We start from the raw sequence: 69904 nt of genomic DNA, 5'->3' as shown, positions 1-69904 counted from the left end.
AATCCGGATATTCATGTGAAATCTTCTGAGTTTTAAATACCAACACCTGGTTTGGTATTTTAAGCAAGTTCTGCTGCGGGCACACAGGCCCTGCTATTCTGTGAGCAAACCTGTGAGACCTGACCTCAGGGCCTGTGCATTTGATGTCGGCTCTGCCCAGACAGCTCTTCAATAGCTGCATGGCTCACCCCCTACTCCCTCCAGGTCTTAGATGCGGACTTCTCACTGAGACCTTCCCTAGCCCACCTTTTGAAAAAGGAAACCCTCCCCAGCCCCAGGCTCAGCACTCTCACCCCCTCTCCCTGATTTATTTTTCTCAATAGCATTTATCTTCTAAAATAGGGATCAGAGAACTACTGTCCATAGGCAAACTCAGACCACTTCCTGTTCTTGTAAATAAAGTTTTATTTGCACACAACCATGCCTATTTGTTTATATACTTTCTATGGCCCCTTCAGTGCTACAAAGACAGCTGAGTATTTGCAACAGAGACCAATGTCCCACGAATCCTCAAATATGTACCACCTGGTCCCATAGAGAAAGTTTGCTAACCCTAACTTAAAATACCAGAATGTAGGCTCCATGAAGGCAGGATTTTGTCAGTTTTGTTCACTGCCATTTGGACAGCACCAAGTAACAGCACTGGCATTTAAGGGACTCTAAATCAGACTACTTCATGTCCTTGTGTATGCCCTGCTCTTGGCCTTCCTTCTTCACCATGCATCCTTCATGGCTCTGCTCAGAGTCCCTTTAATATGATGCCTTCCCTCCCCCGTCCCCGCTGCCCCCCCCCCACACACCCAAACAATCAGTCCCTTCTTTTGTGCATGTCTTTTCTCATCCGACATGGAAAAAACCTGTCTGCTTGTTCTGTCCCACTACACTAGGGCTACTTGGGGACAGGAGCTCATCTTATCTGTGCCAGAGCCTGAATGCCTGGCACACTGTAGGGCTCTCGAACAACTGCTGACTGAACCTGTGGATGAGTGAATTCAGGTTCAAAGGAATGCATCAATGTCCCGAAATGCAGAGGACCGCCTGGTCGTGCATTCTACTTTCTAAAGGTGGTAAGAGAGACGCGGGGCTCAGAGGTTCAATGGAGTCACCTTTGCAAAGTGATCTGAATTACTGAGAGCTCTGGGAAAACCAAGACACCTCTCCTTACCGGTCTCCAAGACATCCATCTCCTGCACCAGCTATCCCGTGGCCCCAAGCATCCCCCAAACCAACTGCCCTGTGGCAATCTTCTGCCCATCCGTACCTCATACTCTATGGCGAGGTCTGTGTGGTCGTCAATATCCACCTTGGCCATCACCACCTTCCCATCCTGCTTGGCCACCACCTTCTCTAACCTTGGCCCCAAGATCTTGCAGGGACCACACCACCTGGGAAGGGGAGAAAGGAAGCATCCCGTCACAAAAGCACTCACCAAGTGATCTATGGGCTCCCCCAAACATGCCCTTGACCCACATCTTTCCGAGGGACCTTTTGTCCTTATTACCTCTGTTTACAGTGTTTGAATATTAACCTGTAATGCTGCTATGCCAAATGGCAATGCCAAGAGACTCTGTAACTGGGCCTCATCCTAAGACTCTTATAAAGGTTTTTTCACTTACTTCGACAGAGCTAAAAGAAATGTATTGTCATACAGAAAAACACAGGATTTGAGGTTAAAAGGTTTGGGTTCAAAGAGAGGCTCCTCACCAACCAGCTGATCGTTCTGGGGCCATGTTTCCTCATTTGAAAAAGAGACTACTCTCAGGGCTGCTTTGAGAAATCAGTGAAGGCAACACAGGTAAACATGCTTTGTAAGCTGTAGGATTACACTGAAGACTTCATTGACTCAGAACTAAAAGGAGGAGAAACCAATGGCTGGGTGGTGTCTACAACATGTCAGTCACTGTGCCAGGACCTTCTCAGCTTTCCCTACACAGAACCCTCCACCCTGCAAAGGAAAAGAAAACTGGGAAATGGAGGCCCATGCAAATTAAGAAACGCATGCAAGGTCACAGCTGGTAAGAAGCACAGCGGAGATTGCAACTCAAGGTTGTGTTCCAGTGTCTTCTTTCAGCCCCAGGCTACGCTGTGATCCCCAGGCCGTGTGAGCGGCCACCGCTGCCCTGAGCACCGTGCTTCCAGGTGGTGAGCTTTCAAGAACAGGCTGTCATCCCTAGGTATGTGGCACTAAGGACAGTGCCTGGCACTGAATGAACGAACTCCCACCCTGTTTCCTTGTGGGATAAGAAAATGAAGTGTCAGCCCACTTACCATTCATTGCACATTGATTTTTAGAGAGTGGAAGGGAAAGAGGGAGGGAGAGATCTGTAGCTTCCTGCATGTGCCCCGACGGGTGCCGGGGGGCAAACCTGCAACCCAGGTATGGAACCTTGATTGGGAATCAAACCCGAGACCCTCTGGTGCGAGGGCCAACACTCTAACCACAGAGGCATACCAGCCCGGCTATCATTCATTTTGGAAGCCCTCTCTGGAGTGCTCCCTATACCAGGAGGGCAGAATAGCTCTGCCGTCCATGAATCCTATTTTATTTTCAGCCTTTAAAACCCTTTCCGTTCAGAGATTTCAACACCTAAAAACCCAGTCTGCATGACCTTGTCTCCTATTACAAGTGAAGAAAGGGAAGTACAAGGACATCAAATGGCCTTCCCCGGGTGACATGGTGAGTCAGAGAAAACAGGAAAAAAAGCAAAAGAATCTGTCAGAAATCTGTGCAGAAAGTCTCCCAACTTGTAACTCAGGTTACACTGGCTCCTTCTAGAGCAGTGGTTCTCAACCTTTCTAATGCCGTGACCCTTTAATACAGTTCCTCATGTTGTGGTGACCCCCAAGCATAAAATTATTTTCGTTGCTGCTTCATAACTGTAATTTAGCTACTGTTATGAAGTAGCAACGAAAATAATTTTATGGTTGTGGGTCACCACAACATGAGGAACTGTATTAAAGGATCGTGGCATTAGAAAGGTTGAGAACCACTGCTCTAGAACATCTCATTGAGGCGTTCGTCCAGTTTTTTTGTAGCCAGGCCCCAAAAGTCTAGAAGTGAAGAAGGCCATGCTAAAGGTCAGTAGGCCATAGGCACTAAAACATCCTGAAAACAAACTCATACAGCACTGAAAGGAAACTCCTGCCATTCCCTGCACGCGTGGGCACTAGGTGGTGGTGCTGAAAACTTTTAGCTATCCCTTCCCAGTTTGGGTGGCAAAATGTTAAAAATAAAATAAACTTATGTGCAGGCCCAGGAAATGGTATTCACAAAAGCCAGATGATGCTCTAGTTACATTTTCCCTGCTTTGGTCCAAGCTGAACATGGCTCTGAGCCATCTGGGCAGTGAATACAGAACACCAGTGGTTCCCAGCACTAATCACAGGGAGCTCTCAAGACTGTTTACTGGTCTCTCCCCTTCCAGACTACACGCAATCTCTGAGAGCACGGACTGGGTCTTCCCAGTATTTGTAGCAGAAGCATCAAACGTGGTTCTGAGACGTAGCTGGCACTCAAAATTGTCTGAACAAGTGACACCCCAGTCTTCTCCTGGACCCCAGGACTCACTGTGCGTGAAAATCCACAACCACTGGCGTCTCACTGTTGACAACTCGGTCTTGAAAGTCGGGTCCATCCTGGATGTTAAAGGTTGTGGAACAGACTCTGGTGGTGTATAATGGCCGGGCTTGGCTGGGTGTTACTGTCAGGTCACCAGGACTGTGTTGTGGGCTCTGCAGAGCCCTGGAGATGAGGGGTGCCCACCGACCTTGAGGGGGGTTCCTGGAGATGACGGAGGCCAGGAACCTCCTCAGGAGAAGTCGCTGAGCCATCTGTGAGGGGAAGAGGCAGGAAGAGCTGTGGCAGAGAACCGGAGAAAGGTATTTGGGAGCACTGGGGGACACAAGATTCAGGGCTGGAAGCAAAATGCCAGGAATTAATTATATAAGCTTTCTGGAGTGGAGGTGAGTGAAGAATGAGAATCCAAGGGCAGAAGGAATTGCAAACCAGGACAGGAAAATTGGGTTGACAACCAGAAAGAAATCAGGATATTGGTGTTATTACAACAGAAGAATGGGAGGGGGGAAAAACAATAATGCTAAGGGCCAAGTGCCTTAGATACATTATATGTCCTCCCAGATCAACTTTTGAGAAAGTTTTTACATATAGTATTGCCGGTGTTGCAGCTGAGAAAGCTGAGGCTCAGTTGTGGCACGCCCAAAGTAACCCAACTCTTCTTACATAAGAGTCAACATTGGAAGCCTAGGCCGTCTGCAGAGTCCTTACGCTATCAATTCCTTTTAATAAGTGTTTTAGTGGGAAATTACGGGAAAGGGGAGGTAAAAAAACAAGGTAAGAGGAACCACAATTCATGGAACTAAAAGGTACAGAAACAGGAGTGTGGGGGGTAACTAAAAAAGAAGGGACGCCTGTGTGGAGGGAACTGGGAAAACCCGACCCCACCAGGGACCCCGGCTCTTCCGAAGGCAAGTCCTCCCGCCCAGGGCCTCCGCCCACTCGGGCCCCGGACCCCGCAGGAGCGCGCCCGCAGCGTGCCTCGGCCGTAACACCACCGCCAGCCACCCACATGGGCCTCTTACCTCCCTGCGGCGCGAGATGCACAGCCCGGCCCTCCCGCCTGTCAAGGGCACGTCTGCCGTCACTTCCTTAGAGGCGGGCCTTTGGTCGTCACTTCCGGGGACGGGCAACCTGGGGCCCGTCTCAGCACAACTGGAGGGTGTGGCTCGGATTTCGGCCAATGGGGATGGCGGGAAAAGTGACCGCTAAAGGGGCGGAGCCTCATTTAGGGCCCGGAAAAAAAGAGCTCTGGAGATTGGGGAAGAGACCGGAAAAGGAAGGGCGGGCCCTAGGGGAGGGTCCGGAAAGGCGGTGGCTCTCGGGGGAGGGACCGGAAGAGGCGGGCGGACCCAAGAGGAGGGTCCGGAAGAGGAGGTGGAAGGAGGCGGGAACGCGAGGGAGGTACCATTGGGAGAAGAGGGAGGAAGGGAGGTATGATTCTGGAGTTTGCAAGCTCAGTCTGCTTTAAGCTCAACCACCACTGCCCGTCCTTCTGCCTCATTCATTGTCTTCCCCAAACTCCTAAGAGGTGCTGGAAGGTTCTTTCCGTCCATTTTTACAAATGAGGGAGCTCAGCTCCTGAAAGCTGTAGTGTCCGTTAGAGGCATAAGACTGGGAGTCAAGAGGCCGCTTGTGGCCCTTTTCTGCATGAGTTCGTGTGCCCCTGGGGGCTTTAGCTTCCCAATATGTGGCATGAAGGGCTGGGCTTCTCGGGCATCAGACGGTGTGGATACTTGGAGGGCCTGCCTTTGGGGCCTCAGGCAAAGTGTGGTGACTGTGAACCTGGGCCCTTCACACTGTGGGAGTTCAGAGCTTGTCATCCTAAATTTGCTTCTGTGGTATGTGGATTGTTTTGAGATGAGGGCAGTTTTAGCTTCAGCCTCAAGAGAAACATCTGTGCCTCCCTTTACCTGGAAGAAATTGAATTAGGGGCCTTGCCCATAATAAGAGATTATCAGCGATAACTTGTTGTTAATCCTCACCTGAGGATATTTTCCCATTGATTTTTAAAGAGTGGAAGTGAGGGGGAAGAGATAGAAACATCAGATGTGAGAGAGAGACACACTGATTAGTTGCCTCCCGCACTTGCCCTGCAACCAAGGTGCATGCCCTCGACTGCAATTGAACCCAGGACCATTCAATCTGGGGGCCCACACTCCAGGGCAGCGATCATCTTTTCTGATTCATCTACATCCTCGGCCGCCAACCGGTGGTCCGTGAGGTCCGAATGGCTGGCGCCCGTTGATCTACAGGACACAGCAAACTTCTGTTTACTAAAGGTCTGTTGTTAGCGTTTTGCAGTGATCCTTTGAAGCCCCCAAGGCACCTTTCCTCATTCCTAGCTCAGAATGTCTTCTGTGCCCTGTTCTCTTTCTGTCTCTGAACCTCTCCTGCACGCGGGGATCTCATACATATGTATGAAACCTGGTTATTTTATCTTGCTAATCTGCTGTGTCTATTTGATTATTAGACCAGCTAAAAGAACTTGGAGGGCAGAGGAACGTTTGTCCCTTCCTGTCTTGACAGTAGGGGTCCAGGCTGGTGTCACAACCACCTCTCGTCTCCTCTGCACCCCGTACAACCACTCATGGCCCCTTACGGTTCTGTGAATACATCAGTGTGTTTTTCTCCTCACCTCTGCTTAATTTGAAATGTTTTTCTCTCTCTCCACTTGGTTGAACACCTAGACTACTCACACTTCTTCTTTGAGCAGCATTAATTGCTTCCTTCTCTCGAGTGCTTTGTGTATAACTCTCACAGAACACTTTGCAGTGTCTGTCTCTTCACGAGACCAGACGCTTCGTAAAAGTAGGGATTTGTAGCTTTCATCTGACTCCATCTGCCCAGCACCAACCTGATACAGTGCCTCGCTCACAGGGGATGTTTAATAGATGCTCCTTAAGCTGACTGCCTTTGGATATCAGAGGGAGTGGAATACAGTCAGAGAGGTTACGTGACTTGTCCAAGGTCATGAAGCAGGTACCTGGGCAGAGTCCATCTCACACCTCCATTCAGCCTACACGCCAGCCAGTGGGAATCGCAGTTTCAGAGTTTTTGTAAATGTCTCTCCCCTCCCTGTGAGTTAGGGTATGTGGCGGAACAGCTGAAATCAATAAAAACCACAGGAGCTGCGAGGAAGGAGGAAGATCACCCTCACATCGAATTTGTGGCTTAAAACCCGCAAAGACCAGCTTGATCCAACATGGCCACTAATTTCACCTGGTGGTAACCCCTAGCCTCAGTATATGCTCGTTACATGCTAAATGACGAACCACACCATCATGGTTGGAAAGAGAAAGCCCATATACGGGCACGGAATGGCTGACTGAGCTCCCCAGAGAAATCTCCACCCTTTTCCCCAGAAGATCTTGAATATTCCTGTCCCTTATTGAATTCCCTACACCCCGGATTAAATGCATCTCAATAAAGGAAGCAAGTTCCGCTAAGGGGGCTCCTCCATTGGTGGAGTAGCCCATTCTCGGTCTCACTGCTTCACTAACAAAACCACTTTCACTTTGAACTACGCTGGCATTTGAATTCTTCCCCGCAGGAAGCCAAGAACGCACCGTGGGTCACGGATCCTCTGGCCCCCAGACCTCAGAACGCCTGCATCATCCTGCATCATCTGCACTTCGTATTGCTGGTCCCTGTAACGGAGGCTTTTCCCTCTCCTCTCCCTCCACCTGAGAAAGGGCTTCCCGATACCAGATTAACACGTTAAGCCCCGCGCCTGTTTTGTCTTCCGGACGGAAAGTATAGTGTCAGCCCTGACTGGTTTGGCTCAGTGGATAGAGCATCGGGTCGTGGACTGAAAGGTCCCAGGTTCGATTCCAGTCGAGGGCATGTACCTTGGTTGCAGGCTTGATCCCCAGTAAGGGGCGTGCAAAGTATAGTGTCAGTCACCGGTGACTGACTGGGCGCTTAACGTGTTAAGCATCATCTCTGGAGACCCTTCCCTGAGCCTCCACAGCCCCTGTGCATCTGTCAGTCAACACACTCGGTACTCTGTTCTTACTGTTTCTTTATCCCTCACTCCTCACTATACTGTCGGCTTCTGGGTTCCATCTGTCTCTCCATTGCTTGCCGCAGGGCTTGGTGCATCATCGTAGGAACTCTTGATGATTTGTTCATGAACAAACAGCAGGGATCCTCATCAAATCTTCCCACCACAAAATACCCTTTTCCCTTCCACATGCATAGCCCCATTTTGCCTTCCAAAGTCATTGCCATGCTTCCCCTCCCTCCAATTCATTTTGACCACAAAATTATTTGTCTTCTGTCCAATTGGCAGGTTCACTCCCTCACTGCCCTGGTGGGCAGGGCCACAGCCACAGCTGCCCAGGGGCCTTCTTCTGGGATGAGGTGAGGGAATATTTGGGATAGGTGCGCATCCCCTGCCCACCAGCAGCCATGTCAGCCTTCTACTTAACAAAGCCCCTTGTTCATTGCAGGCAGAAGACTAGGTGAGGGCCTGAGCAGCATGACCTTCTCCACCTTATCTGAACTCTTGCTTTAGCCTCTGTCCCCACCTGGGACTGGAGCCAACAGTGGTGATCCACGGGGGGACCCCCAGTACCCCTGCTCTCCTGAGGTCAGCATCCCTTGGTGCCGCTGTTCCTGCTAATGCCCGATGCCATCTGGCAGGGCACTTCCACCTTGTCCATTTTCATTTCTGTTTTTCTGTGTCTCCAGCACTTTCTCTTCCAGAGCCACCAATTAACCCTATTCAGCATTTCCACAGCATTTTCTGGAAGGCCAATGCCCTTGCTTAATTCACACTCCAAATTCAAAGGAAAACCAGTCCTATGTATTCTTTTTTAAAAAATTATATATATATAATTATGATTTTAGAGAGAAGGGGGAGGGACAGAATCATCAACCCGGGCCAGGAATTGAACAAGTGAGCTCTTGGTTCACAAACCAGTGCTCAACAACTCAGCCACACGGGCTGGGCCTATTTATTCTTACTCCGTAGTCACTTTATCTCTGTTAGCCTCAGGCTTGTCATCTGAGAAATGGGAAGATACCTTCTCAGGGCTGTGAGATTGCAAGAAGATTGGGGTACAGGGCCTGGTGCATTGTCAGGGCATGATGAAGGATGAATGAATCTCCTTCCCTCCTGCAGAGGGAACGAGAGAGCCAGAGAAGCATGCAGAGAAGGCGGAGCTCACACTAGGCCACAAAGGGGCTCCTCAGCTATAGGGCAGCTTGCCTGCCAGGTCAAAGGCAGGTTAAGGGTGCAGGTGTGAGGGGAGGGAAGGCAGCCTGAGCTAGGGTAAAGCTTCTACTGCTCCCTGTCTGGTATTTATTGTGGTGTTTTTCAGACTGTGATATGTGAGTCAACAGTGGGTTTATGAAATCAATTCAGTGGGTTGTGATCAGCTTTAAAAAGATGAACAGAATTGGGGGACTCTTTCCCCCTCCCCATATGGGAGTCTGTGTTTTCTCAATAAATTTCTGCCTTTTGCTATCTATACTAATAAAAGGCTAATATGCAAATGGTTGTCACACGGTGACACCATAATGACCGATCAGCAGGAGGTGCTGGAGCACCTCTTGGGCCCTTCCCCCCACCCCCGAGCAGCAGCTCTCGTGGCATGGATGCGAGATGGGGTGCCTCTTCACGCAGCCTGTGCGGATGGGAGGTGGGGCACCTCCTCGCAAGGCTGGTGCGGATGGAAGGCGGGAGGGCAGTTGGGGGTGACCAGAACAGGAGGGGAGGGCAGTTGGGGGCAACCAGGCTGGCAGGGGAGGGCGGTTGGGGGTGACTAGGCCGGCAGGGGAGGCCATTTTGGGGCAATCAGGCTGGCAGGCAGAGGTGGTTAGAGGCAATCAGGCAGGCAGGGGAGCAGTTAGGGCCATCAGGCAGGCAGGCAGGTGAGTGTTTAGGAGACAGTGGTCCTGGATTGCAAGAGGGATGTCCGACTGCCGGTTTAGACCCTAAACCGGCAGTCGGACATCCGCTGAGGGGTCCCAGATTGGAGAGGGTGCAGACCGGGCTGAGGGGCCCCACCCCCACCCCATGCACGAATTTCATGCACTGGCCTCTAGTAAAAATAAATAAATAAATAAAAAGAGAAACAGAATTGAAAATAGAGTATGCTGCATGTTGTAAGTATTATTTTGTTCGTGTTATTTCTATATACCTGTATGTCCTAGGTTGTGATATAGAATGTATTTCTTTTTTAAAAGAAGGCTTTCTGAGTAAGCCAAGTTAACTTTTAAAAAAAATATATTTTTACTGATTATAGAGAGGAAGGAAGAGGGAGGGAGAGATAGAAACACCAATGATGAGAGAGAATCATTGATCAGCTGTCTCCTGCATGCCCCCCACTGGGGATCAGGCCTGCAACCCAGGCATGTGCCCCTGACCGGAATTGAACCCAGGACCCTTCAGTCCACAGGCCGACGCTCTATCCACTGAGCCAAACCAGATATGTTCTAGAATGTATTTCTTACTGTGGACCGTGGTCAAAGGGTTTGAAAGCTACTGATAGATTGAAAAGTTACCAAACAACTGACACCATTCTAAGCACCCCACATGCACTAACTCATTTAACCCTATAACCCTATGAGCATGGTACTGTTACAGCCCCCAACTTACATATGGAGAAACTGAGGCACATAGAGGTTAAGTAACTTGTCCAGGGTCACCCAGAGAGTAGGAGCTGGAAGCTTAAAGGTGCTATACTTCCCCTAGCAAAGGTGTGATCTAACGCTAGACTGCTGCCTTCCCCCGCCGACTTAGCCCCAGGGACCAGCCAGCCATCTAGGCCATCAGAGCAACCTGGGCTCAAACATTGCAGCTGGCGGCAGGCAGGCAGCAGTGGTTGTGAGCAGAGGCGCCCACACGGTGGCAGTGTGGTTCTTTCAGCCTGCCTCACAGTGGGCCAGGCAAGCTGGGCACATCCTGGGGGCATGGCTCCCCCAGGACTGCAGGGCTGAGCGCAGGGCAGAGGGTGCTTCTCCCTGACCACGTGTCTGAGGATCTCATGGCTGGAGGGACACACCTTCGAAACAAACAAACTCAGAGAGAGGTGCTGGGCCGCACAGTCTAAGGTGATAGTTCCTCTCCAAGAGGCGTTGCTCCTAGAGTATCTTGGTTTTCAGTTTCCATCTTGATGGTAATTCTTTTGTAAACACTGTTGCAGAACAATTGGAACTATGACCTATGTTTTGCAATTCAAGAAGTTGGTTGTGATTCACATTCTGTCCTGTTTCCAGCAATTACCCAGTGCCGCCCTCATCCCTTTCTGAACATAAAGACTTGGCACTAGAACGGTAACATAACCTTCAACTCATAGACTGGTGACGGCTTTGTCCTGCCATGGTAGATGTGGAGTGTCATGGCTGTGATGTAGGGGGGCATATGCTGTCACCCACCCCTGCCCACTCCACTGTGAGACCAGTGCCCTCAGAGGACACGTGCAGGCTCATTCCACATCCTGCCCGCGGTTGGAGGGAGGCTCCTCCCGTGTTCCTGATTCCGCTGGGCAGGGTCAAGTCTGCAGCTGTGAGAGGCAGGGAAGGGCGGCCCGGAAGGACCCTTCCTCTTTCATCCCTCACCCTTTGGCTTGCTCCGCCTCCCATCCTGCAACAGGAGGCAGCTGTGTTAGAAAAAGGATGAGCCCTGGGCCCAGAATTGGAACTGCTGCTTCAACAGGCCGTGGCCCCTCACCCACTGAGTGCCCTCGGCAAGGCGGTCGCCCTCTGGCACTGTTGCCCATCTGTATGAGGCTCTAACAATGCTTACTCTACAGAAAGGGTAGGGACTTTCATAACAATGAAATAATGCACAGCACATCTGGGGTCTTTATCACATGCCTCACAACTAACTGTTCTAGCACTTTCCCTGTTTCTCCTCACAGCAAGCAAGATGCTGTTAGTCACATTTTACCAATGAGAGAAACTGAGGTCCTGAAAAGATAAATAACAGCCTAGCCAGTGGTCGGCAAACTCATTAGTCAATAGAGCCAAATATCAACAGTACAATGATTGAAATTTCTTTTGAGAGCCAAATTTTTTAACCTTAAACTTCTTCTAACGCCACTTCTTCAAAATAGACTCGCCCAGGCTGTGGTATTTTGTGGAAGAGCCACACTCAAGGGGCCAAAGAGCTGCATGTGGCTCGCGAGCCGCAGTTTGCTGACCATGGGCCTAGACCATGAATCAAGCAAATGGGAGGACTGGGACTCAAACCCAGGCAGGCTGGCCCAGAAGGTGTATCCTTAACTCGGCTCTACTGAGTCTTTACTATGATCTGTAAACAGGAGTTAGCATGTAAAAAACCTTTGAAAAGGTCCCGTTAGTGTAAACACTAGGTCTTATGATAGGCTTTGCTGAATGTGCAAAGCACACACTTGTGCAGGGAAGGTAGGGCTCAGGTGTGTTGGCGTTAGATCCGTGGAACACACGTGGACCTGGATTTGAATCCTGGCTCTGCCACTCACATGTACTATGATGTAACCCAGCTAAGGCTCAGCCTCCTCCTCTGTAAAATGGGGCTGGCAGTACATACCTCCAACTGCTTACAGGTATGCAAATCCAGGCTTAGAGAAGTCATGTGACTTACCAAGGGCACGCAGCTAGTTAGTGTCCAGGGGAGGCTCACATTCTGATCTTCTGACCACAGGTCCTGGGTTACCACTGACCTGCAAGGATGTGGTGGTGAGGCAGGATAGTAAGAAGGTAGGAAAATTGGGCAAGTGGAATGGGAAAACTGAGAGGAGACAGCTAGTGAATTACAAGACCTTATCTTCCCTAACCAAGGACACTTGAGAACAAATGGTTTATATTTCTCCTCCCTAGCCAGAGAATAAATAGCTTAAATCACTTTAGAGAGAGAGAGAGAGAGAGAGAGAGAGAGAGAGAGAGAGAGAGAGAGAGAGAACAGAGACTTTTTTTTTTTACTTTCCAGTGAGCTAAAAGCAGCCCCACCTTGGCTCACTTCTGTCTATGACTTTTACTTCCCAGTGAGCCAGAGCAGCCCCACCTTGGCTCACTTCTTTCCTGTAACGTTTTTACGGAGCCAAAGCAGACTACCACCTAGGCCAGTGATGGTGAACCTATGACACGCGTGTCAGCACTGACACACGTAGCCATTTCTGATGACACGCAGCCGCTGAGGCGGCCGCATGCCGAGGATGAAACATTTGCTGCTCCTGAGGATGAAACATTTGCGAAATAATGTTTTTTCCTCAAAGTGACACACTACCCGAGTTATGCTCAGTTTTTTGGTGCAGTTTGACACACCAAGCTCAAAAGGTTGCCCATCACTGACAGGCTCTCTCCTGTTGCTTCTTCTACAGTCCTTCCTTTGTTTCACTGTCCCCAGCTTTAATGAATGTACTATCAAAATCACCTGGACTTGTGCTGTGAAGTCTTTCCATTGATGATGCTTTAACCAAGTGAGCTACCAGCCAGGGCCAAAGATTTTAAAGCAGATATTATAAATATGCTCAAAGACATAAAGGAAAATATGCTCATAATGAGTAAATCGATAGGTAATTTCACTAGAGAGAATAGAAACTATTAAAAAGAAATAAATGAAAATTCTTTCTTTAGCTCCCCCCTTCCTCTCTCTCTCTAAAATAAAAAAAAAATTAAAATTAGTCTGATATGATCAGCATCTGGGTCAACTCCATGTCAGTCTTCATTAACCGCTTCTTCTCTTGAGTATGGGTCGTATTTTGCTATTTAAATGTCTAATAATTTGGGATTATATCTTAGACACTGTGATGACACATTGCAGATACTCTGGATTCTGTATATCCCTCCAAAAAATTTGTTTGTTTTGTTTTAGTGGACAATTGATTTAGCTAAATTCAAACTTTAAGCTCTGTCTCCTTTGTGGTGAGCAGCCACTGAAACCTAAGTTCATTTTTCAGCCTTAGCTGAGCTGCTTGTAGTCTACCCCACACACGGGTAGTTCGGGGGTCAGCCAGAGATTTGTACAAATGATGCAGAATTTGGGGCTCCTCTGTGTTTTTCTCTTTGAGGATTTTATCTACTCACTCCCACCTCTGTGGTATCCCTCTACTCTTTTCTCTGGTTCTTCAAGCCCAGCAAGATCGTGGGTTTGTAATGGGGTTTTAGCTGCCCCCTGTGGTGCTATCTCAGATCTGTCCTCAGGGGAAGGCTTTAAAAAATGAAAAACTCACCTAATGCCATTTCCTTCTTCAGTGTGTCAGCTCCTCTAGTTTCTGCCTGCTCTGGTTGATCTCCGGCGTCTTCAGGTAATGTTGAAAATATAGATATCTTATTCAGAGTTGTTATTTGTGAGAGGGTTTGGTCTGGGGATAGTGGTGATCAGAAGCGGAAGGGCTTAGAAATGCTGCCATTGTTATGAATGCAGGTTTTCAACATTTACTGAACAGCCTGAGACCCCACCACACGGAGGACACACTCAGTTGTTCTATGGGATGGCAGCTCCTCAGCTCAGTGCTACAGGAAGCCGAAGTGGGGAACAGGTTTCATGTCCCTTATTTTAACTTGTTCACTTGTGTGCACATGATCTATGCCACCTCTGCTTTGTTTCCTGAAACTCGCAACTCTTACAGCCCAAAGTGTTCCTGTCTTGGAACTCAGTGGACTGTTTTTATGTTGGAACAATTGTTAGTTTTCTTTGTTTATAGCTTTCTTCAGGCTTCCCCCATGGACCCAAGTGGCAGCCATCCTCTCTGGGGGCCCTTGGAACACGAAGCCCAAGCCTAGGGGTGGGAAGGTAGGAAGGAACAGCCGCTTTGGGGAGTTAAAGGCCTAGCTAGTTGATATAAACAGCTTCTCTCAAGGAAGCACTTACCTGCCGGTGAGGATGACTCAGATTATCCTCAAAGGAATCAGTGAATAGGCCTGAAGGAGATCATTGTGCTTCTATTCTAGAATCCAGCGCTTGACCCAATTATTCTCATCCACCATGAAGATTTACTGATGACCTATCATCTGTAAAGCAGAAAGATATGTGGGCTGTTATGGGCTGAATGTTTGTGTCCTCCCAAAATTCACATATTGAAGCCCTAATCTCCAATATGATGGTCTTTTGGGGGTGACACCTTTGAGTGGTATTAGGTTTAGGTTGAGGTCATGGTGATGGGGCCCCATGGCAGGACAGGGGGATGAAGAAACAGGGCAAAGACCAAATAGACATTTCTTATTATGAATCACAGTGTCACGGGTGGGAATAGAGGGGAGGACACGACATTCATATGATCCCTCCGCACCCTTGCCTTTCTTTTTTTCTTTTTTTAATATACATTTTATTGAATTTTTACAGAGAGGAAGGGCGAGGGATAGAGAGAAACATTGATGAGAGAGAAACATCGATCAGCTGCCTCCTGCACACTTCCTAATGGGGATGTGCCCGAAACTAAGCTACATGCCTTTGACCAGAATCGAAACTGGGACCTTTCAGTCCGCAGGCTGACGCTCCATCCACTGAGCCAAACCGGTCAGGGCACCCTTGCCTTTCTTTATTCTGAGGACTAATTGCTCGTCTAGTGTCTCTTTTCTCTACTGGACTGTCAGCTTTATGAGGAAAGGGATTCTGATTCTCTGATTCTCCGTTTTAGCCTCCAGAGGCCCAGCACAGACAATTTACTGTTACTTTTAATGTATTATGACGACCCCTTATCCATTGATGTAGGACCTAACCCTGGGCCTGATCATAGTAGGCACCCGGTAGATGTTTGTTGAGTGAGAGGAGGAAAGACTGAAGTCAGAGGAGGCTTTAGTTGTGGTGGTCTGTGAATGGAAGCCCCCTAACCCTGTCCCTAAGAAGGTCCCTCCCTGAGGCTTGTATAAGTCAGAACTCTTTTGTGGTGTCAGGAACCAATTCAAACCAGCTCATTGCAGAGGACTTCCTAGCTCATATGACTGGTATGTTCAAGGGTGCAGCTGTCCTAGGCTACCTTAGGCCCTAAAGGGATCAGGGCCCAAATGAAGTTACTGAGCTCTGCGACTTTCCACCCCTTGTCTTGTTTCCCTCAGCATGTTGGTTTCATTCTCCATGCAGTGGGAAAGGTGGCTACTACCAGTCACAAAAGGACAAGCTTTGGTTTTACAATCTAAAAAGAGCCAAGTCCTGCCTGGCCAGGGTGGCTCAGTGGTTGAGCATTGGCCTATGACCAGGAGGTCACGGTTCCCTTCTGTCAGGGCACATGCCCAGTTGTGGTCTCGATCCACAGTGGGGGGCATACGGGAGGAAGCCAATGATTTTCTCTCATCATTGATGTTTCTGTCTCCCTCTCCCTTCCTCTCTGAAATCAATCCTCTCTAATAAAATGGTAATATGCAAATTAACCATCACTCCGCTACACAAACCACGCCCACCACCAAGCCACGCCCACCAGCCAATCAGGGCGAGTATGCAAATTAACCCCAATCCAAGATGGCTACAGCCACAGAGAGCAAGGTTTCCCAGGTAACAGAGGAAGCCAAGCTTTCCATAGCCGTTGCAGGCCTAAGCCTCCACTCAAGCTACAAAGTTTCAATTATAGAAGGTAAACAAATTCAAACAAATGGTGGCAGAATGGAGCTTGAGAGAGCAGGCCAGGGTTGCCAGCGGCAACAGGGGAAGCAAAGCTTTCCGCACACCCTGGCCGGGCTCACCCGCTTAAGGCTACAAAGTTTCAATTGTAGAAGGTGAATTAACTGCCACAGAAATGGCTGCCGCCCCAGGCTACAAAGTTTCAACTGTAGAAGGAAAATAAATTCCAGATACCAGGGCCTCCCCTTGGGTTGCCAGGAGGCGTGGCCGGCCTGCAAACCACCACAGGCCCCTCGCTCAGGCCGCCCACACCCAAAGGGAACCCCCACCCTTATCTGTGACACCCTTCAGGGCAAACCAGCTGGCCCCCACCCGTGCACCAGGCCTCTATCCTATCTAATAAAAGAGTAATATACAGATTGATCATCACTGCAACACACAATATAGCTGCCCCCATGTGGTCAAAGATCCTGCCCCCATGTGGACACAAGATGGCCACTACAAGATGCAGGAGAGGGCAGTTGTGAGGCACCCGGCCTGCAAGGGAGGGCAGTTGTGAGGGACCAGGCCTGCAAGGGAGGGCAGTTGTGAGGGACCAGGCTTGCAAGGGAGGGCAGTTGGAGGTGATCAACCCTGCAGGAGAGGGCAGTTAGGGGTGACCAGGCTGGCAGAGGAGGGAAGTTGGGGGCAAACAGGCTGGCAGGGGAGCAGTTAAGCATCAACCAGGCTGGCAGCAGAGTGGTTAGGGGGTGATCAGGCTGGCAGGCAGAAGCGGTTAGGGGCAATCAGGAAGGCAGGCAGGCAAGCAGGTGGGAGCCAGCAGTCCTGGATTGTGACAGGGATGTCTGACTGCCCGTTTAGGCCCGATCCCACCAGGATCGGGCCTAAACGGGCAGTCGGACATCCCTCCAGGAGTCCCAGATTGGAGAGGGTACAGGCTGGGCTGAGGGACAACCCCCCACCATGCACGAATTTCGTGCACTGGGCTTCTAGTAAAAATATATTTAAAAATAAACCAAAAAGAGCAAATTTTGTTTGTTTTGTTTTAGTAGACAATTGATTTAGCTAAATTTGAGCTTTAAGCCCTGTCTCCTTTGTGGTGAGCAGCCACTGAACCTAAGTTCATTTTTCAGCCTTAGCTGAGCTGCTTGTAGTCTACCAGGTCTATCAAGTCTCAGGCAAGATGCTGATTAGCCCTGTTTTGGTCACGTGTCTAACTCTGGCTCAGTTACGGATTGGCCAGTCTGCATGTATCTGCCCCTATGGTGGGTGGCCCCCTTAGAGTTGGGTAAAAGTTGAGTGGGTTCTCCAGAGGAAGGCATGCATGCCAATCATAAACATGCATGTAGGAGCTCTTCTTTTCAAGCCCAATAATATTTCCATCTGTCACGTAACTTCTTTGTCAGTGATGTCTGATAAAATTGGGAAGTCTTCAATGTTGGAGGAGTGTCCTTTGATCAGGGACAGTTGTGCGGGGCCAGTTTAAATCCCTTTCAAGTGCAGAGTGTTGATCTCTCAGGGAGATACCTGTTGTCTTTTGGACTTGCACATCCGATAGTTAGCCAGTTACTTGTGGTTTTCCAGAAGGAACGACAGACATCAGACTCCCGCGTTTCCACCAGTTAATTTCGGGTAACCAACCGCGTCTCCGGGCACTGTCTTTCCTTATTTAACTTGCTCATACTTCTTTTCCTTGTCTTTTCTTTGTCATTGATCCCTCAGTGTAGATACATCAAATGGTGCAATGCCACAGCTGTATTTTACGTAGAGTGCCTTGATGGACATGTTCTGCAATTATCTTTGTAATATGCTTATTAACAATCACTAAAGCAGATATTATGCCCGTTCTTACAAGTTTACCTTCACTATGTCACCTTTACATTTTGCTCCATGGTGCTTATCCACCTGACCTATGGCTGTGTAACAAACTGCCCCAAAACTTACTTTGCTCATAAATAGGAAATTTGGGTGGGGCTTGGCAGTGACAGCTCCTCTTTGCTCCACGTGGAGAGGTCACGTGGGGCTGGATGATTCCTACTCTTACGTGCATTTTGTGCCAGTTGGTACTGACTGTCACATGGGGCTACCCCCCAGGATGGTGGCTGGGTTCCCAGACAGACGGTAGAAGTTGCCAGTCTCTTAGGGCTTGTGCCCAGAAGCTGTCGTGACACCACTTCCACCATGTTTTTGGTTCAAACAGTCCTGGAGGGCACCCCAGTTCAAGGGGAGGGGCATAGACCTCACATACTGATAGGAGTCGTAGAGTTTTTGGCTATGTATCTACCACAGTGCCTCACATCAGAGGCTTTTGGGCACCTCTGCTTGTCCTGACAGACGGACTTACTTAAAACCTAAACAAGGTTGATGTTAAAGGGGCTCACCTCACATATTTTTTGCAGTTGCTTTGTTTCTAAACTACAATGGTAGATTATAACACACTGCACATTTTGAGATATTGCTGTGTTTTTTCTGTAGGTAGGACGTTTCTGCATCTAATTAATTCATAATGGCTTGTGAAACTGGTCTGAGATAGTAATGTCTCAAAGAGAATGAAAAAGCAGGCGACACACTTTGGGAAGACTGCAGTTTGCTGCGAGCTCGGGGTTTTCTCTAGAACAGCAGGCAAACCAGTCTGATTTATGCCGAACTGCGAGAGGAGGGAGACGTCCTGTTGGTCCTTTCTTCCCTGCTCAAACACATCTGTTGCATGCTATTTTTTTATTTCAAGTTTGATGGATTGGTCGTGTGATGTACTTGGATTAAATACTTGGGCTAAAGCATCTCATATATTTGTCCATCAACTTCACTCTGTAGCAGATTTACATTCCGTCTGGGATGCCAGATTGATTTAATGCTTTCTTAAAGCCTGCAGTCTGACAGAAAGCGTTCCCCAGTCAGCATTTTTACCACCCTTAAAAAATAAGCATCTGCAGTGAAATGATGCAGCCTCTGGTTCCTTTTCTGGGAAGAATCCAATTTGGCTTGTGGGGATGATGATGTGATTGGCCGGAGAGCTGAGGATCCCGAGGCTGAAGCCTGGCGCGGGCCGATGCGCCAGACTCGAGCTTTCCTCTTCCTGCCTGGGCCATCCCCCCCTGCCTGGGCCTCAGGAGGTCTGGTTTGATGCAGTGGGTTAGTGCTCTGTGTGGGGGTACCTTCTGTGTAATCAGCATTTCAACATGTCTGTGCCTCCTGTGGGAACCACACACTTTCCTAGGTTTGAGGATTGCTTGGTCTCAATTTCTTGTCACCCAGTGTTCACGTGAAGGAAACTCATAGGGATGGTGATGAGGGAAGGTTGCTTTAATTATTTAATATTTAGAGGATGGCTCAAAGGAAGTGGATTTTCAAAGCTATTTAGTGCATGTATTAATTATCTATTGCTGTGTAACAAATAACCCTCCCAATTTATTTACTTTTTGACTTTTAAATTGATATTTAGAGAAAGAGAGAGAGAGAGAGAGAGAGAGAGAGAGAGAGAGAGAGAGAAAGAGAAACACTGATGTGAGAGAGAAACATCAATCAGTTGCCTCCCACATGTGCCCTAACCAGAATCACACCTGTCCCTTTGGTGTACAGGATGATACTCCATCCAAGTCACATTGGCATCCCCCAAATTGAGCAGCTTAAAACAACAAACATGAGATAAAGTTTCTGTAGCTTAGGAATCAGGGAGCTACTTAGCTGTGGTTGTGCTCAGGGTCTTTCATGTTCAAGGTGCAGTCATCCGAAGGCTGGACTGGAGAAGGATCCACTTCCAGGCTCGCTCACTCACTGGCTGTTGGCAGCTTAGTTCCTTGCCATGTGGGCCCATACATACTGGATGTCCTTTTGACATGACAGGTGGCCTCCCCCAGGGAGGGTCTTGAGAGGGGGTGGGGAGAGCATAGTTTCTTGGTGGATGAATGCGTATGTGTGTTTTTGTTGTTGTTAATTCTCACCTGAGGATATTTTTTCCATTGATTTTTAGAGAGAGTGGAAGAAGGGAGATAGAGAGAAACATCAATGTGAGAGAGACACGTCGATTGGTTGCTTCCTGCATGTGCCCTGACTGGGGCCAGGGATTGAGCTGGCAACCGAGGTACGTGCCCTTGACCAGAATTGAACCTGAGACCGTTCAGTCTGTGGGCCAGTGCTCTAACCACTGAGAAACTGGCTAGGGCTGAGTGTCTTTTTATGAGACTGACGCACTGCCCACTGTGCCATGAGGGCCGTTTTGAATGAGTTTTTAAAAACTTAATCTTGAAAATGACATCCTGTCATTTCTGATGTATTCTATTTGCTAGAAGTTAATAACTAAATCCAGCCCACACGCAACAGGAAGGAATGGAGCTCCACCCCTTTGGGGGAGAAATATCAAAGAATTTGTGGACATATCTTTAAAACCACCATAGCACAGTTCTGGGCATGTAGCAGACAAATTCACTTCTTGATGAGTCCGTTTCTAGGCAATTTTTTAAATTAGTAATTTAAATTCTTTATTGTTTAAAGTATTACATATGTCTCTTTTTTCCCCCATTGACCTCTCCCCGGCCTTTCCCACCCCCCAGCACATGCCCTCACCCCCCTACTGTCTGTGTCCTGGGTTATGCTTATATTCGGGATACTGCAATTTGATCAGGTGAAAGGAATTGGGGCTCTCCAACAGAGTGGATTTGGTACCCAGGAGACCTCCACAAAATGAGGATTGTAATCTTTCATTTTCTCTCAGGAGGGAGGGAAGATTCTTCCAGAGATAGCCGTAGTGCTGGGTCAGTCAGTCCAAAGACTAGAAGAGGAACACACCCACTTGAAATTCTCTTCTCTAGACTGAGAAGTTTCTCCCCGGCACTCGGTGCAGTGTCTCCCATGGGGGAGACAGATGATGCTCGGGTACCACTTGGACCAAAGGGCAGAGCATGTCCTCTGGGAAGGGCCCCAGCTCCACTCACCCCCAGCAATTTAAAAAAATATATATTTTGTTGATTTCAGAGAGGAAGGGAGTGGGAGAGAGAGAGAGAGAAACATCGATGATGAGAGACAATCACTGATTGGCTGCTTCCTGCACGCCCCTACTGGGGATCAAGTCCACAACCCGGGCATGTGCTCTTGACTGGTCTCAAACCCGGGACCCTTCAGTCTGCAGGCCGATGCTCTGTCCACTGAGTCAAACCAGCTAGGGCTTGCCCCCAGCAATTTTAAATTCCAAAATCAGATGTGATTAAAAAAATAATGTATTTATTTCACTATAGAGTATAATCACAAATTTGGACAAGAGAAAAAAGCAAAAACAAACAAAAAACAAACAAAAAAAGACTTCTGCAAATCTTAACACAACCACCGATGACATTTAGTGAGGCTTCCTTTCTGTAGTATGCTGGTTTCTATTTTTATATAGTTTAAAGAAGTTGCAACTACAATTTCATATCCTGCTTCTTTTCACTTAACTTCATTATACATTTCTCACCATATTTTAGAGTTTTTGAGAGCTGTATAATTGGGTGAATGTGCCATAGTTTACTTAACTTGATTTTTCTCCTTTTTTTTTAATTAGTTCTATATATAATAAAGATGTTTATTATAGTCTGCTGTAATTATTTTCTGCCCATGCTGTTTTGCCTTTTAATTTTTACCAACTTCTTTAAATTAATCCCATTAGTCCCATTAATTAGGTACAGGTTAGATGGGTGTACCTGGAAATGTTAAACCTTTTCGTCTGGGGAATTACTCTGCTGCTTCTAAACCTGGAATAGCCTTTCTTTTATTCAAGTACCCCCTCTTCATCTCTGGTTTCTATATGGCTTTAAAAGAAATTCATCTGGAATTAGATTTGTAGTATGAAATAGGGTCTAAAATTAGATGCATTTTCTTTTCCAAATTACTACCCAGTTAGTCCAACATTATTGATTGCATGGTCCTGCACAATCTTTTGCATTGGTTTGTGATTTTTAAAAAATCACCTTCTTACTTAGAATGGGGTCTGTTTCTGGCCTCTTATTTCACTGACTTGTCTATTTTGCACCAATAGCTTTGTAATATTAAAAAAAAAGAAGGAATTAACGAAGTCAGGCCTTGGCTAGAAGAGGAACTTGGTCCAGCTGGGAACAATGAGATCTGCTAGGAGGGAAGATCAAGATAGGATCTCTAGCAAATGCAGCAATGAGCTTCATAGGAAAAACGTAGTTCTGTTTGAAGCTAACTATCTATAATAATCTAGAATAGTGTAATATGCTAATTAGACTGGACATCCTTCTGGACATCCTTCCAGATGAAGCTGGGGCTGTGAGGGAGGCCTGGGTTCCTGGTGCCAGAGGGAAGCTGGTGCCAGCAGCAGGGGGAAGGAAGGCCTACTCTTGCATGCATTTCGTGCATCAGGCCTCTGGTCCTATATAATAAAAGCCTAATATGCAAATTGTCCCCTCTAGCGGTTGTTCAACTGCTTGATATGATGTGCGCCGACCACCAGGGGGCAGTGTGGAACATGGCAGGCATCAGTGATGTGGTGCTGGCAGTGGGTGGCCATGGAGGTGCTGCCGGCCCCGATGAGAGTAGGACTGCGGCGGGATGGTGGAGCAGGTAAGTGGGCATTGTCAGGCCAAGGTGGGTGTGAGCGGGGCCCGATTGCCCTGCAAACAGCAACCAGTGGTGGCAGCGGGGGTTGGAGGACCCGGCCCCAATAGATTGCCCCGCAGATGGGATGGTGGAGCAGGTGAGGGGGCAGCGCCAGGCCAAGACAGAGTGCCAGGCTGGGCTGCAAGGCTGGGGGTGCGAGCTGGGGCCCCATCTCTGCAGGCCACCCTGAGGGACCCCACCCATGCACGAATTCATGCACTGGACCTCTAGTTAATTTATAAGAATACCAGGGACATTGCTCAGACATCGCTATCAGCTGAGCAAGAATGGAACCATGTCTTACTAAACACAAATAAGGCTGGAGGATATTTTGATGGAATTAACAAGTTGGCAGACGATGGGAAAGGCAGCAGATGCCACATATTCAGGCATCAGTAAACCATGTGTTACAGCACCTCGAGCTTTTATTGGAAAAGGGGCTCAGCCAGTCTTCAGTGATCTGGTAGGCAAGATGTATATGACGTTACGGGTACAGTCCTAATTAAAAGGTTTATTTGAAAAGGTTTTGGAAAGGATGGTTGGTTTATCTGTAATCTTTAGGAGACACAGTGAACCCTATACCCTGGGAATGGGGAAAGACCCTGAATGTAGAAGTTTTAGCTGGTGCAAACTGCCAAGTATTGTCATTGGGTCAACGCCTCCTGCCTTAGCTGGAGTTCCATTGTTCTAACTCTGCAAAGACTGGTGGGAGAGGTGTCTGGGGTGGGGCAGACAGGGAAGGAATGTGAACCTAAGCCAAGAGAATGGTCCCAGAAACAGGTTGTGGAGCCGGAAAGCCCAGGTCCCTCAAATTCTGAGTGGCTGCATGAAGGGCTCTAAGAACCAGTGAGAAAGCATCACTTGGGATCCTGACCTTGAGAAATCACCTTGATTATTTATGTACAATGCTTTCCCATGGCTTTCTCAGAAACAGGACTACAATGCCTGACGGGAGAGCGAAGAAGGGAACAGGTCCCCGGTGAGGAAGGACAACGAAGAGCCAGAACAGCCAAGGGAGCTGGAACGAAATTCATCATTGTTATCATGCAAACGCATTTATAAATGTCTCCGCACAAGCTGAGCGGGCTCTGTTCAAACAGCGGGTAAACCACCTCCAAAAGCAACCCCACTGCAAGGCAGTAAGGTGCCAAAACTTGATCTGCCTCGCCAGGCGAGGCATTGTTCAGGAAGCCAGAGGGCAGGGTGGAGGAAGAAAACAGAGACTAAAGATAAATCAGGGAGATAAATCGGGGAGAAAGCAGCAGTCCTTCTCTCAGGGAGAGCCTGCTTAGATAAGATGCTATCTCTGCCTGATGACAGCCCGCTGGGCCCATGGCCATTAGCCCAGCTCCCCAGGGCCCCTGGCCCCCTTTCTGAAAACAGAGGTGGGGGCGGGGAGAGGCGGTGTTGTGAGGTGGGACAGGCTGCAGGGCTGTAGCAGACAGGACTCCTGGCCGGGGGCCCTGGGAGTCACCCAACCTCTCTGAGCTGGTGTCTTGGAGTAATAGTCCTACCTGCCCTACGTGACTGGGGATATCAGAGCTTTTGTTTTGAAGAGCCTGCCACTAACCCTTATGCAGATGAGGATGGGTTTCATCAGTGAAATGCTCCACCGACAGGCCTGTCTGAAGAGTAGACCAGAAGGAAAAGGAACCACTGGGCACTTGATGGGGACAGACTGAGGCCAGCCTGGTGCTCGGTGATAATTCACTTCCAGACAAGCCGGGCTGTGGGAGGCGACTCCTACTGGCAGAGGATGTCCTTCTCTGGACCCACCTCCTGGGCAGTATGGACACAACAGGAGGGGGGGAGACCGCCGCATGGCCGCCCCTAGCCCTTGCGCGCTCTGTGTGGCTTTGGTGGGGTCACTGCAGTGATCCCAGTGGCCTCTGGCAGCCACCCATTGGTGGGAGCACGGTGCTGGGGAAGGAAGGCCGGGGTGGGAGAGACCTGCACATCACAGCTCCTCCTTGTTGCTGGTGAGGGGCTGGTCCAGAGGCCCTGGAGCCTGGGGCCGATCTACTGGCTCATGGAAGCCAGGCCGCTGGCCACTGTCCTCCCTGCGCTTGCCCGCAGCGGCATAGTCCTGCAGGAGCCCACTCTCCACTCGGTGCTGGCGGAGGCCTCCGGTTCCCACCAGCCCCTGCATTCTCAGGTATCCCTGCTGGCAAAAGGGCGGCAGCTTCTGGCGTGTTAGGGCGAACAGGAAACAGGACTCTACAGACAAGCAAAAGGAGATGAATGAGAGGCGGGGGGCGAGGTGCAGGAGGAGCTGCCGGGGCCCCAGGGGCCTCCCCGAGGACCCTCCATCCCTGAGTCTGGGAGCTGACTTTTCTGGGTTTCTCATTTCTAACCGAGTGGCCATGGAACTCAGCCCCTGCCGTAGTTCCAGGAATTGGCTACCCCCACATTTGGGAAGAACGAGGCTCCAAAGTGAAAGCAAACCACAGAGATGACTCAGCTTCCAGAGGGGGCCAGCAGGATGCTCTGCCCGGGCCAGCCTGGGGGGGACTCGGTCCCCTTTGAGCTCAGAGTTGCCTGCGAAGATTTCTTCCCTCGACAATAGCTGAGTGGCAGATGCCGTGTGCGAGCCCTGCTCTCAGCGCTGCGGGGTTATGAAGACAAAACGGGCCAATGGCGCCTGTGATGTACCCTCCTCTGAGCCACAGCAGTTGGGGGGTCAAATCCGACCGATCAGGAAATCACGCGGGTACTTATTAAAGAGCTAGAAGCAGTTCCTTCTGGAGAATGAGAATGGAGGTGGGAAAAAGCCTTGGAGCCAGGTGTTACATAACTTTGATTTAAAAAAAAAATAGAAAGGATGAAACATATGGGCTCAGTGTTCTGAGGGACTGCGACAGGATGGGAAAATGGAGTGAGTGTCAGAAAACCAGCCTGAGTCTTTTATTTCACAAAACGGGCACCCAGGGGTGGGCAAAAGTAGGTTTACAGTTGTTCGAATGTCAGACAATCAGGTTATAATTATTACAATAGCGTTACTAACTCAAAAGAATGTCCCAGTGCAGCTGCAAACCTACTTTCGTCCACCCTGGTACTGCAAAGAATGTTGGGAGGCCTACATGGGTGAACAGGCTGCTACACAAATATTATTTCCCACTTTAGTTCTGACTTACAGCACAGAGGGTCCCTGACGACCCTCTCCGAGCAGGGAAGACAGCGGGTGTGAGGGGAGGGTGGCGGAGGGGCAGCAAGGTGGCCTTTTGGCAAGCACCCCTTCTGATGATGCACATCACCCCTTCTGCAGGGGCCGGGGGCAGGGAAGCCCAGCACTAAGGGGGTAGGGAGAAGGCCCGCCCTATGCCAGCTGGCCCTCGGCCAGGTAGGATTCTTCCGAGTTCAAGGCACTGACATACAGTGGCCTGTACTAGTGTCTAGGGAGTGGGAGCCAGGAGGCTAAAGGGCCAGGGATGATCCAATCGTAGGAGCCAAAACTCAGGGTGGGAATATGTTCCCTAACAGGCCCCGTCATCTCTGTGTACTCCTGAAACCTCGAGACAGGGGGGCGCTTTGTAGCCGAGGTTGCTAGTCCTGTTCCATGTAATTTCACGTGTAAGCTGATGGTTTGCAGAATGCTAGCACTCTGCTCTATGACTCTCCTCTGTTGGAGCAGTTACATGTATTTGGAGGATGAATTTAAACTATTGTTTTAAGCCATCTCCCTTAACATACACATTTTTATTTCAAAGCAGCCCGAGGATGTCACCTGGGATGAAACAAGGTCACTTGCTCTCTGACCTGCAGGTTAGGACTGACTGTCTCTAACCCGATTTGGTACGAATAGTACCTTATATACTATGGATGCTTAACAGATGTTTGCTGTACCACAGCAATACTGCGCAGTTTGGCCCCAAACTCACATGAGTGAGGCCTAGTGGTTGAAGTCATCAGGGGCAACGCCCCCCCTCCCCCGCCCTCCCTTCCCAACGGGTCTCTACCATGCCTCCTAGTTTACCCACTGAGATCCAAACTTATTTGAAGGTCTCTAAACAGACCGACCCCCCCCCCCACCACCACCCCCCGCGCTCCAGCCTCACCTTCCTACCCGCAAGTGCCGCTCACTTTCCCAGGCTCGGCCTGCTGACGGCCAGCAGAGGCCCACACCCAGCTTGGGTTTACGCTTTTCTTAGTATCTGGCTCTGGGGTTGCCTAATTTTCCGGCCGGTTATGGGCGTTTGCAGGCGTGCTGTCCGGGAGGGGTTCTGTGAACACCTAGTCCCCCACACTGTGGGAAACGGAGCCCTGGGTTTGGGTTTCTAGATGTGCGTCCTGAAACAGCACCGGGCATGCTCTATCGGGCCTCTTTCCGCCCCTAGCTCAGTCCCGCTGTCCTTGGGGAACGTACGCTACCTGCATAGAAGCTTCGCAAATCGGTGCCCAGACAGTTCTCCAGGAAGCGCCTCAGAGGCAAGATGTGGCTCAGGGGGGCGGTCCAGTCCGTCAGGAAGTCCTCCACGATGTGGTGGATGGCCGCGGGCCGCGGCAGGGGCCAGTCTGCGGGGCGGAACCTCACCTCCTGCTCTGTGGGGGAGAGGCGGGGCCGGGTCAGAGCCCAGCAGCCGGGCTTCCCACTGTGGGTTCCCGCACATTCCCAACGCCTACCCCGCTCACTCATGCTCGTGAGCTCGGCTCTCCTGGGACACCTCTGCGCTGGCTGCGGTCCGGTGTTCCACAGCCATCCCCGAATGCTTGGAAGGTTAGCACGAGGAAGCAGGGCAAAACCAGACTTGTCCCTTGTGCTATCAGAGGGCAGAACTAAGACCAACCACTTGAACTTGGTGTTTCTCTAAGGCTCACGTAGACTGAGGTCTATTATGGCTGCTTCAAAACTGGTCTTTCTGTGAGGAGGCTCGGGTCCAGCATCGAAGGGGTCTTAGAGCTCACCCAGCTCATCTCGCACCTGTTGTGGGTCCCCTCTGTGGTGTCCCTGTCAGATGGCTCAGGCCATGACCCAACCAGCCCTGTATGGGAAATCCGGCTCTAGGGGGCAGCCCATTCCGCTGTGGGACAGCTCTATTACTCGCTCCTTCTATTGGATACACACCTGCGGTCCTGCCCCTTCTACCTGTTGATACCACCTCTGCCCCTTTTTAGACCATCCTCTGCCAAGTGACAGCCCTTCAAGTTCTGAAGCAGGAGTTGGGTTCCCCGGGTGGTTCACCCCTTGGTAGCTACTCTGCCAGGCACCGTGCTGGCATTCTGTATATTATCTCATTTATCCTCATACGGGAAGGAAGGTACTGCTTTTATCTCCCTTTGACAGAGGAGGAAGCTGAGGCTCAGAGAGGTTCATAAATGGTCCCAGGTTACACAGCAGGGAAAGGACAGACCTGGGAGCCCCTCCCAGCTATCCTGCCCTGCACCGCTCCACTCCGGTGTTAACCGCTTCCAGTTCCTCTCGCTGTTCCTTCTAATCGTCTCCAAGTCCCCCCGCCCCACTCCATGATCAGCCTCCTCTGGAGACACACAGCAAGACAGCGAACCTCTACTCTGTGGTGCCTGGAGATCATGCCACCCCATGTGTGCCCTGCTCAGGTCATGGTACAGGCCAGAATCTGGGACCAGAACTCATCCTTCTTGGACCTCCTGTCTTTGGGCAGAGTCCCCAGCAGTCCTCCTCTGTCAGTGGAGGGTTGTGGGAGGGATTCATGGTGACACCTCGATACACAGTGGGGCCCGAGGGGTGCCCACCTCAAGAGAGCCCAGGTGGGAGGGAGAGCAGAGCCAGCTCACCGGTGGGGAGGTGCCTGTAGTAGTAGATGACGGGGTGCAGGAAGTTAGACTGCCAGGCGTCTTCCGTGTACCCCACAGACCGGTCATAGAAGAAGACGTCCTTGTCGGGTCCAGAGAAATTTCTGCCGTACTCCATGTTGATGACGAAGAGCCCGTGCCTGGCCTGCCTTCCTGTGACGGTCTCCAGCTGGGCCAGCATCTGCATGGGGAACTCCTCCAGGTACTCGAATGCTGTGCCGTTCCTGGGGACCAAGGCAAATGGGAGGGCGAGACCCTCAGGGCTGCGGCAGAGGCGAGGCGTGCGCACGTGGGCCTGTGTGCACGTGTCTCTCTCCCTCCAGGAAGTGACAAACAGCACACAGACTCTGACCAGCCCCGCACATCTCACGTTAATGTCACAGCTGAGCCTGGGACGGGGCGCATGCCTTGGTGTGTTCAAGGGACAGGAAGAAGGCCAGGGTGGCTGGAGTGGAGTGGAGGGGGAGGGCCGGAGAGGGGGTTGGGGAAATCGCTGGGGGCAGGTCGAGGAAGGCTTGTGTATGCCACGATGGGAACACCTGGTTTCCTCTGGACTGAGGGGAAGCCACGGGCCCTGGAGAGCACTGAGCAGAGATGAAGTGGTGTGACTCGTGTTTTAAAAGGGCTGCCCTGGCCACGCGTTGAGAGCAGACCGCTGCTGGACAGGGCACGTGAGAGGTGCTGGTGGTCTGGACCAAGGGGCGGGGCGGAGCTGTGAGGGGAGGTCAGTTCTGGATAACCTGAAGGAGAGCCAACGTGACTTCCGGGTGGTCTGTGTGGTGAAGGGGTGTGAAGGCGAGAGGGTCAAGGCCGGCGGGAGGGTGCTGCGCCGAGCACTGCCCCTGAACTTGGTGTGCTGCTGCCCTCCCTGGCTTTGGGCCCGCGTTTCCTCCGAGAGCTCTTCCTCTGCTTCTCACCGGCCACCTGTCCTTGCAGGGCCTCCCCTCCAGCCCTTCTACAGCTTCCTGCTCAGGAAGTGTCCCCTGACACCGGACTGATAGGAGCCAACTTGGCCCGGCCCCAGGGAACTCACGAATCTCACTGGTGTCGCAGTTTACTGCTCATCTATTGGTGCCAATGCTTTCTATGAGTTACCTTTCTCCTTCCTACAGGTCTGCCAGGTACACAGGACCCCCACTTTACCCCCATTCTGCAGGTGAGAGAAAGGCTCAGAGAGGCTAACTAACTGGCCCAAAGTCACACAGGTAGAAAAAGGCAGAGCCTGGTTCACACTCAGGACTGTCTGTCTGCAGAGCTGCTGGTATGGATTTCACTGATTTTTCTCCAGAATAAATCCATCTTCCCTACCCTCACCCCCGTTTCTCCTCAGGCTTCACCTTAGGAGGGAACCACTGGGCTATTCCGCACTGGGATAGGAAGAGGTGTGACGAGGGTAAGTTGAGGCGGCGGAGGGGGAGCGTGGTGGGGTGGGTGACTCACTCCTTCAACAGGATGACATCGGCGAGCACACTGAACATCTGGTAGAGCCCAGAAGCCTCGTTCACGCGCCGGAGGACGGAGCTGGTCAGCTGTGTGATGGGGTGCTCGGTGGAGGGCCAGGCCACACCGTGGTGGCGATGCTCCAGGAGCCGGTGAACAGCACGCACTGAAATGGCCAGAGGGAGGGATGGCATGCTGCCCTTAAGGAGTTATCTTTTGCTTGGCCGATGTGGCTCAGTGACTGAGCATGGACCTATCAACCAAGAGGTCACGGTTTGATTCCAATCAGGGCACATGCCTGGGTTGTGGGCTTGATACCCAGAGGGGGTTGCAGGAGGCAGCCGATCAGTGATTCTCTCTCATCACTGATGTTTCTCTTTCTCTCCCTCTCCCTTCCTTGCTGCAATCAATAAAAATACATTAAAAAAGAAGAATTTATCGTTTGCCATCAGGAGGGACAAAGTCCCCATCAACTTCTCTAAACTCAATACACACTGTACGCATGACGCCCGGAAGGTGCTGTTAGAGCAGGGTCGGCACGTGGTCTGTAAAGGGCCAGGTGGAAGCATTTTCGGCTTTGCAGAGGCTGTCATGCTACTCAACTCCGCCTCTGGTGTGGAAGCAGCCACAGGGGACAGCTAAGTGAAGGGGCGTGGCCGAATCTGGTCCCCAGGCCCGTGTTTGCCCCCTGCCTTCGCCACCCGCACATGGAAGTCCCACAGCTATCACTCCACATGCGGTGTGTCAAAACGGGACCCAGAGCCTCCCTCTGCAACCTTTCCCCTCGCCCAGTCCCTGTTCCTACGAGACCTCCAAACGGAAACTCTGATTGCTCCCTCTCCTTCCCAGCCTAAACCCAATCTGTCTCTAGTTCTATTTTGAAACGCTCTGTATATTTATGTCAGGAGAGAAAAGCAACAGCTGTCTAAAACAACAGGAGGCGTTTTCTGTGTGCCTGGGGCTGCCGGATACAGTTGTGAAACTGGGGCACCGCACACAGATGCCTGCTCTTCCAAAACGAATCAACACAACACCCAGATCCAGTAAAGGCAAGGACACAGCAGTTCACGTGGCAGGGGACTCGCTGGCCCACAGTCACAGCAAGGCGTGCAGCCTCCCCAGACATCTGGCTCTCCGGAGGAAACCATGGTGAAGCCGAGTTTTGCAAAAGGTTGAGGAATCATACAGCTAGAGAAGTTTGGGACGGTGCCCCGACAAAAGGAGCACATATGTGAAGAAATAAAATCTTCAGAGAGCCTGGCACCTCTTGAAGAGCAGGCGAGGGACCAGGCTGGAAGGGCGAGCTGGTGTTGGCTGCGCAGAGCTCTGAATGCCTTGTGGGAGCTGGAACTCCCTGCGGAGACGGGGAACCACTCAAGATGTGCGAATAGAGGAAGGATACAGTTGTTGTTTTTTACAAAAAAAAAATAAAAATAAAAAAAGGGTGTTTTGGTGGGTACTATGGTGGGGGGGGGGGGTACAGAACAGAGACGGGGGATGGGCAAGGCTTCCAGCAAGTCCTACGTTCCAAGCAGTTCCGGTCTGTGCCGCTGCCCAGCTTTTATCTTCTGTTGCTTCACTGCCTTACTGTTTGCTACTTGTCTCCCTCGGGGCCTGTTTCTCAGATGAATGACGAGCAAGGTCTGGGCAGAATGTACTGTGTAGTCACCCGTCCCTCCCCCAGGAGGTTCCTCAGTGAGTACTGACCACAGCAATCTGTGGCCCACACACCCACGTCTGTTTCTCATTTGCCTGAAGCTCTGCAGTTAGCTGTGAGCACCAGTCAGGCAGGTATGGGTTCAAATTCCACCTTTGCCGTCCACTGGCTGGGTGACTTTGGGCAAATTACTTAACGTCTCTGTGCCCCAGTTTTCTTATCTGCAAAATGTAGTTGAAATAACCGGATGTGTCTCATGGGGCTGTTGTGAGCTGGAAAAAAGGGGCGGAGGACAGAGGGAGCAAGAGGGACGGGGCAGTGTGTGCCAGGAGAGTGGGTGCAGGGAAGGTGCCGGGCACGGGAACGGTGATGAGGGTTTCTTACTGGGGGGACTCGACTGGAGACACTCTTCTCATTCCGTGTGTGTGCATGGGCATGTGTGTGCGTGTGTGTTCAATCTGCAAATACTCTGCTTTACAGACAGCTAACACTCTCTCCCTGGAGTCCTTCTCTGACGACACGTGTGGGGTGCAAAATATACTGCCTGGAAATCAACAATAAAACATAGCTATCTTTCTCTGCCAAACCGGAAGGATAGAGAAATGCAAAATGAGCATTAAGGCAGTGCAAGGCATCAACTTAAACACAGAAAAGACAGAATGCAGGGTGCAGGGCCTTCGTGGTGTTTACGACAGAATTAATGGGCTCATGTAACTCCTGCCACGCAATAAAGCACCCATCCCACAGCCTCCCCAGAGAGCAGAAAATTTATACCCTCAGTACCTAGAGCTCCAAAAAAGGAGCATGTATAATCCAATTGTAATTGTTATTTTTATATATATATATTTATTGATTTTTACAGAGAGGAAGAGAGAGTGATAGAGAGTTAGAAACATTGATGAGAGAGAAACATTGATCAGCTGCCTCCTGCATACTAGGGAGTATGGGTATGTGCCCGCAACAAAGGTACATGCCCTTGACCGGAATCGAACCTGGGACCCTTGAGTCCGCAGGCCGATGCTCTATCCACTGAGCCAAACCGGTTAGGGCTGTAATTATTTTTTTAAGAAATTATATTTTTATTGGTTTCAGAGAGGAAGGGAGAGGGAGAGAGATAGAAACATCAATGATGAGAGAATCATTGATCGGCTGCCTCCTGCACGTCCCCTACTGGAGATCAAACCTGCAACCCGGGCATGTGCCCTTGACCAGAATCGAACCCGGGACCCTTCAGTCCGCAGGCTGACGCTCTATCCACTGAGCTGAACCATCTAGGGCTCCAACTGTGATTCCTATTCAGGTTTGTCGGTACCCAAAACTGTGCGTGTGATGCTTCATGGTCCCAGGTATGGCCTGGTAGTCCTTTCAACAGTCCCTCGAGGGCAGGGGCCTCCCCTCATTCCCACCTCTGACGTGAGGGTACCCCACAGAGGCTTAGAGAGGTTATGAAGCCTAACCTCTGAGGCCTCCCCACTGGGGAGGAACCCAGGTTAACATTCCTCAAGCTCAGTGTTCTCACCAATACATGGCACTTCACCCGACAGGACACAGGTATGTAACACGCACCCCAGATGCACGTACTTTTATACTTTATCAGATGCTTTTCTAGACATATCCTCATGGAAACCCATTGCTGTCTGCCCCAGACACGGAATTCATGACAGTCGACTACCGATGAGCAATCCCTTGAAGGCTGCTGGAACCGGAGTGCGCTTCCTGAGCCTGGGTAGGTGGGCTCACCTGTGTACCGGAATCCATGGATGAAGCCCCCAGCAGATTTCCGGTAATCCACGGAGTGGCTGGCCGTGCCCAGGACAAAGAGACCACGGCTTCCTTTGGACTCATAGCTAGGTCTGACGAGTGGGTACTTCTTGCTGAACTCACCCCCTGAAGACAGTCTGAGGGACCTGTGAGCAGAAAGTGTTGTTAATAAAAATCGCTGCTGTGTATGAAACACGAATTACAGGCCTGGCTCTGAGCTAAGTTGTTTTATATTCCTTATTGCATTTAAATCATACCATGACCCAGGAGGCAGATATAATCATCCCCATTTAACAGATGGAGTAACCGAGGCTCGGGTTAAAGATGTGGGTCAGGGCCAGGGTTAGGATTCAAGCCTGACTCAAGGCTGGGCTCCAGGCTAAGACTGGGCCTTGTGTGACCAGATGGGACAGGAGGGTCTGGTTCAGGCCCTCCAGGTTCTTGTCTGCCTGTGCCCTGGCCAGAAGGGAAGTGAGACCCTGGATGGATTCTTTGATACTAAGCCTGACAAAGGAACTGGGGCAGCAATGTCTGAAGACGAGGATCTACAAGGCAGTTCTCCAAAACGAAATTATAAATAATTTAAATTTCAGCAGCCACCATTTGATTGAGCATATAGTATATGCCAAGTAGTCTTTCTTTCTTTCTCTGTCTCTCTCTGTCTCTCTCTGTCTCTCAATGCTCTTCACTGGAATCAAACCCAAGACCCTTGGCCTGCAGGCTGACTCTCTATCCACTGAGCCAAACCTGCTAGGGCCCAAGTAGTTTTCTATATTCATCCTCACAATAGGCCTATGAAAAAGGAACTATGATCCCCATTTTACTGATGAGAAACTGGGGCCAACCGTGGTACAGCAACTCTCCCAGAGCTCACAGATTTCGTAAGAAAGAATCTCAGATCAACCCCAGAGTCTGCGCTCCTGGCCACCATAGTGCCTTCCAGCAAATTCACCTCCTGGTCCTTGCCTTCCCATCTCTCAGGTGGAAGATCACAACACAGACGAAGACTCGCTGCTGCCGCTGCTCCAAGGGGGAGGGGCTCAGGGCCACTTGGGACCCTTGTCAGTGGACAGAGAGCTCACATCCGGGCAGGAAACCAGGCAGCATCCAATCCAGGCTGAGGGTGGAGGCCTGAAAGCCTGGCGCTGGCACTGCTGGACGGGGACACTGTTCCCCCAGGGGGGTGTCAGAGGGGTTTGTGTGAGATCCTAGCTCCCCCCTTCACTTGGACTCACTTATTGAAAATGGAGAAATCGAAGTTCCAGCCCAGGCAGCGGATGACACGGTCGTAGGCCACGCGCATGGCAAAGTTGTCGCTGTCGTCCTGGGGGAGAGGGATGGCCTCGGCGCTCTGGTTGCTTCCCTCCACGTAGAACTTGAGGGTGATGTGGAACTTGCCCTTGGGGTCCTTCACAACAGCCAGATCCGTCAGGTCGGACTCCAGCAACCCGTCCAGGGACTTCAGCTGGTAGGTGTCCAGCAAGCCGTTGTTGATGGCCCTGGGGCCCAAGGAACATGCAGGAGAGAGAAAGGAGTCTGCACTGGGTCCAAGGGGCTCGGGGGAAGAGGTGGTCAGTCTAGCTGGGGTCAGGAATGGCTTCAGGGGGCTGGAGCACACAGCACACTGGAGCTGCTGTGGGGCATACCTGAGGTCTCCTACGTAATGGGTGGCCCAGGACAGCCGCACTCGGGAGCGGCTCAGCATGTGGACGAAGTTGGTGACGCCCAAGATGTTCTCTGCCGTCTCAAAGGCCGAGTTCCCTCGGCCCAGGATCAGCACATTCTGACCCACAAAGTCCTCCGGGTCCACGGACACAGACTCGTAACCCTCGACGTACTCGGAGCCGGGGAAGTCCACCAGGTTGGGGACCGACAAACCGGTGGCGACAAGAAGGACGCTGCAGGTGGGGAACGAGGAGAAGTTGGCTTACTCTCTTAGCTACCAGACACTAAGTAAAAGTCACTTTTTGGACCTGCCTCCTGGCTTGTCCACCTGGCTCAAACTGCTGGCTCCTAAAAGAAAACAGGACATTCATTCATCTGATGACTGATCCATCCCAGTATACGTGAGACTTCCAGTGGTTCTCAACCTCTCTAATGCCGCGGCCCTTTAATACCGTTCCTCATGTTGTGGTGACCCCCAACCATAAAATTATTTTCGTTGCTACTTCATAACTGTAATCTTGCTACTGTTATGAATCGTAATGTAAATATCTGTGTTTTCCGATTGTCTTAGGCGACCCTGCTAGCGGTTCGCAACCTGTGGGTCGCAGCCTGTGGGATGAGAACCCCTGCTGTCGAGCCTAAGACCATTGGAAAACACAGATATTTACATTACGATTCATAACAGTAGCAAAATTACAGTTATGAAGTAGCAACGAAAATAATTTTATGGTTGGGGGTCACCACAACATGAGGAACGGTATTAAAAGGTTGCGGCATTAGAAAGGTTGAGAACCACTGCTTTACCCCTATCCCTCACTGAGCGCACTCCAGCGGAGTTTCCTTTACCCCTTACAGGGATTATACCAAATATGAGAATTTGACTGACAGGAGAAGGTAGCACCATGAGAAAGCAAGTAATTCATCCAATTCTGAGCACAGCAGTCAGACCAAGTACCCCCCTCAGTGATGAGAAGGAGACTTGATGTTCCTACTTCCCCTTTCTGACTTGCTTGACGAATGCAGACATCGGTTGAGGAGTAATCTCCACCAGACTCTGTCCATGTTCTATGTGTCATCTTACAGCTCAAAGCAACCCTGATGGATGTTATCTGGCCTGCTTTACAGGTGAGGAGACACAGGCCCACAGCTGGCGTCCAAAGCTCCAGTCAGCAGGGCCAGACTCTGCCCACAGATCAGCAGGATGCCCAAGTCCTGCTCTTTATATTGGTGGGTTTGCAGGGCTTCGAGGGCGGCTGGGGAGCTGGATCCTGCCGGCCTGCAGAATGATTTGATCACAGGGTGGTTTCAAAAACCGAACTGGGAAAAACAATCCAACTGGATGGCCTATAGAAGGGGCATATGCAGCCCCTATCACTGTGTCTGCTGACTCTTGTCCACTCTGCTCACATCTGACTCCCCTACGCTGTAGCACAGCTGTTTAAATGCAAGGGTCAGAATGGCTCAGCCTTCTTTCCCTGGGCTGTGAGCAGCACGGAGCAAGGCTGGGCCTCTGCCAGAACACAGGGGAAGATGAACGCTGATTGAGCACCTGCTGGGAGCCAGGTGCTCAGCTAATGGCCAGGAAGTGAGAGGCAGTCTGGTGCAGCTGGAAAGAACACGGGCTTCGAGGTCAGGAAGATATGAGTTCAAATTGCAGCTTAAAAGGCTGTGTGCAGCTTTGCGCAGTGGCAGCGTCGTAGCCAATGAGGTTTATCTGAGGTGTGATTATTGCTAACTGAAAACTTTTCCCAATACAAAAAAAAAAAAAAAAAAAAGCTGTGCTGCAGCACCAGTTGCTGGGCTTCCCTCAGACCCAGTTCCTCATCTGTAAGATGGGAGTCAGTGACCCGCCCCCATAGGGTCCTGGTGAGGCTGCAACGGGTGCAGTCTAGTTCCTGACTCTGAATCGGGGTTGCCTACAGGACATTAAGCTTTCTCGCAAGCTAAAACTGAATGCCAGTAGCAATGCCTGTAGGGCCTTCTCACTCTTGTTCGGTTCTTTTCTTTTTTAAAATTTTTTTTTATATTTTATTGATTTTTCACAGAGAGAAAGGGAGAGGGATACAGAGCTAGAAACATCGATGAGAGAGATACATCGACCAGCTGCCTCCTGCACACCCCCCACCGGGGATGTGGCCGCAACCAAGGTACATGCCCTTGACTGGAATCGAACCTGGGACCTTTCAGTCCGCAGACCTATGCTCTATCCACTGAGCCAAACCGGTTTTGGCTATTTTTTTAAATTAAGGTATTATATGTGTACATATTCTTGTTCGGTTCTGAAATCCCACTGGGCCCCTCTAACACTTGCTAGATCCAGCATTTCCCAGCGTGTTTGGGGGAACACTAGTTCTGGGCGATGTTCTACAAAAGGGTTTTGTGGGCACATAAGCTTAGGTAATGCTAACTACCCAGTGCTGCTTTCTCCCATTCCTCCCACACCAACCGGCCCCACAGGCAGTCAGTCCCTCCAGGAAAGGCCCAGCTTCAGGTGAGCTCTGGGACCCCGTTCCTTACCTGCACCTATACTCCTGGCCCTTCTGGTCGGTCAGAATGAAGTAATGGCCATTCCAGGCCTGCCGGTCCTTGTCCAGGGTGACGTGGGCGATGGTGGTGTCGTACCGCACGTGGAGCCCCAGCCTGCTCGCGAAGTCGCCCAGGTAGCGCACCATGTCGCCGGCGTCGGGGAAGTAGGCCCGGGAGTAGTGTCGGAAGAGCAGCCGAGGGTCATGGCTGAGCAGAGAGTTCCAGTCGTGGCGGAGGTTGAACTCGGAGTTGGTCCTGCCGGTGTACCGCTTGTTGATGCTGATGAGCTTGCGGTGCCTGGGGTAGCGCGTGAAGAAGCTGCCGGGCCCCGCGGCGCGCTCGAACACCACGTAGTCCCGCCCGGCCCGCTGCAGGAAGTAGGCCATTTGCAGGCCCGCGGGCCCCGCGCCCAGGACGCAGTAGTCCCGGTGTGCGGGCGCCAAGGCCTCAGCCAGGTACAGGGTGAGAGCCAGGCAGAGAGCCACGATTAGGAGCAGCCCCGGGGGGCCCCACACCGGGGCCACCGAGAGGCCCATCGTGCGCAGACCAGATGGGTGAGGCCTCGGACCAAGGTTGGCCTGAGGCCCCGGGAATGAGTGAGGTCGGGGCCTGCCAAGAGGCAGAGGCTGGCCTGGGCGCTCACGGCTACTTGGGGTGGAGCCAGCACCAGAACTCAAGGACTTCTGAGCTCATTTGCTTTGGTTTCAAGCTTGGATCTGGAGCTCCCTCCCAAAATCCCCAACCCCTTCATCTTCTTCCGGGCCTCGGTTCCCTGGGGCACCAGCCCTCTTCTTATTGCCATAGTAGTAAGAAGGTGGGTGCTCCCCCATTTTCTCCCTAATTTGAAGGATGTGCAACACCCCTCGAGCCCTCCCAGGCTAGAGCCCAGGGGCATGTCTCTTTAGCCACACCTCTGCTCTGGGGCTGGAGCCTGAAGAAGGCGTGGCCTGCATGGACCCCACCCCCAGCCAGGTGCCGAGCCTCCTCGGTCACGCGACAGAGATGCCCAACACACCTGCTGCCACGCCGGCGCGAGGCCGCCCTCCTGCTGGCGCGCACTCTTTAGGAGTCGCTCCCCGCGCGTGCGCAGTGCCCGCGACCGCAGTCTCTCTACCCCCCTACCTCGGGCTCGCACCCCACAGCCGCTCCGCAGGCAGCGCGCACAGTGAGGTCGGCTGGGCCCAGCCTGCTCGCATCGCGGAGCCGCCCCGCCCCTCCCCTCCCGCCGGGCCAATGGCAGGGGGCGGGGTCACGTGCGCGGCGTGCCGCACGCCGGACGGTGGGCCTGCGGGGTCCGTAGGCGGCGCGGAGGCCTGCACGTGCTGCCTCGGGCGCGGGGGGGCTGCGGTGCCAGGGCTAGAGGTCCCCTCCAAGCACCGGGTGCGGGTGCGCGCTCTTGTTTTCAAGCTGTGCCTTTTCACTTGTGAGGCGCGGGAGCACATTATTCTTGGAGGTGATTCCAGCTCTTACATTAAACCATTAATGTAGCTAAAGATCAGTTGGCTACCCAGGTTTTGGGGACTGGAAACCAGGTTGGTGAAGTCAAGACAGAAAAACCAATTAACAGGTTTTTGCTACTGTGGACTAAAAAAGGGATTCTACAGGAAGTAACTTCACAGGTTGATCTGATAATAAATTCCTAACCGGGCAGGTCAAGGTGAGTGGTCACGCCCTAGGCATATGCACTCTTTAGTAAAAGGTTTATCTTTGCCTTAAGCAAGCCCTGTCCATTGTTTTTGTGCATCTAGGACTAACACACCTTTGAAATGCCTTTCAGACCCATCAATCCAAATCACGATCTAGAGAGCATATACTCTTAATTATCCTGTAATGATCCCCACCTTCTGTGCATCTTACTTTCCTTCCCCTCTTTAATCCCAAATGCATAAAAGCGGCAAACTGTCATTCTGAAGCATTTTTCTGTCTGTTGAGATCTTGCTTCCAGGCATATCCTTATAAAAATTACAGGTTTGAAAGTTCTTATCTGGACACTACAATGATTCAGTCTATTGTTTATTAAGAAACATTCATGCCCTAGCTGGTTTGGCTCAATGGATAGAGTGTCGGCCTGCAGACTGAAGGGTCCCAGGTTCGATTCCAGTCAAGGGCACATGCTCAGGTTGCCGGCTTGATCCCCAGTAGGGGGCGTGCAGGGGGCAGCTGATCAATGATTCTCTCTCATCATGGATATTTGTGTATCTTCTCCCTTCCTCTCTCTGAAATCAATACCCCCCCCCCCCCACAAACCATTCATGATTGACTCGATCTTTCACCAACCAGTGAGGTAGCCAAAAATTCTGTTTACATTTTGTAGCCATTGGCCAAAACCTCCATAGGGTTAGAGTGATTTGCTTAAGATCACACAGTTAAGAGGTGGAGCTTGTAATTAAAATCCCCTTTTCACTCAATTATGAGCTCTTTATAAAATGTTTTTTATTCATTCATGAATGTTTTATGAGTCTGGTAATGTAAATAAAGTGGCCAGTATGACACTTAAACATAAACCCACATTAGCAGTGGTGTGGCCGAATTGGAGGCACAGCACGGAGGATGGCAGGATGATCCTGAACTGCCGTTCAAGTGAACAGGATGGTTGTAGCTGGCCTCCCAGAGGTGGGATGTGGATCCTGCATGAGATTATCAACTTGGAAACAGAATCAAGTAGGTAATTCTTTCATCAAACGGATTTAGGAAAAATATGGCAAGCCTCATGTACAACTGAATCAGACAACAATGGAAGAGCAACTTATAGAAGGAAAGAGGAAGGGTATGATGACCACCAGAGCCCTTTCTGTGGGGTTCTCACAATGGCATAGGATGCAAGAACGCCTCCCTTAAATTCTAGCTCCTCCCACAGACCCCAACCAATTATGTTAAAATGTGCCATCACTTTTATCAAGATTTACATGGATAGAACAGAGTACATTTATGAGGGAAGGACAGGAACCTTCAAGAGGCATTAATATGGTCCAGTGAGATGGAACTGAGGGTCCTCGTGGGAAAGCAGCCATGCCTAGTGTGGAAAGAACTTTATATTCTAGCTTTGCATGGCTGGAGCTTCTTTTCATAAAAAATAGCTGAGCCCAGCCGGCCTGGCTCAGTGGTTGAGTGTAATTGAACTAGGTCAGTTCGATTCCCAGTCAGGGCACATGCCTAGGTTGCAGGCTCCATCCCCAGTGGGCAGGCGTGCAGGAGGCAGCCGATCAATGATTCTCTCATCATTGATGTTTCTCTCTCCCCCTCTCTGAAACCAATAAAAATATATTTAAAAAAAATAGTTGAAATCTCTCGTCTTCTGAGACCAAGGAAAGCACTAAAAATGCCACTTATCTATAACTTTCATAGCCTGTATCAGCATCAGCCTAACCAAAAACAAAGTAGGGAAGTCTACTTCTTAGTGGTTGTGAAGACTTGAGAATGGGAGCTGGCAAATAATGGAAGTACCTAAAATAGTCGCTGGTCTTATTTGGTAACGGGAAATTAGGACAGATAAAGTGCGGCGAGACCTGGAGACTAGGCTGAACCCGGATTGTAGGCTTTTGGGTTAGGACTGGTTTTAGCAATCAACTTGGTGGCGCCAAACAGGACAGATGAGCAGGGGACAGATCAAAGAAATGAAGTATTTGGAAGCTGATGCAAAATGTTTTGTTGGCATGAAACCAACTTCCACCTGCCCCCTCGTCCCAGCAAATCCACCTGGATTGCATCGTGAGTCTGCAAGAGGCAGCTTGGTATTAGTTGAATTTTGAAAACCCTTGGCACGTGTCACACCACTTTCATCCGTCATTTTGATCACACTACCTACAATGAAAACTCCCCAAGAAGCACGTTGATGCTCCATCTTTCTAATAACTCTAACAAAGTACAATACATTTTGCTTGTTTTGTTAAGGCACAATTTTGATTAAAATTTAGAATGTTACTCAGAAGCTGAGCCTGTTTCCTCATCTGTACAATGGTATCACTCCACCGACATTGTAAGTTCTGTGTCAGGCTCAGGTATTTCCAGAAAGCTTAGTACAATACCTGGCAATGTAATTACTTCATAATCCCAAGAACAGAACACTATCCCTTTAATAAAAACAGCGCTCTTACTAAAATAAGTTTACATATCCTAAACATCTGTAACTCTAATTTATAACACTGCTTTGAGTGCCAGCTTGAGACGGTCATCAGCTCAAGCCAAGCTTGAAAACAATTTACAACCATTTTGATCACCACCCAGTGGAATGTCAGAATCTTCTGAGGGAGTCTCCATGAGCAACAGCCCCACCTCAACCTCCAGACTGCGCCCTGCTTCACTTTTTACTAGTGACTTGTGTCTCTTAAGGGCAGTAGTTAGGCTTGGCACATGACCAGCTTATGGAAATGGACTTCTCATGTGGACCTCTGTGGGACCTCACAATTAAGAGTCTCCAGGAAAAGATAATTTCACAGGTTCCAAGAACAGAGAAGTCTAGGGCATCCACCCTCTAACAGGATGGTAAACTCAAAATGCTCAAGAACAAAGGATAGAACCCAGAGAACTCCAGAAAGGAACTTCTGTATCTCACCTTCCCTCTCCCAAGGGCTACCTGGAGAAGGAAGAAAGGCTGTCAATCAAATCGTAATGTAGGCATGTGTTGAGGGTAAGAGACTAAAGAGACTAATACTTTATTCCATCTGTTAAATTCCAGAGTGCAGGTAATAGACAAACATTCTACCAGGAATCAGAGGCCCTCCTAGGCTCGGTGGATTTACACATTCCAGCTCCACATCACCGTCTGGCTTAAGTCTCTTCCTCTGAAAGATACAGAATGTTAAAGAAATGAGCCACGTAAAACTGGTGAATTGCTTGATTTAACACCTCCACCCAGAAATCAAGTCTTTCAGATCCTCACAGGGCTGACATATTTCCTTTAGTCCCCAGCTGGTGAAGCAAGAAAGATAGCTTAAACCCATGTAACTAACCCAGAGCCTTTCCTCCTTCAGCCCACTGGCTAACACCAGGGACTTCCGTTGTCTTTCTCTAGATGCTTCTTCCTCACCTAGCCTCTGAAAGACCCCCTTCCTCCCCACCCCCTTCATGTGACCGAAAGCCTCGTGAAGCAAGTTCCTGGAGTCAGATTGAATGCCACTCCAAATTCAGTCATGTCTCAGGGAGCCCTCAAAAAGTTTGACATCAAGGTCCAGGAGCAATGTGGCCATAGAGCTTGGTCCCTGGGCAGCCCGCCGCTCACTCGAGACTTCAGAAAGAGCCTTGTACAAACCTTCTTCCTCCTCCTCCTCCTCTTCTTCATCCTCATCGTCCTCGTCCGAACTGAAGGTGCCGTCCGGCAGGCTGTAGACTCGAATGACCTGCTTATTGGGGTCCTTGAGGATGAGGTACTTGCCCTCCTCCAGCTTCATGCAGATGTCGATGACGCAGCGCAGGATGCCCCAGGCGTTCTCCACACTCAGGTTGATCTGGCTGGCAAACTCATTGGGCTTGAACTGCTGGGTGCCCAGGATGACGTGGCGCGAGGAGTCTTTCACATGGTACCGGGACACATAACTAGTGGGGAGAATGGGGTGTTAGTGATGGGTGTTAGTGAATGGGGTGTTAGATCTGGGGACAAATATCAGTTAAATGGGGACACTTGACTTTTTCCAAGGGAAATAGAAAAAGGCAAGCCCTTGTCTCCCTGACTGCAGACACCTCCTTCCAGAGGGTGAGTTCACAATTCCCGGACAAGACTCTCACCCAAGCTTGAGGTACTCGGATCCAGCCAGCAAAGCACAGCAGGTCCATCGGGCCAACTTATAGCTGTTGTTCTTCAGCTCGGTGGCAATGACGGCTCCTCGCTGAGAGTCCAGCTTCTGACGCCAGTCAACACCATTACAGTGCTGCAGAAGGAAAGCCCTAGTGTCAGGAGCAAAGGCGAGCCTGGCACCTCCTCAGGCAGAGAAGGAACTCCCTACCGGGCTTGGCTAGCAAGTGGGCCAGGCCGTAGGAAATCAGAGGTAAGACCATTATCATTTGCCCTGGCTGGTGTGCTTCAGTTGATTGGAGCGTTGTCCTGTATACCAAAAGGTGGAGGTTCTATTCCCGGCCAGAGCGCATGCGGGGTTTGTGGGTTTGATCCCAGATCAGGGTGCGTGCGGGAGGCAGCCAATCAATGTTTCTCTCCCCCTTCCTTTCTAAAAAAAATCAATTAACATATACCCAGGTGAAGAAAAAAAAAAATCACCTGGGTGGGCCTCACCTAAACATGTGAGTCTCTTCAATCTGGGTGTAGAGCTTGGAGTCAGAGGAAATCAGAGAGTCAAAGCACGAGAAGGATTTGATGCTGTTGCTGGTTTGAAGATGGAAGACATGGCAAGGAGTATGGGTGGCCACTAGGAGCTGAGAGGCCCCAGCTGACAGGTGGCAAGAGAATAGGGGACCTCAGTCCTATAACTCAAGGAACTAAATTCTGCCAACTAGAATGAGCTTGGAAGTGGATTTTCTTCCAGAATCAATAGATGAGCATTCAGTTCAGCTAACACCTTTGATTTTAGCTTTCTGATATTCTGAGCAGAGAACCAAACCATATGATGCTGAACTTCTGGCCTACCAAACTAAGAGCTAATGGATGTTGTTTTAAGCCTCCAACTTTCTTTTAATTTGTTACGGAGCAAAAGAAAACTAACATAAGGCTATATAAAGAAGTAATTATAGCAAAAAGAGTCGTGTAGGCGACTGACCCTAAGAGAAGGATCCACGAGAGATAAAAGAGTGGAACCAGCACAGAAAATATGTGAAGGAAGCTGAGAAATGTGTAAGACCAGAGTCACGCACATAGTGACACAGGGAAAAGCTACAATACCAAATGCTACAGGGAGCCATGGTGGAAAGTCTAAGAAAAGGCCACTGGCCCAGAGCTAAGGCCACAGCCAACCTTCCAGCAGGGGCTGGAGACTGAGGAACACCTGGGGGGATAGTCTGCAGCATTAATTGCTAACCCTTGGCTCTGATGAAGGCAGAGCTCAATGCCCTCTGTGCTCCCTATCACTGGCTTCAGTACAGTCTGGCCTTGGAGCTGTCCTTCCCACTGAGAACGCTTTACAGCAGCACCCAGGAGCGCTGCCACCCAGTTCAAATTCAGGCACATAAGCCTGGGTAGCTTCAGAAAGGATAATAGTCCAACAATCATGGCACGCCAGCGGAGAGAGCAGAAAGAGGAAAATCGAAGAAAGCACGTTTCACGTGTAGCGTGTCCTGCAGAGCCAAATAAAAGCTAATCTTTGCAGTAAGTGGAGGGAAAACTCAGAAGATAAAAATCTCAGTAGCCCTTTAAGTAACACAAGGGGAAAACTAGCCTGAGACAACACGCCGTGCAGACGTGGAGCCCCAAGAGGGTGACAGAGGTGCGCCTCACCCGCGAGTCCCACTCGTTGAGAGTCTTGATGTTGATGAAGGACACTTCCCCATTCGCTCCAGTCATGACACCATCATGCTCACAACGGACAATCAGGTCAATGTCGTCTCCAAGCTTCCACCTGCGGTACCTGTAATGAAGAAGAAACTTAGTTGGTCACCTCAGACCCTAAATTGCAGGTATTTCACCCCATACAGGGTCGGGTCTGTGCACACCCCACCTGAGATGACATACCGGTATGCAACAGAGGCGATTTCATTCTTATCCATGTCGTCTTCCACAAACGGGTTTGGGTTGGGGAAGTTGTATCTTTCTTTCCCCTGCAAAGATGACAAAGGTGTCACGAGACAGTGCCAACTTGTCGCCAAGCCAATCGGCCAGACTCTAAAACTCTGCTTAGTTACAGCTCAGGCTGGGTTCCTGGAGCCCTTGAAGGGGCTGAGCTCATTGCATGTTGTCTGCCTACTTACCCCTTCCTAGGGCAAGCATCCCATGAATTACAAGATGTTAACAGCTAGTGTTTACCAACAACTACATGTGTCAACTGTGTGCTCCACGCATCTCATTTAATTAGCAATGGTGCCTCTCCCATTTCATTTTTCTCAATGGCACACATCTATATGTATTTAGGGCTTATTGTTTTTCCTCCTCCATTATAATGAAGCTTCCCAGGGGCAGGAACTTGCCTCCTGAACAGCGTAATTGTACACCACAATGCAGTTGTCAAATAATTGATGGAACCTTTACAATGTGCCTGTGTGAGACAAGTATTAGTGTTCTGTTTAACAGAGAAGAAACATGTCTAACACCACAAAGCTATGAAGTGTTGGATCCAGGGTTCAAAGCCAGGCAGTGTGACCTCAAAGCTCAAGATTGACACTCCTTGGCGACAGGTAGGGACCCTCTCTGTCCTGCTCAATCGCACAGGCCCAGAGCCTAGGACAAAGCAGATGCTCCGGAAAGTAGTTGTAGTTGACAAAAGGCAGCGCATGCCCAGATGCTGCCCTTCCTCACCATCCTCAGGCACTGCTGGGAGAAGTTGTGGTTGATGTAGGTTGCTTCCATGGCCAGGTTGCGGGGCGAGTTGAAGGAATTACCTTCATCTTGAGGGGGCTCGTTGGCTGTCTCACTCACTGTCAGGAGGTCTGCAAAAGTGGCAGCATGGTCACCCACCCACCAAACAAAGACTCACTGATGACGTGCACAGCACCCTGGGGAGGTGAGGTGAAATGCCCTCCCTTCAAATAACTGCCACCTAATACTATGGGTCTCCCAAGGTGGAACAGTAGAAAGTAAAAGGGGGAGGGCTCTAATATTAAATTCAATCACAGTGTAAACATCTATCCCTTTCCAATCCTTTTGGATTCTTTAAGAGAATGTTTGATTTTATCAGCTTTCAACAGACAAGGCCTGAGGCGCACAATATAATTACACTGTTTTGTTTCACTGCTGTTATTGTTAGAGTGACTTGATTTTCAGTCACGGCAGGTATGTATATGTTTTATATTATTTGGTATAAAACATACACGCACATATATTTTTCTTTATAAATACACTGAAATATAAATAGCTCACCAATTAAAAACATACACATCAATACTAAAGATGGTATGGAGAGATGACAGAAGTCACAAAAGTATTATTCAAATGAGTAACATTTGGAAGCACGATTTTGGGGCGCTGCGAGGACTCAGAATGCTGACGCCCCAAGGAGGGACTGCAGTGAGTTCCTTCTCCAAGCCTCTGAGGAGGCTGGAGGGGTCTGACAAGCTGTCAATGCCTGCAGGGAGATAGACCATCTGTCACTCCTTCTCCAGTACCAAGAAACTGCTCTGAGCCAATGAAAACATTCACCGCCCTTGTGTTGTCCCAGACAGGCCTCTCACCGAAGTCAGAGTTATCCCTCTTGTCAAAGAAGAGCTTGGATCCGACTCTCTGGACGACTATGTCCCAGGAGTACACAGAGCGGGTGCAGCTCATCAGTGTGGCCAGAATGGCGTCGGTGGCAAACACATTCCCCTGGGTTTTTGCCAGCTGCAGAAAGGACAGAAGAGAGAAGTGAGGACACCCTCAGGTCTAACTGCCATTCACACCGAGGGGAGAGGACTCCTCAGTAAGAAGCCTTCACAGCCACACCCCCACATTAACACGTGCACCTCTAGCTGTCTGAGCAAGGCCGCAGCCATCAGCCAGCGGGCTTCTGTTGGCAGTCACCATCCCGGGTCAGGCGGGTCTGTAGTTCAATGAACACTTGCCATGTTCCAGGAAAGCACTGCTTGGCGCTTTCTGCCACTCTCACCCCAGTAAATGCATTTACCCCATTTTACAGGGAAGAAAATGAAGGTCCCAGAGAGGTGGAGCTAGGACACACGTGCTGGGATCTGAATCCAGCTTTACTTAACTCCAGCATTCATGGTCCAGCCAGCAGAGTGTCTTTATTCTCACCACTTCCTAAGTCCGATTCAGAAGACTTATCCAGAGGGCTTTTTCCAAGCCCCAGTCCTGGGTCCTCTGTTCTTTCTGGGCCTTGGCTGTACAAGCTGGGGGCATCCCTAACAGGTGGGTGAGCAGTAGAGGGGTGCACACCTTTCGGATGACAGGGTCGTCTGTGGTGGTGACGGTATGGAAGATGCGCTTGATGCTCCTCAGGGGCTTCTCGCTCCTCGTGGTGATGCGGTCAAAGGCTTTGTCATAGTATTCCAGGGCCCCACAACACTCGCTGTAGGGAGTGGGCAAGACAAGCAAAGTAAGGGGGTAGATCACCTGCTTTTTCTTTTATGCCTTGGAATCTGGAGTCTTATCCAGAAGTCTAATATGTAAGAGGTGAAAACACTATCCAACTAGAACAGGAGATGAACTCTCAGTGCTCACTCAGGTGCCTGTTCCCTTAGCTCCCAATGTGGCTCCAGATAATAGTGTGAACACAACCGGTTCAGCTCAACCTCCCATTTTAAAGGCGGGAGATGAGGACTGACAGGCATCCAGGCGTGCTGACGTTGGGTCTGGTGCTTCAAGCTATTCCCACTATGTGTCCTGTGAGGCAAGGAGCTCTCCAAAGTGTCAGGAAAGCTTTGCTTGTCCTGAACAACTGCTTTCTCCTTCTGCCAAAAGAGCCATATAACTTAATTTTATTTCTTTTTTGCTCAGGATTCCAGGAAGCTGAGAGAAACCTGGAATTTAATATCAGCAAATTTCTTTCTGCTTTTGCTTTGCTCCTATTCTCCTTCTGCCAAAAAGAGCTATATAACTTATTTCTTTCTTTTGCTTGCAATGCCAAAACTTCAATGCGATCAAGTTTATTATCAGTAAACAAATTTCTTGCCACCCCCCAGGATTGTTTTTGAGTAAGTGGTTTAAATCCTTTTTGGAAATACTAGGGCTTCGGAAAATATTCACCACCAGCTGGTCCACCCACAAGAGCATGATGGAAGGTAGTAAAAGAGCCACTCACATGTCCTGTGGCTCTGAGACTTCCAAGTAGCGCATCTTCATTAACTGAGGAAAGTCCATTTCCTCTTTCACCTCCCAGTCACTACGAACTTCAACCGAAGAGTCTCGGGGTTTCTGTCATGAAAACCATTGGAGGGAAAAGAATTCCAGCCAGTGTAAAACACAAGCTAAAGGCAGGTTAATAGTACAAAGGGCTTTCATTCAATAAATATGTCTAGAACATTAACTACGTGCTGGCTGTTCTTTAAAACACAGCACCCGCCTGCTGACTCTCAGGAGCTTACAATCTAGAAGAGGACCGAGGGATCAAGAGTTCAAAAACAAAGGGAAATTCCTCCCCTCATTAAGATGTCACCAGGGAACAGCAGCTCTTTATATTTCACAAAGGAGCTGTAGCAGCCCCTTTAGATTTCTCTCGAGGTATTAGCTATCTATTCTTGACACAGCAAGCATCTTATTTAGCAAAATGTAACTTCTACAACTGTAACTACACTCTTGCTTACATGTGTCTTCTATTCTCACAATGACCACACAAACATTCGTAAAGGAATGTTCACAGCAGCATTCTTCATAATAGCAAAAAGTTTAAACAACCTAAATGTCCACCAACTGGTGAACAGATAGACCTTAAAGATCACACATTGCATGAATCCATTTATATGAGTACATGGACAGAATAGGCACACCCAGAGACAGAGACTAGAGTAGTGTAGTCTAGGGTTGGGGGGAATAGCAGTTGACTGCTAAAGGGTACAGGGCTTCTTTGTAGATGCAAGTGTTCTGAAATTGACTACAGTAATGATCGTACAATTCTATAAATATACTAAAACCCACAGAATTGTACACTTTGCATGGGCGAATTTATAGTATATGAATTATATCTCAAAGCTGTCACAAAACCAAACAAACAAAATCAAATGCCTAGATAGAATTCTGGCACAAATACGCTACCTGTGATTTTTGGTCCCATTTCTGCCTCACTCCAAATTGTTTCTGAAATTTTTTCTGCAGTCGTATGCGTTCTCTGGAAAGACAGAAAAATTGTGCCTTCAGTGAAGATTTTTAAGAAAAGTGAGGACTTAATAAAGAGGAACAAAAGAGACAATCTCCTTTGCTGAATGGCTGGTAGGGCATATTGTCCTCAAATACTGACCAGTTGTATTTTACTCCATCTAGAGACTGTCCACTGGCAGCCCCCACCTGGGCCAGGCCATTGCACTGCGCAGCTCCAGGAGGGCTCATAGGACCCAGTGCGAATGGGGCCCCCTAGAGTTGTGCTTCGGCAGAGCTGAGCCTAGGTAAGCTCCAGAGTCTCTTATTTGCCTTGGTTTCCTTCAGCACGCATGTCCATTGTAAATAGTTTCTTGCTCGTGCTATCTGCCTTGAACTGAAACTGGCCCTTAGGGAAGGATGTCAGGTTGAAACAGTGGCTTAATCTGCTTTAGGAAGGTGTTTTTGTTTGCAATAGTGGGGAAGACAACCGTTTTCCTATTTTGGCCTAATGAGTTCAGAGTGTTTAGTCCTGGAAGAATGCCTTGTTCTGGCAGGATGGGAACCTCACCTCTCTTTCTGCTTGGCGCTCTTAGGCAGGGTCTGCAGATTGAACTGCAACATGTTCCGTCGATCTTTGTCTCTGCGGAGATTCCGCTGAGAATTAGAAAAAACATCCATGTTAAAATCTTTGCGATTGAGCTACAGTAGGAAGTGCTTAATGGGAGGTCATTAGCCTAAGTTCAGAATGCCAAATCCAAGTAGTACATTTTATTATCATTACTTTTTAAATGCTTTATTGATTTTAGAGAGAAAAGGGAGAAATACTGATGAAAGAGAACATCAATTGGTTGCCTTGGGGACCAAACCCGTAACCTAGGTATGTGCCCTGACTGGGACTCAAACCCACCACCTTTCAGTGTACGGGACGATGCTCCAACCAACCGAGCCACACATGCCAGGGCCAAGTTGCACATTTTACTTTGCTTTTAATTTAATAATCAACAGTCTGGGGGTTTAGCTGAGTAAATACTTGAAGTTGGCTTAGATGTACATCCACACACATATTTTACTGAAGTAAGTTTACTGGCTCTTATTAGAGTTGCTGAGTTTGCCTCTTTGTGTAATAAGATGTGATCCAACTGGACCATCTGCTTAATAAAGTCTGCAGTCTAGCAATTAAGTCAGGCAATAGGCACAGATGCACCCTTTTATCTGGCACAAACGTCCTTCTTAGCACAGGGGTATAAAGTCCTACCTGCTGGTCAACAGAAATCTAAGCTATTTAAATGCATCGCTGGACCTAGTCAAGTTTACTTTATATAGTTTGTCACTGAGGAGCTCCCTGGGGTTCACTAGAGGACCCTAACAGGCTTTCCTCTCATCAGGGCTGCACTTTTAGCAGCAGGTGACGGCCCTAAGGTGGTCCGACTGCTGCTTCTTGGCCTACCTGTGCAAATCGCATCCGATTCCGCTGGTAGGCGGTCTTCTGTGTGCGCGCTGTGTCCACCAGCTGGAAACTAGTCTCATCCTCCTCGTGGAAATAAGCATACTGACTTCCACCACCAAACTGAGAGGAGTACTTATCTGGAGGCAAAGGTGATAGTGTGTAACGGCCACCACCCACAGACTTTACAAATACACACCAGCTTAAAGCCCTGCAATTTAAGTGTGGTCTTGGGACCCTGAACATTGGCTGGGAGCATCGTAGACATGCAGACTCACAGCCTCACCCAGACTCACTGACTCAGAACCAGCATTTAAAAAGGATCCCCAGGTGATTCATGCACATTCAAGTTTGAAAAGTTCTGATGTAAAGACTTTTAAAGTTAAGACAGAATCTGAGGAACTCAAGATAAACCCATTTCACTCTCTGCCTTAGTCTGTAAGAATATGAGTTAAAATTTATTCTTGCAGGAGAGGCAAATATGGGATTTAAGTACCATCACTCTCATCATCTGGTGCCCAAGGCAGACATGTCTAATGGCTGCCCTCAGACTCAGATCATCTTAACTTACTATTCCAGAGAGCCACTTCCAACTATTTCTGATAAAAAACCCAATTTACTGTATCAGTATCTTAAACCCAGGAATTTTAAACGAATCCACTGCGTGGCTTCACCAGGTTCAGTAAACCCCAAGCAATGAAATGCAAAATGGGACTATAAAAGGGTTCATGGCTGCTCCTCAAAAATGGGGGGTGGGAATCCCACTATAACAGGTCCAACTTCTTTAATGAACAGTCTAACTTTTGGGGCTACTTCCAAAAAATGTGGTAGTGGCCACAGTCTAGAATAAGCTCTTAAAATTATGAATTATTATCAGCATCTCATCACCATTCTAGAACACTTTCAGGTGGAGGTTACCAGAAAAAGTAACAATTTTCCCAAGGACGTGATTGGGCAGTCAGTCAGAGAACACTTACTCGTGTACCTCTTATCTTGGTATGTGGTACCCGTCCAGTCTGCAACCTAGTAAGAGCAACAAGGGAAGACAGAGCACACAGGTCAAGCAGGCAATTTTCTGTTGACCCAGAAACCCCCCAAAGCGAGACACTGTGGGAAAGTAGCAGGACTGGCTCACATTGCCTTTGTAAGTGCCCAGCTCTCCTATGACTACTGGAAGTATCCAGAGGTCATAACCTTTCCCAGCTGGTGTCCCTATAAGGAACACAGGAGTAATGCTTTTGAGAGAATAAAATTGAAATGAACTCGTAGAGGGTAGCAGCCACAGATTTAAAGATTCAGACTCCTGCTGACAGACAAGTACCTTTCCTAGCCGATCTCCTTTGCTGAATGGCTGGTAGGGCATATCCCGAAACTGCTCGGGGACTGCACAGGGACCCCAGCCTGAGGGGTTGTCCTGGATCACGGGTGTCATGAACTTTGCCATCTTCTAAAACCTTAAATATACAAATAATGTAAGTAGCTTCATGAAGAAAAGCCTAAAGGTAAAAAAAAGCCTTTTTGAGGTAAGCTAAGACATAGATTAAATTAAAAAGCAACATATGAAATGGAACCCTCACATCTTAGCTACTCCTTTGTTTTCTTGCAAAAATATTGTGAATACTTATAATTGAGAAGACTACTAACAAAATTAATTTACTCTACTTCATTGACTTTTTCCCACCGTAACATCTTTCAAATGAGTTTGCATCTCATGCTTGGTGGGGTGTCAAATCTTAATTGGCAGTTTTTCTTTCTTACCTTTATAGAGAATAATGGTGCTACATAAAATACCGTAATAGTGCTTCTTAAATTTGGTGGTGTCTCAAAGATTTGATAAAATGCAGTAACTTTTTTTTCAAGTGTAATTACCATGTTCAGGTTCTTAGAAACACCTTCACCAAGACATAAAATATTTAGCTTCTCTAAACCTATTTCTTCATGTGTAAAATAAGTAAGTTCGTTGTTTTATTAGTTAACACACACAAAACTTCTTTTATTGTAAATGCTACCCAATTACTATTCAGACTTGTAAAAATACATCTACTCAGAGAAAAACAAGAGTCTGTAAGTATATCCTGAAATTCAACTTTCTTTTCTTGTTCTTCCAATAGTCTGTCGTCAACGCAAATCCTTAGGCAGAGCAAGTGGACACAGACCTAAGCAAAAGGCCATCAAAGTGGCCATACATCAAACGTTCATAGATATCTGAGTACCAGGCATTGTTCTCAGTGATTACCATGCACATTCATTAAATCCCCCCAACAGTCTGAGGTAGGGGCCAGTATTATCCCTACTTTTCAGAAAAGAAATTGCCCAAAGTCATAATGCTGGTTGATGAAAAATATGGACCCTGGCAGTCTGGCTTAGTCTAATGCTATAGCTCCTCTCAGGAGGGTAAAAGTCAGGGCCTCCCAACAGATGTTTTAGGCAATTTCTATCAAAAACCCTCTGAATATGCTCAGATGATGAGTTCCCAGAGGAAAACTCATTACACAAATATTTCTGGAGGCCAGAAAGCAATCAAAGAGCACAGGATACTGAAGTTAGTAAGGAGACTAAGGCTTCCTACAGAGGTGACAGCAACTGGAGTTGGGTGACAGCGAGAGAATGAACCTGCGAGCTCCACCCGCCAACTCTGAACTTAAGTTATACTACAAAAAGGGGCCCGAGGGAAGGGGTGACAGTCGCAGAACTCAAGTATTGGGGCTGCTACTCAGTGTCAGGCACTGTGCTAGATACCTTAACACCACTAACTCTCCCACACCCCACTTTAGAGATAAAAATTTGTAGCTCAGCCAAATCAAGGGGTTGATCTACACATCATTTCAAAATAGACTTGATTCCCAGAGCTGTCTGCGGTAAGTCCAGCATTCTTCCCATCATAATCTAGCTGGAGAGCAGTCTGAAAAGACCTGGGGTTTCAGACTGTACTTAATAGCACAACAACGATGTCTCCAAAACACACTTTTAAAAGTCGGCTTGATCTGTCAGCTCAAGGAGGAAATAGGCCCAGGGCTTGACAGGCATTCTTCCTGGGGGTGGAAGTCCGGGTTCCCACACATGTGAAATAAGTGAGCAGAACGGAACAGGTAGGAGAAACCGAGCCCTTCAGTTAAAATGGCCTGACAGCTGGGCGGGGCACCAACAGGGCAGTCAGAGGGGCCTTCTGGCAGGCAGACCCCGGTATTGTGTAATGATTGCGGCCACTGCAGGTCGTACCCCATCAAGCCCTGGTGGTTCGGATCTGAGATCAAACATACTCCATCCTAGCCTTCTACTTCACATTAAAGGGAAGGAAACCTTTAGACTGGGAACTCCTCAGAGCAGGGCCGAACACCGAGTAGCTTGGCATTCCCAGAAACTCAAGCTTTGGCCACTTAAAAGACCCTGAAACCCAGCTGGGCCAAGTGACATTATTAAATTCGCTCAGCCCTTGGCCACGAAGCGGAGTCTAGAGCCAGGGACCTCACGCACCCCGCATGCTGGACCTGGGGCCCGGAAGGCGGAGTCCTGCCACTTCCAGCGGAGGGACAACGGCAGCAGGTAGGGACGTCCGGGGGTCTCTTCCGGGAGCCTCTGAAGGCCGGGCCCAGCCCAAGCCGGCTCCGGAGGTCCCCGGAATCCTACGGAACACGCCACTCACCTGCACGGGCCTCGGCCGGCCCGGATGGCGAAAGATAGACCAGGCCAGACAGCTCGCTACCTGCGGCACTCCGAGAAGACTGGAAAAGAGGGAGGGTGCGCGCGCAGTGACCGGCGCCGTAAACCTGGCCGGCGCTGCCGTAAACCGCGCTCCCGCTTCCTTTGGGTTCGGCGGCGGAACGCGAGTCGTAAAGCGAAGGGCACACCGGAAATTTGTTACTGCTCTTTGGGAGGTGGCTTCCTTAGCCTGGTAGGCTCTCAGACACAAGAAGGGTGTTTACAGTTACGCCACGGGGCATCCGGCGACGCCCCGAGAAGGCGTTTAGGTTTATTGAAACGTGGCAGCCGTGCCGTCAAAGCTGGAGGCGGGAGCGGCTGACGGCCCCCCTGTGTCCCACAATACCTTGCGGGACATTCGGCCGCTCCGAGGACAGTCGGCTCCAGCCTTCTCTATCCAATCACGTGGTTTGAGTCTCACCGGTAGGGGGAGGTCGAGCGTCTGAGGAGGATTTTATTGTTACTCTCTCGCTCCCTCCGCCCCCATCTTTTCCAGTTTGGGGAAACCGAGGTCTAGAGCTGTCAAGTGACCTGTCCGGCCTGCTAATTTAGGAGGTGGCCGTCAGGGTTCAAACCACAGTTCTCAAACTGGACTGTACGTCGAGGATGTCTGGAGCCCTCGTTTGAAAAAAAAAAATGCAGGTTCAAGTATGTGGAGCCCACGAATGGGCGTTTTAAGTTAGCAGCTGTGATTCTGAAGGGGCCACTCAGGAAGCCCTTTGCTACAATGGGCGACAGTGCTGACCTTTCCGCGGCTCCCAGCCTGTGGAGTTTGTCCTGGAATCTTATTGGGGAATTTCAAAACTTTGAAAGGGAATCTTTTGAGGGCGCGATTTTATTCAAACCTCAGATCCTCTTCTACCCTGTCTTCTAGGTTTTCCTTGTCAGTCTTCCAGCCTGTCTCCTTTATTGGAAAATATATCAGCTATTAGACAGATCTGGTATCTACTCTTGACTGCTCCTTTCTAGCTGGGCCTCACTTTCCTCTGCTATCTGTAAATTGGAGATAATACTAGGGGGTAAAAGTAAAAGTATGTAATTCCACTCCCCAGTTGGGTGAACTTGGGCAGGTTATTCGGATCTCTAAAGCTGCTTACTTATCTGCAAAATGAAAATGTTAATAGCAACCCCTGTTTCCATAAATTGTCTCCCAATCTGCTCCTCTTCCAGTTTTCCTAATTTTTGTTAATGGTACCCAAGGAATGGTGCTCTGTGCAAAACCGTGTAGTCATCATTACTAGTCCTCTTTTCCTTTGCAACCACATTTAGTTCTTTACTAAATCCTCTTTGTTTTTCTTTCAAAATGCATCTTGAATGCCAGTTTCCCCACCATCCCCAGCCTTGTGTTTGGACCCTTAGTGTCCACGCTTGCTCCTCTACGGTTACCTCTCACATGGTGGTCAAAGTTTGAGTTATTTCCTCAGTGAGATCTTCTCTGACCACCATTCCTGAAACAGCTGCTCCTCCTTCCATCCCTCTTCACCCCCTTACTCTGTTTTCGTCAGAGCACTCATCACACTGAAATATTTTTGTCTCTTTGTTTAGGCTCTGTCTGCCTCTAGAGGGCAAGCTCTGTGCTGGCAGCAACTCTGTCTAGAACAGTGCCTGGTAATACAAGTTTTTTTGAATGAATGTTTAGAGATTTTGTGAGAATTAAATGAGAAAATTAATTTAGCACCTTACTCTGGGCACTAAGTAAGCACTCAATTAATGTTAGTGTAATGGATATCAATAGTAAATTGTAGTATTTTGTAAATTATAAGGGAAGATGTAGTTTTTCTAAATTGTTTAGATCATGTCTATCCCCTAGGGCCCACAGGCCATCTGCTGCAGTCTCTCTCTCATGTCAGAGTTTAATCATCTTTTCCATATTTTTGCCCGGACGTCCTTGCACACCCCAGATGGAGGAGGATTTGAAGTCTCCTGTCTCATTCTCTTTTTTAAAAAAAGTATATTTTATTAATTTTTTACAGAGAGGAAGGGTGAGGAATAGAGAGTTAGAAACATCGATGAGAGAGAAACACTGATCAGCTGCTTCCTGCACACCTCCCACCGGGGATGTGCCCACAACCAAGGTACATGCCCTTGACCGGAGTCGAACCTGGGACCTTTCAGTCTGCAGGCCAACTCTCTATCCACTGAGCCAAACCAGTCAGGGCTCCTGTCTCATTCTCAATAATGGGTCCCTGGGCTTAGATGGGATCTTGCCTCCATTCCTCCTCCCAGCTGACCCCCGGGTTGTCTCTTTCCGCCTGTCTCACTGTCCTTTCTCCACATGATATAAAGCTGGACTGATCCTCCTTTATATGAAATCAGAGCATGCCCATCCTCCCTCCCTCCCTCCACTGCATAGAATCTTTGAATGGCTGACCTTGATCCTGAGGATAAAAGCCCTTTCTGTTCCAGGGCCTGCAAGTTTCCAAGTGGTAGCTTTTCACCGGCTGCTTCCTCTTTCTGGGTCATACCCAGGCTCATTTCCTGTCTTGAGACCTTTTCACCTGCTGTTCTCTGCTGCCTGGAATGCATCTCCCTTAGATCTTCCCTGGTTCCTCAGCACACAAGCATTTCCTGACCACCCCTCTGAGTAGCCTTGCCCTGTCCTCATTCACTCTGTCACTCACCATGAGCCCGGTACTGTTGCAGGAACTTACATTAACTCATTTAATTCTCACCACAGCCCTATGAGGTAGGGCCTGTTATTCTCTCCATTTTACAGATGAAGATATGGAGGCCCAGGGAGGTGTTCTAGGTTGAGCAGTGCATAGTGAAGCTGGGGTTTCAAACTCAGGAGATGCCTGGCCTCTGCTGCTTCTGCACATCCCTTTGGTGTTTTACTGGATGCCTAACATGGATCTCTCTTACACTTACCTTGTTTGCTTATTTGTTTACTTATTGTCTCCTCATTAGAAAGGAAGCCTCATGAGAGGTGGGGTCTTACGTGTCTTGCTCACTGCTGTGTCCCCAGCACCCAGAATGGTGCTTACCACGTAGTAGGTGCTTGGGAAATGTTTGTTGGATGCATGAGTGACCTTTGACCAGGAATTGTACCGTGACCTCCTGGTTCATAGGTCAATGCTCAACCACAGAGCCACGCCAGTTGGGCGTGGAGGGTACCTTCTAAAAGAGGGACGGTAGCCCTAACCCAGTGGTCGGCAAACCGCGGCTCGTGAGCCACATGCGGCTCTTTGGCCCCTTGAGTGTGGCTCTTCCACAAAATACCACGGCCTGGGCGAGTCTATTTTGAAGAAGTGGCGTTAGAAGAAGTTTAAGTTTAAAAAATGTGGCTCTCAAAAGAAATTTCAATCGTTGTACTGTTGATATTTGGCTCTGTTGACTAATGAGTTTGCCGACCACTGCCCCTAACCAGTTTTGCTCAGTGGATAGAGTGTTGGCCTTCAGACTCAAGGGTCCCAAGTTCGATTCCAGTCAAGGGCATGTACTTTGGTTGCGGGCACATCCCCAGTGGGGGTTGTGCTGTAACAGGGATGTGTGTTAGAGAATGATTTGGGGCGCAGTACTTTTAAGGTGGTGCTTCAGGAAGGCACCTGTGAGGAGGTGACATTTGAGCAGAGACTGCAGGACGAGAGGGAGCAGGCCAGGGGAGATCTGGGGGAAGAACATTTCAGTGGAGGGAACAGGCTTTCTGGGGAGGGAAGGGTGAGTGCTGGGGCTATATGGGATCCTCTTATTCATCTGGTCAAACTTGCACTCCAGACAGGTATTTCCTTGTCACCTGTCTGGCTGGTTGCTGTCACTTCTGCTTGGATGTGCCTAGTGCTGGGGGATCACTCCTCTAATGATGCTCCTTTGCCCTCTATGGATTTCTTTTTCGTAAACTTTCCTAGTTCCTTTATTTCTTTTTTTTTATTAATATATTTATTTATTGATTTCAGAGAGGGAGGAAGAGGGAGAGAGAGATAGAAACATCAGTGATGAGAGAGAATCATTGATTGGCTGCCTCCTGCATGCCCCCTCCTGGGGACTGAGCCTGCAACCCGGGCATGTGCCCTTGGCCAGAATCGAACCTGGGACCTTTCAGTCCGCAGGCCAACGCTCTATCCCACTGAGCCAAACTGGCTAGGGCCTTTATTTCTTGGTGTCACTCCAATTCCAACTTGGTCCCCGTTTTCTCATGTCTTCCAGTTTGTCAGAATTCTAAAAAACGGCCACCTCCAGAACCACTCCTCCCCTTTAGGACCTCTCTTTTCTTGCTTGGTTTCTACCCTCCTCTTTGGGGCCTTTCTTAACCTCCTGCATGCCCCTCCCCCGCCCCCCGCCTCCCACGAACAAATTCTCTCTCCTCTACCCTCTCTGGCCCCATCTGACACTTATCCTCTCAGATCCTCTCTCTGCCAGGCAGGCGAGCTACCTCTGAGCTGTTGGCTTGGGCATCTTCCTTGAGTTGACTTACCCACATTCCTTCTGGTGCCTGGATTTTGCCATTTTTTCCCTCCCAATGTGCTGTTTTCTGTGCTTGGGAGGCCCCTTTGTTCTTTGACTAGTTTTTTTCTTCTTAATATATTGCATTAAAAAATCATTATTGTTGAGATTATTACAGATGTTCCTCTTTTTTCCCCTTTTGCCCCCTCCACCCGGTTCCCGCCCTTCCCCAGGCCTTCGGCACCCCATTGTCTGTGTCCATAGGTAATGCATGTCCTATATAATAAAAGGCTAATATGCAAATCAACCGAACGGCAGAACGACCAGTTGCTATGTTGTGCACTGACTACCAGGGGGCAGACGCTCAATGCAGGAGCTGCCCCCCCCCCCCCCCCCCCCGGTAATCAGTGTGCTCCCACTGGGGGAGTGCCGCTCAGCCAGAAGCTGGGCTCACAGCTGGTGAGTGCAGCAGCGGTGGTGGGAGCCTCTCCTGCCTCCGAGGAAGCGCTAAGGACCTCTGAGGGGTCCTGGACTGCGAGAGGGTGCAGGCCAGGCTGAGTGACCCCCCCACCCCAGTGCACAAATGTTGTGCACCAGGCCTCTAGTATACATATAAGATATTTGTTTAATCTCTTCCTGCCTTCCCCACCCTTCTTCCCTCTGAGAATCATCAGTCTGTTCCATTTCCATGCCTCTGATTCTATTTTATTCACCAGTTTATTCTGTTCATTAGATTTCTTATTCATTTATTTTGATTTTTAGATTCAATTGTTGGTAGGTATGTATTTGTTGCCATTTTGTTGTTCATATTTTTGATCTTTTCTTTTTCTTCTTTCTCTTCTTAAAGAATACCCATCAACATCTTTCTACACTAATAAAAGAGAAACATGCAAATTGACCATACCTCCGCTATACCCACCAGCCACGTCCACCAGCCAATCAGGAGCGAGTATGCAAATTAACCCAACAAAGATGGCCACGGCCATGGAGCTGGAGTGAGCAGGAGGCTTGGGTTGCCCCCAGCGATGGAGGAAGCCTAGCTTCCTGCCTGCCCTGGCCAGGCCTGGCTTCCACTCAAGGCTACAAAGTTTCAATTATAGAAGATAAATAAATCCCAGATACCTGTTTCTAGCTGGCCCTGGCCTCTACTCAAGGAGGGGCTGGGAGCCTGGGTTGCCAGGGGCAACCCAAACTTCCAGCCGGTCCTGGCCTCCACTCAAGGCTACAAAGTTTCAATTATAGAAGATAAATAAATCCCAGATATCTGCTTCCAGCTGGCCCTGGCCTCTGCTCAAGGAGGTGCTGAAAAAAAGAAAAAAAGGAGGGGCTGGAAGCCTGGATCACTGGGGGGTGTGGCCAGCCTGCAAACAGGCATCAGCCCCTCACCCAGGCTGGCCAGGCACCCCAACGGGGACCCCCACCCTGAAGGGGGTGTGGCCAGCTTGAAAACAGCCCTCAGCCCCTCACCCAGGCTGGCCACACCCCTATGGGGTGAGGCTCCCCACTGGGGGGCTTGACCAGCCTGAAAACGGCCCTCAGCCCCTCACCCAGGCTGCCCCATGCCACCCTGATCCAGGACACCCTTCAGGGCAAACCAGCCGGCCCCCACCCATGCACCAGGCCTCTAGCTATACTAATAAAAGGGTAATATGCTAATTAGACTGGGAGACCTTCCAGGAGACCTTCTGGATGTTCTTCTGGACAAAGCCATGGTGGCGGGGCTGAGATAGAGGCAGTTAGAGGCCAAGAGGGGAGGGCAGTCTTGGGTGTCAGGCCAGGATGGGATGGCAGTTGTGAGTGATCAGGCTCGTGGGGGGCGGGGCCGTTGGGGGTAAGCAGACAAGCAGGGGGGCCAGTTTGGGGCAAGCAGGATGTCAGTGGGGGTCAGTTGGAGGTGATCAGGATAGTTTGGAGAGAGCAGGCCAGCAGGAGGGCAGTTGGGGGCGAGCAGGCCAGTGGGGAGGGAAGATGGGGGCGAGCAGGCCAGTGGCGGGGAGCAGTTGGGGGTGAGCAGGCCAGCATGCAGAGTGGTTAGGGGCAATCAGGCAGGCAGGCAGGCACGTGAGCGGTTAGGAGCCAGCAGTCCCAGATTGTGAGAGGGATATCTGACTGCCGGTTGAGGCACAATCCCTGTAAACTGGCAGTAGAACATCCTTCAAGGGGTCCCAGATTGGAGAGGGTGCAGGCTGGGCTGAGGGACAACCCCTCCCCCGTGCACAAATTTCATGCACCGGGCCACTAGTGTATATATAAAAGCCTAAGCGCCCGTTACAACTGGACGACCGGAACGACCAGTCGCTATGATGCGCACTAACTACCAGGGGGTAGACACTCAATGCAGGAGCTGCCCCCTGGTGGTCAGTGCGCTCCTACAGCCAACCTCCAGTAGCCCCTCCCCCAGCTGGCTGGCCAACCTCCTGTGGCCCCTCCTCCCCAGCCAGTTCCCCGCTTTGGCCCCAATCAGGGGGGCCAGCTGGCCAACCTCCCGTGGCCCCTCCCTTTGGCTGGCTGGGCCCCCCCCCCCAACCATAGGCCTCGATCGCCAGCCAGGCCGAGGGACCCCACCTGTGCATGAATTTGTGTACCAGGCCTCTAGTTTCATATAATACTGGTTTGCTGATGATGAACTCCTTTAGCTTTTTCTTGTCTGTGAAGCTCTTTATCTGACCTTCAGTTCTAAATGATAGCTTTGCTGGGTAGAGTAATCTTGGTTGTAGGTCCTTGCTATTGATCTCTTTGAATATTTCTTGCCACTCCCTTCTGGCCTACATAGTTTCTGTTGAGAAATAAGCTGACAGTCATATGGGTACTCCCTTGTAGGTAACTAACTGCTTTTCTCTTGCTGCTTTTAAGATTCTTTGTCTTGCCCTGGCCGGTTTGGCTCAGTGGATAAGCGTTGGCCTGCGGACTGAAGGGTCCCAGGTTCGATTCTGGTCAAGGGCATGTACCTTGGTTGCGGGCACATCCCCAGTAGGGAGTGTGCAGGAGGCAGCTGATCTCTCATCGATGTTTTAACTCTCTATCCCTCTCCCTTCCTCTCTGTAAAAAATCAATTAAAAAAAAAGATTCTTTGTCTTTAGCCCTTGGCATTTTAATTATGATGTGTTTGGTGTGGTCATCTTTGGGTTCCTCTTCTTTGGGACTCTGTGCTTCCTGGACTAGTAAGTCTATTTCTTTCAGCAGGTAGGGGAAGTTTTCTGTCATTATTTCTTCAAATAGTTTTCAATATCTTGCTCTCTGTCTTCTTCTGGCACCCCAATAATGCAAATGTTGGTAGCTTGAAGTTGTCCCAAAGGCTCCTTACACTATCTTTTTATTTTTGGATTCTTTTTTCTTTTTTGCTCTTCTGGTTGGGTGTTTTTTGCTTCCTCATATTTCAAATTGTTGATTTGGTTCCGAGAATTCTCTACTCTACTGTTGAATCCCTGTATATTATTCTTTATTTCAGTCAGAGTATGCTTATTTCTGACTGGTCCTTTTTCATTTTTTTTGGAGGCTTCTAAAATATTCTTTTTTAAAAAATATATATTTTATTGATTTTTTACAGAGAGCAAGGGAGAGGGAGAGAGAGTTAGAAACATTGATGAGAGAGAAACATCAATCAGCTGCCTCCTGCACACCCCTTACTGGGGATGTGCCCACAACCAAGGTACATGCCCTTGACTGGAATCGAACCTGGGACCCTTGAGTCTGCAGGCCGACGCTCTATCCACTGAGCCAAACGGGTTAGGGCTAAAATATTCTTGAGTAACCTTGTAACCATGGTTTTGAACTAGTAGTTTGCTTTCTTCCATTCTTTCATTTATGGCATATTTCTTTGTCTTTGCATTTTGGCTGTTTCTCTGAATTTGTTTCTATGTGTTGGGTAGAGCTGCTATGTCTCCTTGAGTTGGTAAAGTGGCCTTGTTTAGTAGATGTTCTATAGGGCCCAGTGGCTCAGCCTCCCCAGTCACCTGAGCTGGGAGCTCTAGGCGCACCCCTTTGTGGGATGTGAGCACAGTCTTGTTGTAGTTGAGACTTGATTGCTGTTGGTATCACTGGGAGAAATTGACCTCCAAGTCAATTGGCTGCGAGGACCAGCTGCAACTACAGTGGGAGAGCTACTATGGAGACACCCCTATGGAGCAGGACTTGCTTTGGTGGGGCTTTGGTGCTCACTGAGTCTGTCCCTTGAATGTGTTACTTATGGATGTATAGAGTTGTAATCTGGTATGGATTGACACTGACCACTGGGTAACACTGGCTCTTGGGTGTCCAGGTAGGTGGAAAGTCAGCTACTGCCTGGGGCCACCCAGTAGGAGCTACAGAGAGATCTGCAGATTCCTCCTCTTTGTATTGGGTTTGGAAGTGCCCAGATGAGGCCCAGCTGTGAAGCAAGGCAGGCTGGTGCTGGTGCTGGGTCTTAGGCCTTTTATTGATAGGTTTGAGGCTCCCTGACCCAGCTGCAGCTTGTTTGAGAGACTTTAGCACACAGCTTGGGTGGGGTTGTAAATTGGATGAGGTGGGGTCTTAGGGAATCACCTGGGTGGAGCAAACAGAAATGGCTGCCAGTCAGCTCTGTGACTGGGGTGGCCTCAGCATAGGAACAATGATCCCTGTGAGCACCTCCATCTGGGAGAAAGCTGCCCCTGAGTTCCTGCCCTGATGCCAGTAATCCAGTTTCTCCTCGTATGTGTCTGTGTTCCACAGAGCCTTGCCCTGGGCTGGAGCTCAGAGGAAGCAGGACCTTGTAAGTTCAGTTCGCGGTGCCGGCCTTTTAAGAGGAACAGCTGGGTCTCCAGCAGCCTCTGTGTCACTGAGCCCCAATCCCCACTGGTTTTTACAGCCCGTAGTTCTTACTGCCTGTAGGAACTTCTTTTCCCAGCTCTGGGACTCTGGGCTGGGGGTCTGGTATGGGGCTGGTGCCCCTTCCTCCTCTGCGTGGCCTCTGCAGAGATGATCTCCCTCCCGATTAAAAAAGCAGCCCACGTGGGTGCCAGCCCAACCTGTTCTGTGCCGCTGCACCTTGTACCAGTCTCAGTGCTTTCTCCTTTACTTCTCTAGTTGTAGGACTTCCATTCAGCCAGCTTTCCAGCAGTTCTGAATGATGGTTGTTCTGTATTTTAGTTGTAATTTTGATGTGGTTGTGGGAGGTGGCGAGTATAGGCATTTACCTACGCCGCCATCTTCAAATCTCTACATTCTCTTTGACTAGTTTTCAGCTCTTGATCTAACGTCCCTTCCTAGGCTCTACCTTCCCTCCCACCGCATACCAGTTCTCTGTACTTCCCCCCTCCTGACACTCATAGCACCGAAAGCGAAGTGATTACTTGTCCACTTATTTGATCCATGTATGTCTCTTCCATCACTTGGAGCACCTGGTGGGGTGGGGATAGGGCCTGTATTCCCAGTTGCTGGAACAGTGCCTGACAGAGTAGGTGCCCAATAAGAGTTTATTGACTTAACTAATCAATGAATAAATGGATCAAAATTGGTATGAGATCATTCATTCAACTGGCATTACCCAGAGCCACCCCTTTGCAACAGGACCCTGCATATGATATATGAGATTCTTGTCTTCAAAGATCTTCTCGTCTAGCTGAGGGAGACTCATAGGTGCCTGCCAGGCCCTCCATATGCATCCCCTCATGTCATGTCTAGAAGTGAGAGGCACCAGTATTACTGATTTCTGATCAGCCTCCTTTTATGCTATTCTGCCCTTCCTGTCCCTTCCAGATAAAGCAAATGCACTTTCTAATAGGAACCTCCAATGCCTTAACAAGGGAGGTAGCGTTTATTGAGTGCTTACTGTATGTCAGGCACTGTTCTAGGGCTTTACATAAACAGTCATCTCTTTAATTCTTTCTAAGAGTTCTCTGAGAGAGGCATCAGCCCTCCCATTGATGCACGTGGGGAGAAGCAGGCCCAGGATGGTTGGGTACTTAGCCCAGTGAGGGAGCTGCTGAGTCAGGAATTGAGAATGGTTTTATGTCCTCAAAAGCTTTCACCCTTATGGGTGGTGAAGGGCTTTCCTGAGGTTTGAAGAGGTCCCTTTTTCCTCCTGGGACTTCTCCATGGGAGGGGGAAATCCAAAATTTCCGCATGAGAGGGACTTAGTGACAGCTATCTGGTGAAAAGGGGGAGCCCTGGGCTTATTTTGAAGCTGCAATTGCTTAACAGACGTCCTGTTTTTACTGAGGTTGTACGTTTATTGGGGGAAGGCATTCTGGAGGTTGTGTGGGCACTGAGCCTGAGCCATCTCTTGGAAAAACTGCTGAGCATACAGACAATGGAACTGGGAGAAGGGGAAGGGACAAGGGAACCAGCATACATTTCTCAAATGCTCTCTATACACGAGGCACCTCACTTATATTTATTCTAGACTGTGAGGTGGAGGGTTGTTGCCAGGATTTGTGGGGTGCTCTAAGAACTTGGCCAAATGTAGGGTGACCATATAATTTACTGTCCAAACTGAGGTGCTTCTGGGAGAGAAGGCATCGCTACCACATTAATTAATACCAGACAAAAGGTGTAAACTGGGACTGTTCCATGCAAACTGGGAGATATGGCCACCCTACAGAGAAGGCAAATAAAATTGCCCCTTGTCTGGTTATCTTTTGCTGTGTAACATCCCTCCAAAAAGTGGCAACTTAAAACAACAACAATCCTTTTACTATTATCTCTCTTGGTTTCTGTGGGTCAGGAATTTGGGAAGGGCTTGACTAGGTGGTTCTGGCCTGGGATCTCTCCTGCCATTGTAGTTGGATGTGGATGCGGCTGGAGTAGCTGGTGGCTGGCTAGAACTTTCTCTCTCTCCATTTCATCTTAGGGCTTATCTCATGAAGAGTTTGGGCTTCCTCACAACATGGCGGCCTCAGGACAGCCAGACTACAGTGCTTCCATGGGAGCTGAAGACTTCCAGGGCAAGTATTCTGGCTAAGAAGCTGGAAGCTGCATAGCGTTCTGCGATCTGGCCTCAGAAGGTACGCACATCACTTCTACCCCTTCTGTTGGTTACCAGCAAGTTGAAAGCTTGCCCAGAGCTAAGGCACAGGCTCTAGAAGAGCATGTGGAGGGAGAGATGTGGCTGTGGCCACCTTTGGTGCATCCAATCTGCCATAGATGTAAACCGGCCTTTTCTAGGAGCCACCAGTTTGTTGTCTGCAAATACATGACTGAAGAGTTTGCGCCAATCTAATGCCAGACAGAGTTTCTGCGGAAGTGTGGTTGGGAGGAGGCCTGGCATGTGACTGGCTTTCCAAGGAAAACCTGATTAGAAGGAATGGAGGTGTGAATGGGAGTCGAGAAAGGGGAGAGTCACTGAGCCAGAGACTGGCGTTGTCCAGGGAGCGGGTTCCTGGCTGTACTGTCCGGAGCATCATTCCCATTTCCTGGGTAAGCTCTCGCCTCACGTTGCCTCTGCTGAGAAATGCTTCTTCAGACTAATGCTGTCCCTTGTTCTGCCTTCCTCCAACTAGTGAGCCCTGTGAGACATGAATCACCATGGAGCTCTTACTGCAGGGAATTCTGTGCTGGTCAGGCGGACAGAAATGCCCCGTCCTGCTGCCAGTTGGATTTCCTGTGCTCTCCCTTAATAAATGGATCTTCTGTTTGTGCATCAGCCTTACAAGTTTGGTTAAAGGGAATCTGCCTCTGCCTTGTGTGTAGACATACCTCAAACTGTGATGGGTTCACGAAGGTCTCCTCCTGGCATCTGTCCTTGTGGCCAGCACCCCTTCCAGTACAGCAGCCTGCATCTCCTCATGCACCTCCTAAAAACCACCATAGGGATTATAGCCCCATTTTATAGATGAGACAACTGAGGCACAGTGAGTGGGTATGTCTTGTTCAAGGTCAGCCAGCTGGTAAAGGTGCAGTTGGGATGGAAACCCAGGTGTTCCTGGAGCCAAAGCTGGCACTCATATAAATTCTAAGATCCCCAAATGCTCTGAAAACCACTTGATGTGAATTGAAAGTGAGGTTCTTTATAGTCTTTATTTTACCTCACTTGGTGTGACTATTTATACATTTGCTGTGGAAAAATTAACAGGTTTATGGAGTACTGTCCCAGAGTTCGCTGGGCATGTTACATACAATGCGGTAGAGCTACCATAAAACCTTCTGAAATCCAAAGTTGTAAAACACATTGAGCCCCAAACTTTTCCTTCTCAGCAATGTGGAGGTCACTGCCCCTGTTTTACAGATAAGAAAGACTGAGGGTGGGGGATGTTCCAGGCAGGCTCCGTGGAACCTCAGTACTTTAGCATCTTGTTGGAGGTGTGTGGGTAGGAAGGAAAGCCTTTGAGTCACCAGCCCACCCCAGCTTCCCAAGAGCCTCATCGCCCCAGTAAATTTTTAAAAATAGAAAACTTTTAAGGATTAAAGCCCCAAAGGATGCTTCAAGCGCCCTGGAAGAAAGGGAGGCTTGCTGTATATTCCAATGGTCGGCATTCAAATTTATTTTTTATCTCAGCTGGATGTACACTCACCCATCACAGGATCAGTTCTCAGAATAGAGAGGTACCTGTTGAATCATCCACCCCACTTCCTGCCTCGTGCGGGCATCTCTCCAAGTGCTGAGCCATCCACTTCTCTCTGTGGCCTGAGATATATCAGGACTTGCAGCCCTGGTGACAGGACACAAAATAGACTCCCATTTCCTTTGGAACCATTTAGCTAGTTTAGAGAGTGCTTGGCTTTTCGATGGGATGAGCAATACCCAGGCCTCTCCTTGGCTTTTTCTGTCTCTCTATACATTTTCTTCTGGCGGAAGCTGGGTTTTGGTGTCCTGGGGACAGAGGTAAACACTGATTTTGGCTTGATCTGGCAGCGCAGTCACAGGCTGGAAGGTGCCCTCCCTGAACGTCAGTCCACTTTCTGCAGCACAGATGTTCTTTTCTCTGTTTGTGCCACATGCCCTGGCTCCCACTGTCCTTAGGACTGGTAACCATGCATGCAGGTGCCTGGGGATCCTTGTTGGGGCCGAGTGACTGCAGGTGATATTAAAGGGGGTCTCTTGGGGCAGTATGAGACCTGTGGAGACGGAATGCCTGAATTGGAATCCTAGGTACCACTTGGGCCAGTCGTGCAACTCTCTGAGTCTTGGCTTCCTTGCCTGCAAAATGGATGGGATCAGAGTATGTATGTTGTGAGAATTAAGTCAGGTACTATGTAAAGTGCTTAAAGCAGTAATCCCTTAATCCATGCCAGTCGGATTAGCAGGGTCACCGGAGGCCTGTGGGGGCTTTGACTGGGACAAGATCTGCAACATTTCAAAAGCAATCACTGGCCCAGCCAGTGTGGCTCATTGGTTGAGCATTGAGCTATGAACCAGGAGGTCACAGTTCGATTCCCGGTCAGGGTACATGCCCGGGTTGCAGGCTTGATCCTCAGTGTGGGGCATGCAGGAGGCAGCCAATCAAGGATTCTCTCTCATCATTGATGTTTGTATCTCTCACTCCCTCTCCCTTCCTCTCTGAAATCAATAAAAAAAAATATTAAAAAAAAGCAATCACCTGTCACTTATGAGGATGCAGGCTCTGAGCTGGCACTAAGGGTTCAGAGAGACCAGCAATGTTCTCAAGTGGTCCGAAGTCTAGTGGGAAAATAGGTGTGGCTAACCCAGGGGCTGCAATAACTATTGAAGTAATTAATGAACTATGTACCATCTACATTTAAAAAGCAGATTTCACATAAATATCCAGATTTTTTGACTTCCCTTAAGATCTGGCAACACTGGGCTGGCTTCGTTGCACGATGATAAGAAGCTGGAGCTGAATAGGGACTGCCCCCTAGGCCAGGGGCCCTCTACTTGCCATAGTCCCTACCACTCCCAATTGCATCACATCTGACCTTCCTGCCTGGCCCCTGGGGAACTTGCAGATGAATTACGATGCAGTGCTGTGAGTGCTGGGGGAGCGCAGCGCAGATGATAACTCAGCCTTGGGCAGTCAGGAAAAGCTTCCCAAGGGAGGCAGAGTCACAGCTGCTTCTCTGTACAGCCTTCGGATGCTGGAACACCCTCGTCGTTACGGCTCAAGGACATGAATAAAGGACAGTCAGAGCTGGCAGGGATCGCTTGACATAAAGCAACCAAGGCTCAGTGGCTTGTCTGAGTTCACACAGCCAGCTGATGGCACAAGCAGGGCCAGAACCAGGACCATCACCAGAAATAGGCATGGTCCTTGGGAGTCAGAGAATTTGTACTCTGGGATCTTGAACTTGAGTCCCGTCTCTGCCACTTACTGGCGCATGACCTTGGACAAGTTATTTAATTTTTTTGAACCTCAGCTTCCTTATCTGTAAACTAGGGCTATGGATTCTGATCTCAAAGGCATGTTCTGAGGGTCAAATAGTGAGAAAATGGATAGGGGACACTCATAAGCCCCAGCAGACTCTAGACATATGAGGGTCATTACGATTATTGAAAAATAGCCACCTTCTCCCAACAGATTTTGGTAACATCTGTTCAACAGAGACCTTGATTTGGGATCTGTCCCCCATCTGTTTTTGCCAGCTCCTTATGGGAACATGCATGACCCTTTCCAGGTTTGGACCCAGGAAGGGATTGTTTTGGAATTCTCTGACTGTGGCTGTAAGCAGGACCCAGGGTGCAGGGCCCAAGAGTTCCCCTCTTCCTGGAGGACCCAAGGTCAAAGGAGTTGCTGAGATAGAGATGGGAAGAAAGCAGAATTTCCTGAGAAAAAGAGGAGAAATGTCAATATTTCTCATTTTCTTCAAGACACTTATCGCTGTGTATCAGGGCTACCTTTAAGTCCCTTTTCAGTTGAACTATTTAGGTGATATAATATTGTTGATTACCCTGATTTGAGGTCCCTTTGTCCTGAGTTCAAATCTTGGCTTTCCTCCGTATAGGTTGAGTGTGTCTTTGGGGAAAATTTCACACTTCTCTAAACCTCAGTGTCCTCATTTGCAAAATGGGCTTCCTAAAAGTATTTATTTTATATCATTTTGGGGGACTCAAGTAAGATTAGATGGTAAAGGGTCCAGCATAGCGAGAAGCTCAATAAATGGCAATTATTACTATTTTTGGAAATACTATACTAATAACCATTTATCATGTTTATATAGCATTTTACTATTTATAAACT

The 69904-nt window shown here is 49.4% G+C and overlaps 3 protein-coding genes across 4 annotated transcripts in view; all 3 read right to left on the bottom strand.

Moving 5' to 3' along the window:
* The window catches only part of TXN2 (thioredoxin 2), a 15865-nt gene extending 11198 nt beyond the window's left edge, over positions 1 to 4667 (bottom strand). Inside the window, exons 1-3 of the mRNA XM_079775840.1 lie at positions 4600 to 4667; positions 3569 to 3831; positions 1262 to 1385 (exon numbers count right to left, since the gene is read on the bottom strand). Of these exons, the coding sequence (XP_079631966.1) occupies positions 1262 to 1385; positions 3569 to 3831 (387 nt within the window). The 5' untranslated portion in view covers positions 4600 to 4667. The remainder of the gene's footprint in view (positions 1 to 1261; positions 1386 to 3568; positions 3832 to 4599) is intronic.
* Positions 4668 to 21297: 16630 nt separating this feature from the next.
* On the bottom strand, positions 21298 to 38650 carry FOXRED2 (FAD dependent oxidoreductase domain containing 2). Of its 2 annotated transcripts, XM_079773482.1 has the most exons (9): positions 38486 to 38650; positions 37462 to 37725; positions 34926 to 35177; positions 34515 to 34778; positions 33259 to 33425; positions 29862 to 30027; positions 28404 to 28645; positions 27021 to 27191; positions 21298 to 24869 (listed from the first exon to the last, which is right to left on the bottom strand). In XM_079773482.1, the coding sequence occupies exons 2-9, from the start codon at positions 37614 to 37616 to the stop codon at positions 24610 to 24612; spliced, it is 1677 nt and encodes a 558-aa protein (XP_079629608.1). In that variant the 5' UTR covers positions 37617 to 37725; positions 38486 to 38650; the 3' UTR covers positions 21298 to 24609. The 2 variants fall into 2 exon arrangements, with proteins under 2 accessions (XP_079629608.1, XP_079629607.1); XM_079773481.1 differs by having other exon boundaries at positions 37462 to 38650.
* Positions 38651 to 42101: 3451 nt separating this feature from the next.
* On the bottom strand, positions 42102 to 54524 carry EIF3D (eukaryotic translation initiation factor 3 subunit D). Its single transcript, XM_079773385.1, has 15 exons — positions 54379 to 54524; positions 52057 to 52189; positions 51713 to 51758; positions 50739 to 50875; positions 49860 to 49945; positions 49250 to 49322; positions 48300 to 48412; positions 47435 to 47567; positions 46735 to 46882; positions 45863 to 45993; positions 45083 to 45168; positions 44849 to 44978; positions 43192 to 43334; positions 42719 to 43002; positions 42102 to 42251 (listed from the first exon to the last, which is right to left on the bottom strand). The coding sequence occupies exons 2-15, from the start codon at positions 52177 to 52179 to the stop codon at positions 42238 to 42240; spliced, it is 1647 nt and encodes a 548-aa protein (XP_079629511.1). The 5' UTR covers positions 52180 to 52189; positions 54379 to 54524; the 3' UTR covers positions 42102 to 42237.
* Positions 54525 to 69904: the final 15380 nt, after the last annotated feature.

Source organism: Cnephaeus nilssonii, assembly GCF_951640355.1.
Source record: "Cnephaeus nilssonii genome assembly, chromosome: 6".
Taxonomy (NCBI): Eukaryota; Metazoa; Chordata; class Mammalia; order Chiroptera; family Vespertilionidae; genus Cnephaeus; species Cnephaeus nilssonii.
Note: the sequence above shows the minus strand (reverse complement) of the source record. Positions and strands in the feature narration are given on the sequence as shown.

Bases quoted from the DNA above. Each gene is read 5' to 3' on its own strand.
- FOXRED2 (XM_079773481.1), bottom strand. From the start codon at position 38,006: ATGGGCCTCTCGGTGGCCCCGGTGTGGGGCCCCCCGGGGCTGCTCCTA. The intron at 30,028-33,258 runs GTGAGCCCACCT...TGGCCATTTCAG, and splicing joins CCATGGATTCCGGTACACAG to TGCGTGCTGTTCACCGGCTC. The intron at 28,646-29,861 runs GTGAGTCACCCA...CTTGGTCCCCAG, and splicing joins GATGTCATCCTGTTGAAGGA to GAACGGCACAGCATTCGAGT.
- EIF3D (XM_079773385.1), bottom strand. From the start codon at position 52,179: ATGGCAAAGTTCATGACACCCGTGATCCAGGACAACCCCTCAGGCTGG. The intron at 49,323-49,859 runs GTGAGGTTCCCA...CTGTCTTTCCAG, and splicing joins AGCGCCAAGCAGAAAGAGAG to AGAACGCATACGACTGCAGA. The intron at 48,413-49,249 runs GTAGCGTATTTG...TTTTCATGACAG, and splicing joins AATGGGACCAAAAATCACAG to AAACCCCGAGACTCTTCGGT.